Here is a 69,921-nt window from a genome sequence, read left to right as displayed (position 1 = left end):
AGCCAAGCTGAGGACAGCCTGGGGCAGGCAGAGGTGCTGCTGGGCATGGACTTACCTCCCTGGAGCCCTTCATGTGAGCCCCTGGCAGTGCTGGCTGCAGCCTTGCTGCTGCATTGTCTATGGGACAGGGAGGCATGAACCCTTCTCAGCCTGGAGAAGGCTCCAGGGAGAACTCAGAGCAGCCTTGAAGCACCTGCAGGGAGCTACAGGAGAGCTGGGGAGGGACTTTGGACAAGGGCTGGGAGTGCCAGGGCAAGGGACAATGGCTTTGAGCTGGGAGAGGGGAGACTGAGAGTGGTGATGAGGAAGAAATTCTTTGCAGTGATGGTGAGGAGACACTGGCACAGGCTGCCCAGGGAGGCTGTGGGTGTTCAAGGCCAGGCTGGATGAAGCCTTGAGCAAGCTGTGCTGGTGGGAGGTGTCCCTGCCCATGGCAGGGGGTTGGAGCTGGATGAGCTTTGAGTTTCCAACTGAAACCTTTCTATGAATCTATGAGCTTGGGAACTCTGCAGTGCTCTGGGCTCAAGGCTTAACAACTCCTCTCCTTGTCCAGCCCCATCTCTAGCTTGAGAGGCATCTCCAGTTCCTTCATGGCCTGGTTTGTACCCAGCTTTGAACCTCAGAAAAGCAATCTGGAGCCCAGACAGTGCTCCTGAAAGGTGATCTTTGTGGCTGTCCTGAGGTGCTGGCTCTGCCACCCTCTGAAGCCAAAGGTTGAGAAGGAAGGAAGGTAGCAGGAACCTGGCTGGCCTCAAGTCTCCTTAAAACCTCTGTTTGGGAGCTCAGCCTGAGGAGGAGCTTGGACTGGAAGGTCTGCAGAGGTCCCTTCCAACCCCTCCCATTCTGTGTTTCTGTGATCCTGCTGTAGCTTGCACCCTGATATATGGCACACTCTGAGCTTCACAAGGTGCCAGCCCTTCCCCTCTCCTCTTTTCCTGCTTTTTAAAGCCATTTCAAGTCTGCTTGTGAAGAGCTTTTAGAAGAAATGAATACAAATGGCAGCAGAAGATGGTTTAGGTGCTCCTCTTTAGACTGTTCTTGGCAGAGGGCAGGGGAGTTCAGCCGGAGCTGCCTAGGCTTGCCAAAGCCACCTCCTCCTCTCTCTACATCCAAGAAAGGAAAAAAAAAATCATAAACTTCAGAAATGTTACCAGAAAGAAGTGGAGAACAGTCTAGAAGCCAGATGTGGTGAAATGGTAGAGGGGAAGCGATCTCTAATGGGCTGGGGAAGGGATCTCTGATGGGCTGTGGAAGGAAGGGCTGGAAGGGATCTCTGGTGGGCTGTGGAAGGGCTGGAAGGGATCTCTGATGGGCTGTGGAAGGAAGGGCTGGAAGGGATCTCTGGTGGGCTGTGGAAGGGCTGGAGAGGGCATTGAAACCAAGTGAGCATTAGGGGAGGCTGGTGATGTTATCAGGAAAAGAGCTGCTTGCTGCTGGCTGTGGAGGAGGCTTGGGGAAGTGGCAGCACAGTGCTTACATCGACAGGATTTGTAGCAGGGGTGTGTGTGGGGTTTTTTTTGATGACATCTGGTCCTGCATTGCTTCTGGGCGTGGTAGTTAGTGCCCTACCTTCCTGTGACACGTTTGCTGTAGGCTGCCTTGGTTGCTGCAGCTGGCAGGGAGAGCAGAACTTGCAGAGAGAAGCTCTGGAGCATGAAGGTCCAGGACTGTCCAAGCCTTGAGTAGGTCCAAGCTGGGTAGCTCGGTGTCAGCACCAGAGGTGTCCTGCTTGGTGATTTAAGCCATGTGTGTTTGAAGGTTCCAGCTTCAACTTTGGCTCTTGGGAGCCACTGTACTGAGGAGAAAAATGTGTGTTTGATTAGGAGTGAAAAGGAGGCCCTGGGCCATCTTCTGCAAGCTGGAACTGAGAGAAAAGGATTTGGTTTGGCATGGTTTGTTGTGTGGAAAAGTGGGGCACAGGGAAGGAGGGAGGGAAAATAATGGAATTGTTTGGGTTGGAAAAGCCCTCTAGGGTCATCCACTCCAACCAGCAACTCAACCCCACCATGGCCACTAAACTATCACCCAAAGTGCCATGGCCACAGCTTTCTGGAACACCTCCAGGGATGGGGACTGCACCACCTCCCTGGGCAGCCTGTGCCAGTCCTTCACCACTCTTGCAGATAAACAAAATCTTCCTCATAATTTTTCCTAATTTTTCCTAACTTACAGTACTCCGAAGTATTTTAATGTATTAACCATGGCCCTCAGCACCACCTCTGTGGCTTTGAAACACCTCCAGGGATGGGGATTCAGCCTCCTCCCTGGGTAGCCTGCCCCAGTGTTTCACCACCCTCCCTGTGCAGAACTTCTCCTGATGTCCAACCTAACTCTGCCCTGCTCCAGTTCCAAACCCTTGCCTCTCATCCTATCCCCACAGCCCCTTCTGAACAGTCCCTCCGCAGCCTTCCTCTTGGTCCCCTGCAGACATTAAAATGCAGCTCTGAGGTCTCCGTGGAGCCTTCTCTTCTCCAGGCTGAACAGCCCCAACTCTCCCAGCCTGGTCCCATAGCAGAGGTTCTCCAGCCCTCTGGAGGGCTTTTTTGGACCCTCTCCATCAGGTCCATGTCCTTCCTGTGCTGAGGGCCCCACAACTGGACACAGCCCTGCAGGTGAGGTCTGAGCAGGGCAGAGGGGCAGGATCCTCTCTCTCCAGCTCTGGCAATGGGCACTGGCAGCCCAGAAGGCCAAGGGCAGCTGAGCTGCCCTTGGTCTTCTGGGCTGCCAGTGCCCATTGCAGGCTCCTATGCAGCTTCTCCCCCACCAGCACCCCCAAGTCCAAGTAGATCTTCTACAGTATGATCAGATCCTCCACAGGATGAGCAGTAGCCCTTCCACTGTGTCCTCAGGTTAGGTTTAGATTGGACATTAGGAAGAAGTTCTTTCCTATGAGGGTGTTGAGACACTAGAACAGGTTGCCTAGGGAGGTCCCTGTGATTACATCCCTCACTGCCTGGCTTGGAATGGCTTTGAGCTTCCTGAACTTGCTGACTAACCTGAATGCAGTTGCACCCTGCAGCTCTGGAGAGCAGAGCCAACTGTTCCATCTTAGAACAGATCTTCTGCAGTGGTTTACTCTGTCCTTGCATAGCAGCAGTTAATGAATGCAGGATCACTTCAGGTCCTGGCAGGCAGCTCTGAGGTGCCTCTGGAGCCTTCTCCTCTGCAGGCTGCACACCCCCAGCTCCCTCAGCCTGTGCTCACAGCAGAGCTGCTCCAGCCCTTGGCTCATCTTTGTGGCCTCCTCTGGCCTCTCTCCAGCAGCTCTGTGTCCTTCTCCTGCTGGGGACAGCAGAGCTGGGGGCAGGATTGGAGGTGGGGTCTCAGCAGAGCAGAGTAAATGATCTTAGAGATCTTTTCCACCCAAAACAATTTTATGATTCTTTGAGTAGTTGGTTACATGATTCTGTGATTATTCAGTTCCATGGTTCTTTGATTCCACAAGTCTATGATTCCATGTTTGTTTGATTCCATGATTCCATGATTCTATGATTCCATGATTGCTTGATTGCATGTTTTTAGGATTCCTTGGTTCTTTGATTCCATAATTCTAGGATTCCATGGTTATTTGATTCTTGGATTCTTTGATTCTTGGATTCTTTGATTCCATGATTGCTTGATTCCATGATTCTAGGATTCCTTGGTTCTATGATTCCATGATTGCTTGATTCCATGATTCTAGGATTCCTTGGTTCTTTGATTCCATGGTTATTTGATTCTAGGATTCCATGATTGCTTGATTCCATGATTCTAGGATTCCTTGGTTCTTTGATTTCATGATTCTAGGATTCCTTGGTTATTTGATTCTAGGATTCTTGGATTCTTTGATTCCATGATTGTTTGATTCTATGATTCTTGGATTCTTTGGTTCTTTGATTCTCGGATTCTTTGACTCCATGATTCTATGATACCACAATTCCATGATTCCTTGATTCCATGACTCCATGGCCAAGCAGCTCCACGTCCCAGCTGTAACCCTGCAGGGCTGGCAGCACAGATGCCAGGTGAGATGCCAGCCTAGGCTGGCAGCAGGAGAGTGCTGGAGCTGCCCTGCAGGTGTTTGGTGGCAAAGAGCATTGGTGGCCTGCAGGGTGGAAAGGTCTCTGTGAGGGAGTGCAAGGGGAGGGCAGGCTTCAAACTTTCACCTCATTACCTCCCCCCTGGGTTGTGCTTTGCTGAACAGGAGATGCCCTCAGATTCCAGCCTGCTGCCAACTGGAGGGGAAGCTCTGGTGGGTCTGGGGGTTTTCTAGGAGGCTGTCCTGGGGACCTCAGATCCAAGAGGCTCAAGAGTCACCTGCAAAGCCCTTGGGCTCACTTCTCACAGGAGCAAAAATAGAGCAGTGGAGACTGAATGGGGAGAGGAGGAGGACTGCTGACAGGCACTGCCCTCCACTGCTCCAAGGCAGGGATTTGGGTGCTTGGGTGGGTGGTGCATTAGTTAAATATACAACTGATGCTTTTAGCTCCAGTAGAGTGTGAGAAGGCACAATAATAGCTCCCCATGGGCAGCTTCCTCTTTTGCTTGCTTTCCTTTTTCTTTTTTTTCTTTTTTTGTCACTTCAGTTACTTTGAGACTTTCTTCTCTTTCTGAGAACCGGGGGAAGTATTTTTAATAGCTCTCTGTCCCTGTGAGTGGTGACTGGGCTGCCCTCAGCCTAAAGATGGAAATAGCAGGAAATTTACTAGGCATTGGAGCTAGAAGGTTGGACTTCTAGTGCAAGGTTCCTGGGGACTGCATCGCTGCAGCTGCCAGGCATTCAGGAAGGTAAAGAAAACAAACACAGGGAGAGCTTGGAGCAGCCTTCCAGAGCCTGCAGGGGCTCCAGGAGAGCTGGGGAGGGATTTGTGACAAGGTCTGGGAGTGACGGGACAAGGGACAACGGATTTGAGCTGGAAGAGGGGAGAGTGAGACTGGAGAGGAGGAAGAAATTCTTTCCAGTGAGGGTGGGGAGAGACTGGAACAGGTTGCCCATGGAGGCTGTGGATGTCCCCTCCCTGAAGGTGTTAGAGGCCAGGCTGGATGAAGTCTTAAGCAGCCTGGGCTGGTGGGAGGTGTCCCTGTTGAAGCTGGATGAGCTTTAAGGTCCCTTCCAGCCCAAACCATTCTCTGAAGCTATGAATTGTAGAATTTCTTCCTCATCTCCAGTCTCACTCTCCCCTCTCCCAGCCCATAGCCATTGTCCCTCGTCCTGGCCCTTCCAGCCCTTGTCACAAGTCCCTCTCCAGCTCTCCTGGAGCCCCTTCAGGTACTGCAAGGCTGCTCCAAGGTCTCCCTGGAGCCTTCTCTTCTCCAGGCTGAGCAGCCCCAACTCTCTCAGCCTGCCCCCATAGGGGAGGTTCTCCAACCTCTGATCTCCTTTGTGCCCTCCTCTAGACCTGCACCAACAGTTCCATGTCCTTCTTGTGCTGGGGGCACCAGAGCTGGATAATCCCTTTGAACCCAAACCATTTTATGATCCTAAGATCCAAAATCCACAGCAAATTCATCCTTGGTGACTTAGTTGTGTGTAAAGAGCTACACCAGTTCTGGTGGTATCTCATTTTCATGCAAAATACAAAGATTAGCCCAAATGGCTAAATTTTGCTGCCAGTTTCAGCTGCCAGTTGCCTCCAGTGGAACTTTAGCAGGAGCAGAACTGATGAAGCTTCTGCTCTCTGCAGGCTGGGGTGGGGAAGGAGGGTGCAGGAGGTGTTTACCACAGCACCAACAGCCTCTGGCAGTGCCTTCTGAGGGTGGGGAAGATGTTGAGGGAGGGAACTTTAATGAGCCTCTGCCAGCCACCTCCTGCAGCAAACCACAAAGGGAACCTCCTGCCAGCTTGGGGTGAAGCATTCCCCCAGCTTTCCCCTCTGGAAAATGTTGTTCTGTATCCCAGCTTCTGGCAACTGCAAGTGAAAATAAACAGGAATATAAAATCCCAGAATGGTCTGGGTTGGAAGGGACCTCCAGAGCTCAGCCAGTCCAACCCCCTGCAGTCAGCAGGGACATCCTCCACTAGAGCAGGTTGCTCAGAGCATTCTCCAGCCTCACCTTGAAGATCTGCAGGGATGGAGCCTCAGCTGCCTCCCTGGGCAAGCTGCCTGGTCCAGCTCTGTCTTTTGGTGATGGTCAGCCAGGTGCCTGGGAGGTGTCCACAGGGTGAATGCAGGAAGGCTTCCTCAGAACCTCCTGTCCCTCATAAGCCACAGGAGGCTGTGCCTGGGACCCCACAGGTGTTGTAAGTTTGTGTGACCGCACCTGGGAACACGTACTGCCAGGAGAGACACTGAGGGGTGGAGCAGGGACAGAGAAGGGCAACAGAGCTGGGGAAGGGTCTGGAGAAGAGGGCTGGGGAGGAGCAGCTGAGGGAGCTGGGGGTGTTTAGTGTGGAGTAGAGGAGGCTGAGGGAGACCTCATTGCTCTCTACAGCTCCTGAGAAGAGGCTGCAGCCTGGTGGAGGTTGGGCTCTGCTCCCTAGTCTCAGATGACAGAAGAAGAGGAAATGTCCTGGAATGTGCCAGGGGAGGGTTAGGTTGGAGAGGAAGAAAAATGTCTTTGGTGCAAGAGTGGTCAGGGACTGGCACAGCCTGCCCAGGGAGGTGGTGGAGTCCCCAGCCCTGGTGTCCTGCTTGCAGAAACTGCCCTTCAGCCCTGCAGCAAGAGGAGGGAGCTGCAGTGTGGTGACCACCAGCCTCTCCCCACCCTTCTCCCAGCCTCACTCTGCAGGAGGAGCACAGTTGATGCCCTCATGGATGCTACATTTGCTTTGGTGTCTTCTGCTGGCTCTTTTCTTACATTCAGAGAACAGAATCATAGAATGGTCCTGGGTTGAAGGGACTCTAACTAAGGAGAGGAAATGACCTGAAATGTGCCAGGGGAGGGTTAGGTTGGAGAGGAGGAAAAATGTCTTTGGTGCAACAGTGGTCAGGGATTGGCACAGGCTGCCCAGGGAGGTGGTGGAGTCCCCATGCCTGGAGATGTTCCATCAAGGTGTGGCCATGGTTTGGTGGCCATGGTGGGGTTGGGTTGGTGTTGGACTGGATGCTCTCAGAGGCCTTTTCTAACCCAAACCATTCTCTGATTCTGTGATGTAAAATCCTCAGAATATTCCACAGCTCTCCCAAATCAGCCTGGTAACAGAAACAGACCCCTGCTAAATTCTGGAAAGCACTTTGAAAACCTAGAACACTTCAACCTCCACACAACAAAACATCTAAAATCTGCAAGTGGAGCCAGGCAGAGCTGAGCAGAGATCAGGACTGGGGCTGTAGAGTTGCACTGATGCGTGGAGTCCTCCCTGCTGTGAGCTGCAGCCCCATGGGGGCTGGGCAGCTGGAGGGGTGCTGGGCACCAGCAGGTGTTTCCACAGGGCTGAGAGCACTGAAAGCCCAGCATGGCCAACTTGCCTTTTTGGTGGCTTTCCTGTTCAAATGGGGCAGGTGCTGCAAAAAGCAGAAATTTACTCTCTGCTTTGGAGCTGTTGATTACAGAATCACAGAATTAGCCAGGGTGGAAAAGACCTTCAGGAGCATCAAGTCCAACCTATCACCCAACACCATCTAAGCAACTAACCCATGGCACTAAATTCATTTATAAACTACCTGAGCCTCCCAAGGGATTGTGCCAAGGAGCTGCAGTCTGCCCTGCTCAGCCCAGACCTTCCCTTTTAACTGCTTTCTGCAGGGAGGACATCGTCAGAGACCACAGCATCACGGAATGGTTTTGGGTGGAAAAGCTCTTGGAGCTCATCCAGGCCAACCATTCTCTAACTCTGCCAAGGATGAGGCTAAGCCATGGCCCTCAGCACCACAGCTCTACCTCTTGGAAACCCTTTCAGGGATGGGCATTCAGCCACCTCCCTGGGCAGCCTGGGCCAGGCTTGGAGAACCCTTCCAGTCAGGAAGTCTCTTCTCATCTCCAACCTAAACCTCCTCTGGTGCAACTTGAGGCCATTTCCTCTCCTCCTACCACTTGTGACTAAAGAGCAGAGCCCAACCCCCAGCTGGCTGCAGCCTCCTCTCAGGAGCTGTAGAGAGCAATGAGGTCTCCCCTCAGCCTCCTCTTCTCCACACTAACCACCCCCAGCTCCTTCAGCTGCTCCTCCCCAGCCCTCTTCTCCAGACCCTTTCCCAGCTTCCTTGCCCTTCCCTGGACATTCTCCAGCCCCTCAGTGTTGTAGAGATCCCTGGAGGCATCCCTGGAGATGTTCAAGGTCTTCAGCACTTGAGCAGTGTGTGGTGCTCCTGTGGGAGGTGTCCCTGCCCATGGCAGGTGGTTGGACCTGGATGATCTTTAAGGTCCCTTCCAACCCATTCTGTGTTTCTCTTCTCTTGACCATGTGTCCATCAACCCTCCCCAGAATCACCAAGCTGCAACTTCCCTGAACACCACTCTTGGCTTTCCCTGACTTCAGCCACTTTCATTTTCAGCCTTCTGGTTTGCTCTGCAGGCTCTGTGGTGGGACTGGGCTGGAGGAATGCATTTTAATGGCAAAACCCCAAGCAGTTATATTTATATTTCATCCTGTCTCCAGGCAAAAAAAAAACCCAAACCTCTTTGTGGGGTCACACTCAGCTGGAGCAGGCTGTGTGCCCTCAGCAGGCAGGTTGGGACCCCCTGGTTCGTGCTGTGAATGAGCACAGCCTGATCCCGGCCCCAGGGTCTGCTCTGAGGTCTGCCAGGTGCTGTGGGGCTGCAGGCAAATCACTTCTAGCCCAGCAGCTCTGGGTTTCCCCAGCTGTGCAGGGGTAGTGGTGCTTAGCTCCCTTCCACCTTCCCTGGTGAGAAGAGCTGCCTGAGTCTCTGAGGTGCTTACGAAAGGGATCTGAGGGAGGATTTCCTGGGGCAGGCTCAAGCTGAGGCTGTTTCTCAGCATCACAGTGTCAGAGTGCATTGGGGCTGGAAGGGACCTGCAGAGCTCATCCTGTCCAACCCCCTGCCAGAGCAGGGCACCCAGGGTAGTCCACACAGGAATGCACCCAGGTGGGGCTTGAAAGCCTCCAGAGAAGGAGACTCCACAACCTCCCTGGCCAGCCTGCTCCAGGGCTCCAGCAACCTCAAATTAAAGTTTTCGTTAAGGTCCGATGAAGCCTTCTGGGTTGTGGTTTGTGCCTGATGCTCTTTGGTCTAGCACTGGGCACCACTGAAAGGAGCTTCCTGAAAGGCTGAGAAGGACTGGGTGGAGAGGAGGAGTGGTAGGAAGGAGGACAGAGACTTGTAAGCCCTTGAGCCCTGGCTGCTGGTATGGGCTGGGTGCTCCTCTGTGCCCTGAGCACGTTGGGCAGCAGGCACTGGGAAGAGTGAAGTGAGCTGTGGGCTGAGAGGAGTCCCTGTGAAGGGCAGAGCAGAACACTGCAGCCTTAGCTTGGCTCATCTGCCAATCACTCCCAGCAGCAGCACTGTTGGTGCCTGCCCCATGAGCTCCTGAGGCTCCTCATCTGCTGAGCTGCTATCTGGGGTAGGAGGGAGATAGGCTGAGAGGGAAGGAAGGGGCTCAGTGATGGGTGGAGGGGAGCTGCTGCCTACCCTGCCAGCTCAGCCTGGCATCCTTAACCTGCAGCAGTCTCAGAAGCAGAGCAGTTTTCATAGCCTCATGAATGGGTTGGGTTGGAAAGGACCTTGAAGATCATCCAGCTCCTACCCCCTGCCATGGGCAGGGGCACCTCCCACCAGCCCAGGCTGCTCAAGGTCTCATCCAGCCTGGCCTTGAACACCTCCAGGGAGGGGACATCTACAACCTCCCTGGGCAACCTGTGCCAGTGTCTCCTCACCCTCATTGGAAAGAATTTCTTCCTCATCTCCAGGCTCAGTCTCCCCTCCTCAAGCTCCAATCCGTTGCCCCTTGCCCTGTCACTCCCAGCCCTGGTCAAAATTCCCTTCCTGGCTTTCTTGTAGACCCCTTTCAGGTACTGGAAGCTCTGCTAAGTATCTTTAGATAATAAATATGGAAAAAAAACAACTCTGAAATGGGTGATAGGACAAGGGACCATGGTTTGAAACTCGAGGAGGGATGGTTTAGGTTGGACCTTAGGAAGCTCTTCACAATGAGGTTGGTAGAACCCTGGAACAGGTTGCCCAGAAAAGTTGTGGATGTTTAAGACCAGGCTGGATGAAGCTTTGAGCAACCTGGGGTGGTGGGAGGTGTCCCTGCCCACAGCAGGGGGCTGGAGCTGGATGACCTTGAAGGTCCCTTCCAACCCAACCCATCCTATGTTAGACCTCTGTATTTCCACCTCCACTTTCCAAGCTGTGCTGTGGAAGGAAGCCCTGGCAGAAGCTCTGCTGAGCTGTGCTGTACAGAGAGCAGTGAGCCCAGGGGCACAGTGCTGGTGCAGATGTGGAGCAGCAGCCCTGCAGAAGGCCCCTTGGGCATAGGGACACCTGTGCAGGCTGCTGCTGGCTTTTGCATACACAGAAGCTGCTTTTAGGGTGCAAGGGCTCCTCCCTCAACATCTGCAGGTGCTGCTGCTTGCAGAGAGACAAAGGGAAATTGAAGGGAGGCAGCAGGGTGTGCCCTCCAGAGTAAGAAGGTCATGAGTCACACCTCAAAATGCCCTGAGATTCCATCCTCTCAGGCTTTTCCCAGCACCATAGCAAGGGCGGAGCTTCAAGGAGAGCAGGTAAGAAGCTCCAGGAAGAAGGACCATGAGGGTCAGCAAAGGATGGGAGCTGACAGCCCTGAAACCTTGCCCCCAAAGGTCTCACAGCAGTTGCAGCTGAACTGCCTGCAGCACAGGTTTGGTGCCACTGCTGAGGTGTGGGCCAGGAGAAAGGCAGTGGAGTCCTCTACATTGGGCAGTTGTAAGACTCAGGTTGCCAGGGTGCTGGGCCACCTCCTCTCAGCTCCACCATCACCTAGAGAGGTTGGACCAGATGGGCCTTGGGGGCCCTTCCCACCTGGCATTGTAAGAGCAGAGTGTGAGGCAAAGACCTTCACAGCTTGTGGGGATGCAACTTGGGCAGCAACAGCAACACCAAGGGTGGGGGCAAGAAGGGGCCAGGCTCTGCTCAGTGCTGTCCTGTGACAGGGCAAGGAGCAATGGACACAAACTGGAGCCCAGGAGGTTCCACCTCAGCATGAGGAGAAACTTCTCTGGGGTGCTGAGCCCTGGAGTGCTGCTGCCCAGAGAGGTTGTGGAGTCTCCTCTAGAAACTTTCCAGCCCCACCTGGATGTGTTCTGTGTGCCCTGCCCTGGGTGCCCCTGCCCTGGCAGGGGGTTGCACTGGATGAGCTCTGAAGCTCCCTTCCAAGCCTATCATTCTATGTTGCACATCAGCACAAGTCCTTTTGTGTGCAAAATGCAGGGGGGGTTGGGGTGTGTGTGTGTGCACCTTCTGATGTGGTGCTGAGGGACATGGCTCAGCACCAGCCTTGGCAGAGTTAGAGGATGGCTGGCCTGGATGATCTTAGAGGGCTTTTGGAAGCAGAATGATTCTGTGATCCTGCTTGTCAGGGTAAATTCCTCTCACTGCAAGAGGGGGAGCAGTTGTGTTTTGGTGGCTCTCCTGTGGCACAATTTCATACCATGAGAAGGTAGTTTTTTTAGGTAGTGAGATGTGCAGAAAGCATCTTGGACTTCAGGGTGGATTCTAGAGCAATCTGAAACCAACCATTGGTTGGACTTGATCTCAGAGATCTTTTCTAATCAAAACAATTCCATCATCCTGTGTCAGGCTTTGGCACAGGCTGCCCAGGGAGGTGGTGGAGTCCCCATCCCCGGAGGTGTTCCATGGCAGCTGGGGCCCTGGTTTGGTGGCCATGGTGGGGTTGGGTTGGTGTTGGACTGGATGCTCTCAGAGGGATTTTCCAACCCAAACAATTCTGTGATTCATGGTTTCATAGAATTGCTTGCGTTGAAGGCGACCTTAAAGATCATCCAGTTCCAACCCCCAGAAGGGACCTGAAAAATCCCATGGGCAGGGACCCCTCCCACCAGCCCAGGCTGCTCAAGGCCTCATCCAGCCTGGCTTTGAACCCCTCCAGGCAGGAGGCATCCACAACCTCCATGGGCAAACCTGTTCCAGTCTCTCCCTACCCTCACTGCCAAGAATTTCTTCTTCATCTCCAGTCTCACTCTCCCCTCTCCCAGCTCAAAGCCATTGTCCTTCCTCCTGGCACTCCCAGCCCTTCCCAAAAGTCCCTCCCCAGCTTTCCTGGAGACCCTTCAGGCTCTAAGATCTCCCTGCAGCCTTCTCTTCTCCCAGCCTGTCTCCACAGCAGAGGTTCTCCAGCCTGTGAGCATCTTGGTGGCTTCCTCTGGACCCTCTCCATCAGGTCCATGGCCTTCCTGTGTTGGAGGTCCCAGAGCTGGACACAGCCCTGCAGGTGAGGTCTGAGCAGGGCAGAGGGGCAGGATCCTCTCTCTCCAGCTCTGGCAATGGGCACTGGCAGCCCATTGCAGGTTCCTGTCCAGCTTCTCCCCCACCAGCATCCCAAGTGCAGGACCTTCCACTTGGCTTTGCTGAACTGCATGAGGTTGGCTTGGACCCTCCTTGCCTGCCCAGGTCCTTCTGGATGGATCTCTTCCCTCCAGCCTGTCACCCAGAGCCCACAGCTTGCTGTCACCTGCAGATCTGATGGCCCAGAGAGCATCACAGAATCCCTGGGACCTCTGAGGTCACTGAGTGCAACCATCAAGCTGACAGCACCATGGCCACTAAGCCACATCCTGAAGTGTCATGTGTGATGGGATGAGTGCCCAGCTTGCCATGGCACAGGGAGGGAGATTGGTTTAGCAGCCTGAGGACCAAGGTCACATGCAGTCAGCAGATGTCTGTGTTAAATGAGGATGCACAAAGCTGTCCTGCCAAGGGCCTGAGGTCTTGTGGAGATAAGGCAGCACTGTTTGGGTTAAAGCTGCTGAAGCAGGCTGGAATGACACAAACAGCCAGGGGGTGAGGGTGACAGTACCTGGGGGAAGACCTTCACCCAATTCACTGCAGTTTGGGAGCTAAAGCTGAGCCCCTCCCCACGATGCTCATGACCCACACTGAGAATGTGCTGAACATGCAGGAGAAGTTCTGTGCAGTGAGGCTGGGGAGACACTGGCACAGGTTGCCCAGGGAGGCTGTGGATGTCCCCTCCCTGGAGGTGTTCAAGGCCAGGCTGGATGAGACCTTGAGCAACCTGTGCTGGTGGGAGGTGTCCCTGCCCATGGCAGGGGGTTGGGACTGGAGGAGCTTGAAGGTCCCTTCCCAGCCAAAGCTTTCAGTGAGTCTGTGATGTGTGACTGACCATGGGACACAACTCTCCACCCCAGGTCATGCTGGAAGGAAGGGACAGTCAGGGCTGCAGTGTAAAACCCACGTGAGGAGCATCTCTTGGGGCAGAAGGACCAACAGCAGCACCAACATCATCATCATCTGGCATGGAAAGACAGAGACAAGGCTGCTCAAAGGGCTGTGCTCCTTCTCCTCCACCCAAGGCAGGGAGACCTTTCTTGGTAGGAGTTGTTCCTTCAGGATGCAGCTGGGCTTTGGCTGCATTATTTCTATTCCATGCAGAAGCAATTGCAAAGTTTGTCTCTGACTGGTCAGATGTTACCCAGGATTGATTAATTAATTGATTGATTAATGAAGCTGGTGAAGGGCCCTGAACACAAGTCTTGTGAGGAGTACCTGAGGGACTTGGGGTGCAGCATGTTACGCTCAGGAGAATGCTGCTCAAAAGGTGCAGGTCCTGCTGCCAAAGGTCACTTGTCCTGCAAGTGTCCTTGGGGTTGCCTGCAATTAATACCTCTGGGAGGAAAGGAGTAGGTAGAGAAGAGGTCAAGTGTGACTTCTGCTGACGGAAGCTCTGTTTGTGCCCAGCAGAGTGAAAATGCTCTTCAGTCCTTATCTTCTTGTGACAATATTGCTGTTGGAGTAGTACCAGCATGTCTCTGAGGGTCAGCTCTCTCTCATGGAGATGAGAAAAAATGTCTTTGCTGCAAGAGTGGTCAGGGATTCGAAGAGGCTGCCCAGGGAGGTGGTGGAGTCCCCATCCCTGGAGCTGGTCAAGAAGATGAGCCAGGGGGTGCCCAGGTGGCCAAGAAGGGCACCAGCATCCTGCCTGGATCAGCAATGGTGTGGGCAGCAGGAGCAGGGCAGGGATTGTGCCCCTGGATCAGCACTGCAGAGGCCACAGCTTGAGTGCTGGGGTCAGTTTTGGGGTCCACACCCCAAGAAGGACATTGAGAGGCTGGAGCAGGTCCAGAGAAGGGCAACAGAGCTGGGGAAGGGTCTGGAGAAGAGGGCTGGGGAGGAGCAGCTGAGGGAGCTGGGGGTATTTGGTGTGGAGGAGTGGAGGCTGAGGGAGACCTTATTGCTCTCTCCAGCTCCTGAGAGGAGGCTGCAGCCAGGTGGGGGTTGGGCTCTGCTCCCTACTGACAAGAGGAAATGGCCTGAAATTGTGCCAGGGGAGGTTTGGAATGGCCATGAGAAGAAACTTCCTGACTGGAAGGGTTCCCAAAGCCTGGCACAAGCTGCTCAGAGAGGTGGCTGAATCCCCATCCCTGGAGGGGTTTCCAAGAGGCAGAGATGTGGTGCTGAGGGCCATGGTTCAGCCCCAGCCTTGGTAGAGTTGGGGAATGGTTGGACTCAAAGGGCTTTCCCAGCCCTAACAATTCACAGGATCACAGGATGTTAGGGGTTGGAAGGGACCCAAGGAGATCATCGAGTCCAACCCCCCTGCCAGAGCAGGACCATACAATCTAGGTCAGGTCACAGAAAATTCTCTGAGTCTGTGATTCTACAATCCAGGGAGCTGTAGAGAGCAATGAGGTCTCCCCTCAGCCTCCTCTTCTCCACACCAAACCCCCCCAGCTCCCTCAGCTGCTCCTCCCCAGCCCTCTTCTCCAGACCCTTCCCCAGCTTGGTTGCCTTCCTCTGGACCTGCTTCAGCCCCTTCTTGAAGTGAGGGCCCCAAAAGTGAACCCAGGCTCAACAGTACTGCATGCAAAGGGACAATCCCTGCCCTGCTCCTGCTGCCCACACCAGGCCAGGCTGCTGGTGGCCTTTTTGCCCACCCAGGGACCCCCTGGCTCATCTTCACCTGGCTGTCATCCAGCACCCGCGGGTCTCTCTCTGCTGGGCAGCAGGACCAGTCTTCACCCAGCTGCACTGCCATGCTGGGGGTTAGGTGGGGTCCCAGCTGTGAGCTGTGTGTGGCACAGGAGGTCCTCAGGGCTGGCAGCAGCTCCTTCGAGCTGTGCCAGGCGCCGGAGCAGCTCAGCTCCATCCTGCTCTGCACGCTGCATGGTTTGGTGCTGCCACTCCTGGGGGGACCTTCCCCAGCAGGCTGCCAGCAGCCTGGGGAGCAGAAGTTGGTGCTGACACACAGCCTCTGAGGGCCAGCCCAGGGCTGAAGCGAGGGTAGGGTGCAGGTGGTGGCAATGGGAGTGTGCTGCCCGCAGCCCTGCCGGCTGGCAGCTCCCCCGGGCGGCTTCCTCCTCCCACGCAGGGCCAGGCGGAGGCTCCGCGGAGCTGCTGCCGGGGTCGCTCCTCTCCGCTCGCTGCCGAAGTGTGCGGCTGCTGGGCTGAGGTCATATCCTCTGTACCACCTCAGAACTGCAGTGAGGAGCATCTCCTGTCTCAGCACAGCAGGAGGCACAGAACCAGAGAGCTCTTTCGGTTGGGAAAGATAGATCTCTGAGATCAAGCTGGGGGTGGGGGTTGGCTGAACCACTGTAAGTCACCAAAAATAGTAGTAAGCAGCACAGGATTGCTCTGTGTTGGGATTCCTCTTTCATAGGACAGCTCTGGTGTCCCCAGCAGGAGAAGGACACAGAGTGCTGGAGAGAGTCCAGAGGAGGCCACAAAGATGGTCCAAGGGCTGGAGCAGCTCTGCTGTGAGCACAGGCTGAGGGAGCTGGGGGTGTGCAGCCTGCAGAGGAGAAGGCTCCAGGGGCACCTTAGAGCTGCCTGCCAGGACCTGAAGGCATCCTGCAGGAAGGCTGCAGAGAGACTTTTGCTGAGGGTGTCTGAGACAGGCCAAGGGGGAATGGTTTGAAGCTGAGGCAGAGCAGGGTTAGAGTGGAGCTGAGGAAGAAGTTCTTCAGTCCCAGGGTGGTGAGAGTCTGGCACAGGCTGCCCAGGGAGGCTGTGGCTGCCTCCTGCCTGGGGCTGTTGAAGGCCAGGCTGGATGAGACCTTGAACAGCTGAGTCTAGCTGAGAGGTGTCCCTGGGTATGGTGGGGAGGTTGGAGCAGCGGAGCTCTGAGGTCCCTTCCAGCCCAAACCATTTTATGTTCATTGACTCCAGCCATCATCTTCCAGAGAGGTTTGGTGGCACAGGCAGGTCTTAGGGTGTTGGTATCCTCTGATTACCAAGTTCCTTCTGTTCAGTCTTCCTTACACTGAATACTTGACCAAAGTTGCATCTTGCTCTATACCAGCTGAAGATTTGTCCCTAGGGTTTTGGAATAGGTTGCTGAGGGAGGTGGTGGAGTCCCCATCCCTGGAGGTGTTCCAGAAAAGTGTGGCCATGGCTCCTGCGGCCATGGTTTAGTGGCCATGGTGGGGTTTGGTTGATGTTGGATCTTGGAGGACTTTTCCAACCCAATTCTCCCTTCCCTTTCCCTTTTCCCGCCTTTCCGTTTTCCCCCCTTTCCCTTTTCCCCCCTTTCCCCCTTCCCCTTTTCCCCCTTCCCCCTGTTGGGTTTTTTAGGGGCATAAGCAGTTTCCATGTGCTGCTTCAGCAAAACTGCAGTGTGGTTGATGCTCCACTTGGCTTCATGGCTGCAGGTTTCTCTGCTCTGCACCACCTGCCTCTGCCCAACCTGGCCAAGGCACAGGAGCTGTTTTCCTGCTCCTCTGCTAAGGAAGGGCAGGAATTCATCCACTGAAGGACTCTTTACCAGATGCTGCTATTACCAACACCACTTTCCCTATCTGTTTGGGAAACCAAATAAATTAAAACAAACCATCTGCAGATGTTTATGTCCAGCCTGCAAGTTGGAACTCCCAACATCTGCTCACCCAGCCCCACACAAGGTCATCCACAAACCACTGATGTTTATCTGAGCTGCTTGTAGGCTTTAGGAGACTTTGTTTTGTCGGGAGCAGCTCCTTGGACCTTTGTGGAGCTCTGCTGCTGTTGTGCTGAGCTGAGGATCAAGATCTGCCCTGGAATTATCACCTACATGAAGAGCACTTGGGAATAAAAAAGGGAAATTGGTCTTCCTAGATGTGCTTCCTTCATGGGAGGCAGTGAGTTCCAGCAGGGTGATGGCTGCACACCAGAGGAAGCTTTGGAAATCAGAGAATCACAGAATGGGAGGGATTGGAAAGGGCCTCTGGAGATCATCCAGTCCAATCCCCTGCCAGAGCAGGGCACCCAGGGCAGGACACACAGAACACATCCCGGTGGGGCTGGAAAGTCTCCAGAGAAGGAGACTCCACAACCTCTCTGGGCAGCCTGCTCCAGGCTTCCAGCAGCCTCACACCAAGGGAGTTTCTCCTCATGTTGAGGTGGAACCTCCCGGGTTCCAGTTTGTGTCCATTGCCTCTTGTCCTGTCACAGGACAGCACTGAGCAGACCCTGGCCCCTTCTGGCCCCCTACCCCTCAGATATTTATAGACATTGATCAGATCTCCTCTCTGCCTTCTCCTCTCCAGGCTAATCACCCCCAGGGCTCTCAGACTTTCCTTCTCACAGAGATGTTCCAGCCCCTTCAACATCCTCTGAGCCTCCCTTGGACACTCTCCAGTAGGAGGATAGAAGCCTCATCCCTGGAGATTTTTGCAGCCAGGCTGGATGTGGCTGTGAGCAACCTGCTGTGGTGTGAGGTGTCCCTGCCCATGGCAGGTGGTTGGAACTGGATGAGCCTTGAGGTCCATTCCAACCCTGACAATTCTGATTCTGTGATTCTCTATCCCTGTCCCTCTGGAACTGGGGAGCTCAGAACTGGACGCAGTACTCCAGATGTGGCCTCCCTGAGTAGAGGGGCAGGATGACCTCCCTTGATCTGCTGGCCACACTCTTCTTAATACACCCCAAGAGGCCATTGGCCTTCTTGGCCAGGAGGACACGTTGCTGTCCCATGGAGAGCTCAGTGCCTTACATGAGAACTTCTCTTTGTCATCAGCACTTTTCTTGTCTATGCTTTATTTGTTATTATTCTTTTTCCTTCCCCCCTTTTCCATTTTCCTGCCTTTTACATCCAGATGAAGAAGAGAACAATGCAGGGGATTTCTATGTTGGCTGCCTTGCATTGTTTAGCAACTTTCTGGTTGTGTGCTGAAGGGGTGGATTGGGGAATTTATCACTTGAGGCCTCTTCTCCCCAAGATTGCTTTAGTCACACTTGAATGGTTCATCTTGCATGGATGTGGACAGCTCCGTGGTGTGCAAGATAAGGATAAAAAACTCTGTAGCCAGAGAACAATTCTCTGCTGCTTTTAAAAGAGGAGGAAAGAAAGGAGAGGAGCCTAACACAAAGCAAATATTGCTTGGAGTGCAGTAAAAGCCAGACAAAAGCCAAAGTGCTCCATAACAAAAAGGGAGTCAGGATGTTTGCCACTTGGTGTTCCTAGGGCAAGCTGATCCCTTGGGTTGGTGGAGGAACCTCTTGGTTACTATGGTGGCAACAAATACAGCCTGATTTCTGTGGAGCCCTTAGCCCCAGAGACCTGAGAACCCAAGCCCTTAGCTCCAGAGACCTGGGAACCCAAGCCCTTAGCTCCGGAGACCTGAGAACCCAAGCTCTTATCTCCAGAGACCTGAGAACCCAAGCTCTTAGCTCTGGAGACCTGAGAACCCAAGCTCTTAGCTCTGGAGACCTGAGAACCCAAGCCCTTAGCTCCAGAGACCTGAGAACCCAAGCCCTTAGCTCCAGAGACCTGAGAACCCAATCTCTTAGCTCCAGAGACCTGAGAACCCAAGCTCTAAGCTCCAGAGACCTGAGAACCCAAGCTCTAAGCTCCAGAGACCTGAGAACCCAAGCTCTTAGCTCTGGAGACCTGAGAACCCAAGCCCTTAGCTCTGGAGACCTGAGAACCCAAGCTCTAAGCTCCAGAGACCTGAGAACCCAAGCTCTTAGCTCCAGAGACCTGAGAACCCAAGCTCTAAGCTCCAGAGACCTGAGAACCTAAGCTCTTAGCTCTGGAGACCTGAGAACCCAAGCTCTAAGCTCCAGAGACCTGAGAACCCAAGCTCTTAGCTCTGGAGACCTGAGAACCCAAGCCCTTAGCTCCAGAGACCTGAGAACCCAAGCTCTAAGCTCCAGAGACCTGAGAACCCAAGCCCTTAGCTCCAGAGACCTGAGAACCCAAGCTCTTAGCTCCAGAGATCTGAGAACTCAAGCTCTTAGCTCCAGAGACCTGAGAACCCAAGCTCTAAGCTCCAGAGACCTGAGAACCCAAGCTCTTAGCTCTGGAGACCTGAGAACCCAAGCTCTAAGCTCCAGAGACCTGAGAACCCAAGCTCTTAGCTCTGGAGACCTGAGAACCCAAGCTCTAAGCTCCAGAGACCTGAGAACCCAAGCTCTTAGCTCCAGAGACCTGAGAACCCAAGCTCTAAGCTCCAGAGACCTGAGAACCCAAGCTCTTAGCTCCAGAGACCTGAGAACCCAAGCTCTAAGCTCCAGAGACCTGAGAACCCAAGCTCTAAGCTCCAGAGACCTGAGAACCCAAGCCCTTAGCTCCAGAGACCTGGGAACCCAAGCCCTTAGCTCCAGAGACCTGAGAACCCAAGCTCTTAACTCTGGAGACCTGAGAACCCAAGCCCTTAGCTCCGGAGACCTGAGAACCCAAGCTCTAAGCTCCAGAGACCTGAGAACCCAAGCCCTTAGCTCCGGAGACCTGAGAACCCAAGCTCTAAGCTCCAGAGACCTGAGAACCCAAGCCCTTAGCTCCAGAGACCTCAGAACCCAAGCCCTTAGCTCCAGAGACCTGAGAACCCAAGCTCTAAGCTCCAGAGACCTGAGAACCCAAGCCCTTAGCTCCAGAGACCTGAGAACCCAAGCCCTTAGCTCCAGAGACCTGAGAACCCAAGCTCTTAGCTCCAGAGACCTGAGAACCCAAGCTCTTAGCTCTGGAGACCTGAGAACCCAAGCTCTAAGCTCCAGAGACCTGAGAACCCAAGCTCTTAGCTCCAGAGACCTGAGAACCCAAGCTCTTAGCTCCAGAGACCTGAGAACCCAAGCTCTAAGCTCCAGAGACCTGAGAACCCAAGCTCTAAGCTCCAGAGACCTGAGAACCCAAGCTCTTAGCTCCAGAGACCTGAGAACCCAAGCTCTAAGCTCCAGAGACCTGAGAACCCAAGCTCTTAGCTCCAGAGACCTGAGAACCCAAGCTCTAAGCTCCAGAGACCTGAGAACCCAAGCTCTTAGCTCCAGAGACCTGAGAACCCAAGCTCTTAGCTCTGGAGACCTGAGAACCCAAGCTCTAAGCTCCAGAGACCTGAGAACCCAAGCGCTTAGCTCCAGAGACCTGAGAACCCAAGCTCTTAGCTCTGGAGACCTGAGAACCCAAGCCCTTAGCTCCAGAGACCTGAGAACCCAAGCTCTAAGCTCCAGAGACCTGAGAACCCAAGCTCTTAGCTCCAGAGACCTGAGAACCCAAGCTCTTAGCTCTGGAGACCTGAGAACCCAAGCCCTTAGCTCCAGAGACCTGAGAACCCAAGCTCTAAGCTCCAGAGACCTGAGAACCCAAGCTCTTAGCTCCAGAGACCTGAGAACCCAAGCCCTTAGCTCCAGAGACCTGAGAACCCAAGCTCTAAGCTCCAGAGACCTGAGAACCCAAGCCCTTAGCTCCAGAGACCTGAGAACCCAAGCCCTTAGCTCCAGAGACCTGGGAACCCAAGCCCTTAGCTCCGGAGACCTGAGAACCCAAGCTCTAAGCTCCAGAGACCTGAGAACCCAAGCCCTTAGCTCCAGAGACCTGAGAACCCAGGCTCTAAGCTCCAGAGACCTGAGAACCCAGGCTCTTAGCTCCAGAGACCTGAGAACCCAAGCTCTTAGCTCCAGAGATCTGAGAACTCAAGCTCTTAGCTCCAGAGATCTGAGAACTCAAGCTCTTATCTCCAGAGACCTGAGAACCCAAGCCCTTAGCTCCAGAGACCTGAGAACCCACGCTCTAAGCTCCAGAGTCCTGAGAACCCAAGCTCTTAGCTCCAGAGACCTGAGAACCCAAGCTCTAAGCTCCAGAGTCCTGAGAACCCAAGCCCTTAGCTCTGGAGACCTGAGAACCCAAGCTCTTAGCTCCAGAGACCTGAGAACCCAAGCTCTAAGCTCCAGAGTCCTGAGAACCCAAGCCCTTAGCTCTGGAGACCTGAGAACCCAAGCTCTAAGCTCCAGAGACCTGAGAACCCAAGCCCTTAGCTCCAGAGACCTGAGAACCCAAGCTCTAAGCTCCAGAGACCTGAGAACCCAAGCTCTTAGCTCCAGAGACCTGAGAACCCAAGCCCTTAGCTCCAGAGACCTGAGAACCCAAGCTCTAAGCTCCAGAGACCTGAGAACCCAAGCCCTTAGCTCCAGAGACCTGAGAACCCAAGCCCTTAGCTCCAGAGACCTGGGAACCCAAGCCCTTAGCTCCGGAGACCTGAGAACCCAAGCTCTAAGCTCCAGAGACCTGAGAACCCAAGCCCTTAGCTCCAGAGACCTGAGAACCCAAGCCCTTAGCTCCAGAGACCTGAGAACCCAGGCTCTAAGCTCCAGAGACCTGAGAAGCCAGGCTCTTAGCTCCAGAGACCTGAGAACCCAAGCTCTTAGCTCCAGAGATCTGAGAACTCAAGCTCTTAGCTCCAGAGATCTGAGAACTCAAGCTCTTATCTCCAGAGACCTGAGAACCCAAGCCCTTAGCTCCAGAGACCTGAGAACCCACGCTCTAAGCTCCAGAGTCCTGAGAACCCAAGCTCTAAGCTCCAGAGACCTGAGAACCCAAGCTCTAAGCTCCAGAGTCCTGAGAACCCAAGCCCTTAGCTCTGGAGACCTGAGAACCCAAGCTCTTAGCTCCAGAGACCTGAGAACCCAAGATCTAAGCTCCAGAGTCCTGAGAACCCAAGCCCTTAGCTCTGGAGACCTGAGAACCCAAGCTCTAAGCTCCAGAGACCTGAGAACCCAAGCCCTTAGCTCCAGAGACCTGAGAACCCAAGCTCTAAGCTCCAGAGACCTGAGAACCCAAGCTCTTAGCTCCTGAGAACCCAAGCTCTTAGCTCCGGAGACCTGAGAACCCAAGCTCTTAGCTCTGGAGACCTGAGAACCCAAGCTCTTAGCTCCAGAGACCTGAGAACCCAAGCCCTTAGCTCCAGAGACCTGAGAACCCAAGCTCTAAGCTCCAGAGACCTGAGAACCCAAGCTCTTAGCTCCAGAGACCTGAGAACCCAAGCCCTTAGCTCCAGAGACCTGAGAACCCAAGCTCTAAGCTCCAGAGACCTGAGAACCCAAGCCCTTAGCTCCAGAGACCTGAGAACCCAAGCTCTAAGCTCCATGTCTCCCAGGCTGTCCCCACAGGGGAGGTTCTGCAGCTCTCTGATCATCTTTGTGGCCTCCTCTGGACCCTCTCCAGCAGCTCCAGGTCCTTCTTGTGCTGGGAGACCCAGAACTGAAGGCAATGCTGCAGGTGGGGTCTGAGCAGAGCAGAGGGGCAGAATCCCCTCCCTTTGCTGCTGCTCTCCCTGCTCTGGATGCAGCTCAGCACTCAGCTGCCTGCTGGGCTGCCAGGGACCATTGCTGGCTCCTGGGGAGTTTGTCACCAGCTGACACCCCCAAGGCCTTCTCCTCTGTCTGGAGGAGGCTCTTCAGCCACTCATCTCCCTGCCTGGATTTGTGCTTGGGATGATCTTAAAGACCTTTTCCAACCCAAAAGATTGTATGGATGCCTGAGACATGGTTGGACTCCATGAGCTGACAGGTGGCTGCCAACCAAAATGATTCTTTGGTTTCACAATGCTTTGATTTTATGATTCTTTGATTCTGTGACTGTTGGATTGCTGGAGTCTGTGACTCTTTGTTTTTCTGATTTATTGTTTTTCAGATTCTTTGTTTTTCTGATTCTTTGGGGGTTTGATTCTTTGGTTTTATGATTCTTTGATGTTCTGAATCTTTGATTTTCTAATTTTTTGGTTTTTTGATTCCTTGTTTTTCTGATTCTTTATTTTTCTGATTCTTTGGGTTTTTGATTCTTTGGTTTTCTGATTCTTTGATGTTCTGATTCTTTGATGTTCTGATTCTTTGATTTTCTGATTCTTTGGTTTTTTGATTCTTTGTTTTTCTGATTCTTTATTTTCCTGATTCTTTTCTGATTCTTTGATTTTCTGATTCTTTGATTTCCTAATTCTTTGGGTTTTTTTTTATTCTTTGATTTTCTGATTCTTTGTTTTTTTGATGCTTTGTTTTTCTGATTTTTGGTTTTCTGATTCTTTATTTTTCTGATTCTTTTCTGATTCTTTGATTTCCTGATTCTTTGATTTCCTAATTCTTTGGTTTTCTGATTCTTTGATTTTTCTGATTCTTTGATTTCCTGATTCTTTGGGGTTTTCTTATTCTTTGTTTTTCTGATTCCTTATTTTTTCTAATTCTTTATTTTTCTGATTCTTTTCTGATTCTTTGATTTTCTGATTGTTTTTCTGATGCTTTGTTTTTCTGATTCTTTGGGGGTTTGATTCTTTGGTTTTCTGATTCTTTGATCTTCTAAATCTTTGATTTTCTGACTCGTTGATTTCCTGATTCTTTGGGTTTTTTTAATCCATCATTTTCTGATTATTTGTTTTCCTGATTCTTTATTTTTCTGATTCTTTATTTTACTGATTCTTTTATGATTCTTTGATTTTTCTGATTCTTGATTTTTCTGATTCTTTATTTTTCTGATTCTTTGTTTTTCTGATTATTTTCTGATTCTTTATTTTTCTGATTCTTTGATTTTTCTATTTTGCTGATTCTTTTGTGATTCTTTGTTTTTCTGATTCTTTATTTTTCTGATTCTTTTCTGATTCTTTATTTTGCTGATTCTTTGATTTTTCTGATTCTTTTCTGATTCTTTTCTGATTCTTTGTTTTTCTGATTCTTTTATGATTCTTTGTTTTGCTGATTCTTTGATTTTTCTGATTCTTTATTTTTCTGATTCTTTTCTGATTCTTTTCTGATTCTTTTCTGATTCTTTGTTTTTCTGATTCTTTGTTTTTCTGATTCTTTTCTGATTCTTTATTTTGCTGATTCTTTGATTTTTCTGATTATTTTCTGATTCTTTGTTTTTCTGATTCTTTTCTGATTCTTTATTTTGCTGATTCTTTGATTTTTCTGATTCTTTATTTTTCTGATTCTTTTCTGGTTCTTTGATTTTCTGATGCTTTGATTTCCTGATACTTTTTTCCTGATTCTTTTTCTGCTTTGATTTTTCTGATTCTTTGTGTTTCTGATTCTGTGTTTTTTGATTCTTTGTTTTTCTGATTCTCTGATTCTTTGATTCTCTGCTTCTGTGAACTATTTGAATGCAAGCTGCTTACACTTCCATCACAAGATATGAATCTTGGAAACATTTTGACCCCACCAGCAGCCTGCCTGACTACCAACCCCTCATCAACTGCTCTCTTTGGGAGCTTTTTTGTTTTTCCCTTTTGCTTTTGACACAAACATTCAAGAAATCTAAACCAGACAAAATAAGGCCAGAGATGTAAAACAAAACAAAACAAGACAAAACAAACCAGAAACCCAGTGATGTTAACTTTATTGAAAAGCTTCTTTGTGGTATCAGGCAGGAAGTGAAACTGCTTTCAAACTGCAAATATTTCTCAATCATTTCATGCCCCAGCACCCCCTTGTAATGGCTTTGCTGTTGGGGTTTGCAAAATGCTCAGATGAGCAGATAAAAGTTGAGACACCACAGGGACAGGCTTCAACTTCCCTGCCTGTGGAGGTCATTGCATGCTTCCAAGTGCCCCTGAGAGGCTGTCCTGGAGGACAGAGGAGCATAACAGAGGAGCACAGGGAGCTGGTTCTGTAGGGCCATTGCTCTTTGGAACCCAGCAGGGCTGGCTGCTGGCTGCTGACAGGCTTGGGGAGGTTGCCTCATGCTTGCTGTGAGAGTTCAGTCAGAGATGGGTGAAGGAGAAGCATCTCCCAGATGTCTTCACAGACTCACACAGTGCCTTGGGTTGGAAGGGACCTTCCAGGGGCATCTTGTCCAACCCTCCTGCAGGCAGCAGGGACACCTCCAGCTAGAGCAGGCTGCCCAGGGACACAGCAAGGCTGAAAGTCTCCAGGGATGGGGCCTCAAGCACATCCCAGGGCAGCCTGTGCCAGTGTTCCACCACTCTCACTGTACAAAACTTCCTCCTGGTGTCCAGCCTAAGACCTTCCCCATGCTCTGCTGAGGTTGCTGTGTGTGTGTGAGGATGCTGAGGATGTGATGTGTGCCTGCATCCCAGCCAAGGGGAGCCTGGAGCCTGTGGTACTCTTCCAGTGTGACCTTCTTCAGGTAACCCTGCTCTGGCAGGGGGTTGGCCTTGATGATCTCCAGAGGTACCTTCCAACCCCCACCACTCTGAGCTCCTGCTGACTACAGGCTCTAAACTCTGCTGGCTCAAGAGGGGATGCTGCTGCTGCTAGGCTGGCTCTGGGATGGGAGCTTCCAACAGGGGGACAGAGGTGACAGCTGCCAATGCTTCATCCACCCCAGCTGGATCTGCCAGTGAGCCTGAACCAACACTTCTGGGGTTTTGTGCTGCTTGGAGTGACTTTTCTGACTCTCAGTTCCAGGGGAGGGTTAGGCTGGAGATGAGGAAAAAATTTCTTTGGTGGAAGAGTGATCAGGGACTGGCACAGGCTGCCCAGGGAGGTGGTGGAGTCCCCATGCCTGGAGGGGTTCCAGAAAGGTGTGGCCATGGCACTTGGGGCCATGGTTTGATGGCCATGGTGGGGTTGGACTGGATGCTCTCAGAGGCCTTTTCCAACCCCAACCATTCCTTGATTCTGTGTTGTGTTCATCCTAGAGGACCAGGTAGAAAAGTTTTGAGCACTTAGAGATGCTCAGTGCCCCTACAGGGACAATCAGTGGGGCTGGAGAGCACTGTGGCAGTGGAATTCCTCCAACCTCCTTCCACTGAAACCCAAAAGCTAGAAAATGGAAACTTCAGCTGCTGCACCTGGGTCAGACTGGGGAAGCACAAGGACCAAGTGCTGCTGAGATGCCTCTTGGCTCAGTCATGCTTGGTAAGAACGTGGGGCAGCTAGAGGAGCAGCAGGAGCTGGGGTGGACTTGGCTTGGCTGATCTTCTGGTTCGTAGGTCCCACCACACCAGGCTCTGCATTTAGTTGATCAGCCAAGGGCTATTGCCACAAATGGCAATGAAAAGGAGGAGGAAGCATCTGAACAGGAGGAGGAACTTCTGTGATTGAAGGGTGACAGAGAGCTGCAGCAGGCTGCCCAGAGAGGTGGTGGAGTCTCCATCTCTGGAGTCATTCCAGCCCCACCTGGCTGTGTTCTGTGTGCCCTGCCCTGGGTGACCCTGCCTTGGCAAGGGGTTGGACTGGATAATCTTCAGAGGATCCTTCCAACCCCTGCCATGCTGTGAATTCCAGATGTCCAAGGTGAGTCCGTGTCATAGTGGTCAAAGGTGAGCTGCTTTGAACATTCATTGGGTTACACTTCAGGCAGGGGCTTCTCCGAATCTTGACAAACTCAACTCCTGCTAAATTCAAGTTTTGGAAAGCCTTGTCAGCCCTTTTCTGAGGATGAAAGCACCTCCTGGAATAGGTTGCCCAGGGAAGCTGTGGATGCCCCTTCCCTGGGAGTGTTGAAAGTCAGGTTTGGATGGAGCCTTGAGCAGCCTGGGCTGGTGGGAGGTGTCCCTGCCCGTGGCAGGGGGTGGAACTGGATGAGCTTTAAGCTCCCTTCCTACCCAACCCATTCTGTGATAATTTTGGGAAGAAAATAGATCTTGGGAGTGTAAGCTCTGTATTTCATTCTGGTGAGGCCACAGCTTGAGTCCTGGGATCAGGTTTGAGGTCCTTCCTCCAAGAAAGACATTGAGGAGCTGGAGCAGGTCCAGAGAAGGGCAACAAAGGTGGGGAAGAGTCTGGAGAAGAGGGCTGGGGAGGAGCAGCTGAGGGATCTGGGGGTGGTTAGTGTGGAGAAGAGGAGGCTGAGGGGAGAGCTTCTGGCTCTCTACAACTCCCCAAAAGGAGGCTGGAGCCAGGTGGGGGTTGGGCTCTGCTCCCTAGTCACAAGTGACAGGAGGAGATGAAATGGCCTCAGGTTGCCCCAGGGGAGGATTAGGTTGGAGATGAAAAGAAGCTAATAGACTGGAAGGGCTCTCCAAGCCTGGCCCAGCCTGCCCAGGGAGGTGTCTGAATGCCCATCCCTGGAGGGGTTTGAGAGAGGCAGAGAGGTGTTGCTGAGGGCCATGGCTCAGCCCCAGCCTTGGCAGGGTTAGAGCATGGTTGGAGTGGATGAGCTTCAAGAGCTTTTCCAGCTAAATCAGTTCCATGATCCTGTAGGACAAGGCAAGTCCAAAGAGGGGCCAGAGCCTCTCCAAGCCCTGCAGGGAGTCCCTGGCTGCAGGCTGTGCTCTGGCTGCCCCGGGAGCCATCATTCATTACCCTCAGTGCTGTGTTTGCACAGCAGTGGGGAATGCTGCAGAGATGTTTATAAACAAGTGTCAGATCCCAGAGTGCTTGAGGAGCTCTCTCCTCACACAGGCTGCAGATGGAGAGGCAGGGTGATGAGCAGGAGAAGCTGAATGATCTCTAGCAGAATTTAGAGGGGCTGCAAGGGGATGGTTTGCACCTGAATGACTTCCTCTGCTCCAAATAGCAGAGAAATTTCCATGGGGAATTTCAGCTGGCCCTGTGGAAAGCTGTTTGCAGTTGTAATGCAGTCACAGAATCACAGAGTGGTGAGGTTTGGAAGGGACCTCTGGGGGTCTTTGAGTCCAAGCCCCCTGCCAGAGCAGGGGCACCAAAAGCAGGCTGCACAGGAACACAGCCAGGTGGGTTTGGGAAGTGTCCAGGGAAGGAGACTCCACAACCTCCCTGGGCAGCCTGCTCCAGGCCTCCAGCAGCCTCACACCAAAGAATTTTCTCCTCAAGTTCAAGTGAAACCTCCTGGGTTCCAGTTTGTGTCTGCTGCCCTTGTCCTGTCCCAGGACACCCCTGACAAGAGCCCAGCCCCATCCTCATGACCTTCACCCTTTAGCTCTTGCTGAGCACTGATCAGATCCCCTCTGGGGCTGTTCTTCTTCAGGGCTCTCAGCCTCTCTTCCACTCAGAGATGCTCCAGGCCCCTCAGCAGCTTTGTAGCCTCTGCTGGACTCTCCCCAGTAGTTCCCTGCCCCTCCTGCCCTGGGGAGCCCACACTGTGCTGCTGGGGCACAGACCTGCCACGTTCTCTAACCCTAGGGTGGCCATGCAAAGGGTGAAGGCATCTGGAGCAGTGGCTCAGTGGGTGCAGGGAGGATGTGAGCTGCTGGATCTCAGCCAGGATGTGCCTGCAGATGCATTCTCTTGTCCTGGTGGGAAATGCCAGGGGCACCAGCTGAGATCTTACCTACTGGTGGGTGCAAAAGGCTTGAGGTAGGCATGCCCTCTGTGTCTGCCTGCTGTGTAGAGGTGCTCAGCCTCTGGGAGCTGGGGGCAGCCACCAGGCACAGCCTCAGCCACCTGCTTGTGGCACCATGGAGTGGCAAAGGTCATTTCACTGGGGCAGGAGGGTGGGGAAGAGGGGCAGAAGAAATTCAGGAGCCAGACTCTTCTCAGTGGTGCCCAGGACAAGGGGCAATGGACACAAACTGGAGCACAGGAGGTTCCACCCAAACATAAGGAGAAAATCCTTCCCTGTGAGGGTGGCAGAGCCCTGGCACAGGCTCCCCAGGGAAGTGGTGGAGTCCCCATCCATGGGGATGTTCCAGAAACATGTGGCCATGGCACCTGGGGAGGTGGTTTAATGGCCATGGTGGTGGTGGGTTGCTGGTTGGACTGGCTGATCCTAGCGGTCTCATGGAATCCCAGAATGGTTTGGGTTGGAAGGGAGCTCCAAAGCTCAGCCAGTCCAACCCCCTGCACTCAGCAGGGACATCCTCCTCTAGAGCAGGTTGCTCACAGCCTTCTCCAGCCTTACCTTGATTATTTCCAGGGATGGAGCCTCAACCACCTCCCTGGGCAACCTGTTGCAGTGTTCCAGCAGCCTCCTGGTGCAGAACTTGTTCTCACATCCAATCTCAATCTGCTCTGCTCTCATTTCAAACCATTGCCTCTGGTCCTGTGCCTGCAGCCCTTTGGGAGCAGTCCCTCTGCAGATCTTTGTAAAGGAAGTTTTCCCATGGATGAGAAGCTCCTTTGCAGGGTGGAGCAGCTGGCATGGTCAGCAGATGTCCCTCTGTGTCAGGCACATTATTTGCTTTTAAGTGAAAGGAAGTGAGGTAAAAATAGCAATGCACTATGAGCTGGTGCTGAGTGCTTTCAGTTTCTGGGACAGGACACCCAGCTGTGAATCATCCCCACTGGCAGGAGAAGCTGAGTGCTTTCTCCTCAGGGTAACAAAGCTGCATGGCAGCTGCCTGCAGACACTGGGGGCAGCACACAGCAGTGGTGCCACCAGGTGAAGTCCCTCAGGTCAGGCCCAGGCAGGGGTACAGCACTCATCTTGGCAAGTGCCCTCCTGGTGACTGCTTGTCCAACTGGGGGGAGCCCCCTGCTGTGGTGGTGGCTGCTGCCCTCAGGTGAAGGTCTCATCCCTGCAGCAGCCCTTGGCAGCCCTTGGGTGCCTCCCTGCAGGCCAGCACTCTGCTCCTGGCTGTCCCCAGCTGTGGCACTCAGCAGCTGCCTTTGCCTGCCCCAGCTCCCTCTTGGCCTCTCCAGTGCTCTTGGTGACACAGAGCATGGAGTCACACAGTGGTTTGGGTTGGAAAAGCTCTGCCAAGGCTGGGGCTGAGCCATGGCCCTCAGCACCACAGCTCTGCCTCTCTGAAACCCCTCCAGGGATGGGCATTCAGCCACCTCCCTGGGCAGCCTGTGCCAAGCTTGGAGAACCCTTCCAGTCAACAACTTTCTTCTATCTCCAACTTGAACCTACCCTGGTGCAACCTGAGGCCATTTCCTCTCCTCCTATCACTTGTTCCTAGGGAGCAGAGCCCAACCTCATCTGGCTCCAGCCTCCTCTCAGGAGCTGTAGAGAGCAATGAGGTCTCCCCTCAGCCTCCTCTTCTCCACACTGAACACCCCCAGCTCCCTCAGCTGCTCCTCCTAAGAGTAAGTCAGTCCAGTGTCTCTTGTGAACTCATTTCAACATTCACCAAACCAGCTCATGAAAGGTTCTCCAGCTCTCAGGGGAACCCTTTTGGATTTGGAAGTGTGACCTTACTGAGGTCACCATGTGGGGAGTACTCTGCAGCCAGATAAATGCACTGCAGGCACTGCAGGAGGTTCTTTGCATCCTGGCTTTTCCTCTGGGGGCTCTCCACACTCATTTCCCATCTACTGCTTCTGCTGGCCACAGCTTTGCCCTTTTGTGCTTGGAGTAGCACAGAGTTATGGAAAGGTGGGGGGTGGATGGAGATCTTCAGCCCAACCCTGCTGCCAGGGCAGGATCACCCAGAGCAGGATCACCCAGAACAAACCACAGGTGGCTTTTGAGTGCCCCTGGAGACAGAGACTCCACAGCCTCTCCTCGGCAGCCTGCTCCAGGCCTCTGCCACCCTCAAAGTCCAACCCCCTGCCAAAGCAGGGTCATAGAACACATCCAGGTGGGGCTGGAAAGTCTCCAGAGAAGGAGACTCCACAACCTCTCTGTACAGCCTGCTCCAGGGCTCCAACATCCTCACATTAAGGAAGTTTCTCCTTTTGTTTAGGTGGCACCTCCTGGGTTCCAGTGTGTGCCCATTGCCCCTTGTCCTGTCCCTGGGCGCCACTGACAAGAGTCTGGCTCCATCCTCCTGCCACTTGACCTTTGGATACTGGTAAGCATCCCCATTTCCATCTCCACTTGGAAACTGGCACTTCCTTGTCTCTCTCTTACCTCCCTCAGATGCTGAGGGTCCATGATTTGTTCCTGTGCTAGGAGGAGGGAAGCAAAACCCTTTCCCTTCCCACCTGTCCTGTCTCCCAGGGAGGGCAACAGGAGAAAACGATTCAGTTGCCCCCAGTGAGCTGTGCTGGGATGAGAAGCAGCTGGGGGTTAGACCTGCAGTATGAGGCAGGGCAGGGGACACCTCCTCACTCTCTACAGCTGCCTGAGAGGTGCTGGAGCCAGGGGGCTGTTGCTCTGTCCTCTCTGGTAACAAGTGACAGGAGGAGAGGAAATGGCCACAGGTTGTACCTGAGAGGGGAGGGTTAGGTTGGAGGTTTAGGTTGGGGGTTTAGGCTCACAAGGAGGCTGCAGAGGGACTGTTCCCAAAGGGCTGCAGGGACAGGACCAGGGGCAATGGCTTGGAATGAGAGCAGAGCAGATAGAGATGGGATGTGAGGAACAAGTTCTGCACCAGGAGGCTGCTGGAACACTGCAACAGGTTGCCCAGGGAGGTGGTTGAGGCTCCATCCCTGGAGATCTTCAAGGTGAGGCTGGAGAAGGCTGTGAGCAACCTGATCTAGGGGAGGATGTCCCTGCTGAGTGTAGGGGGTTGGACTGGCTGAGCTTTGGAGGTTTGGAGCTGAGGTTTGGAGGTTGGATTGGCTGAGCTCTGGAGGTCGGACTGGCTGAGCTCTGGAGGTCCCTTCCAACCCAAACCATTCTGTGATTCTGTGATGTGAGAAGAAACATCACTTGGAATACCTTAAAAATGTGACAGGATGAGAGGAAAGGGCCTCAAGTTGTCCCAGGGGAGGGTCAGGTTGGAGATGAGAAGAAACTTGGTGACTGGAAGGGTTCTCCAAGCTTGGCCCAGGCTGCCCGGGCAGGTGGCAGGATCCCCATCCCTGGAGGTGTCTCAGAGAGGCAGAGCTGTGGTGCTGAGGGCCATGGCTCAGCCCCAGCCTTGGCAGAGTTAAGGAATGGTTGGACTGGGTGATCCTCCAGGCCTTTCCCAGCTGCAGTGATTTATGATTCAGTGATTGTCTCCCAGCCCTTGCAGGGGAGGGGAAGGTGCTGGCTGGGGTGAGGACCTGCACTCATCCTGTGCTTTGCTCTCTGCTTGACTGAGCTGTCATCAAAATCATGCAGGCTGTGCCTGGGTTGGTAGAGCTGCTGCTGCACCTTGTGCTTGCCTGCAGATCACATTCACAGTGTCCCACATCACCAGCAGTCTGATGAATGCCCTCCAGCTGAAAGTCAGACCTTGCTGTCCTCCCCAGCCCAAAGTCACCTTCCTGCTGCTGCTGCTGCTGCAGGCAGTGCTGTGCTCCTGGCAGCAGCTCCATCCAGCTCATCCTCAGCTGGGGGAGATCATAGTTGAGAAGCTGAGTCAATCACTGCAGCCTGCTTGCTGGAGGATTTGATCAGGGGAACTGCTGCCTTCCAGCTACAGCAAACCTACTGACAGCCAGAAAAGGAGCTGGTGTGGATGCATCACAGCACAGAGCCACAGAAGGGGTTGGGTTGGAAGGGACCTTGACCGTCATCCAGTTCCAACCCCCTGCCATGGGCAGGGACACCTCCCACCAGCCCAGGCTGCTCAAGGCCTCATCCAGCCTGGCCTTGAACCCCTCCAGGGAGGGGACATCCACAGCCTCCCTGGGCAACCTGTGCCAGTGTCTCCCCAGCCTCACTGCCCAGAATTTCTTCCTCATCTCCAGTCTCAATCTCCCCTCTCCCAGATCCATTGTCCCTCCTCCTGTCACCCCCAGCCCTTGTCAGAAGTCCCTGGAGCCCCTTCAGGTCCTGGCAGGCTGCTCTAAGGTCTCCCTGCAGCCTTCTCTTCTCCAGGCTGAACAGCCCCAGCTCTCCCAGGCCTGTCCCCATCTTAGATCTTTGATGTTTTGTGTTCCAGGAGTGGGGAACAGCTCAGCTCAGGGAGGTTTCATTCCAGAGTGCTCTTTGCTTCTCAGCTGCCTATTTCCCCTTCTGTCCTGATTTTCCTGGGGGAGGAGCTGTGCTTTCCCCCACTCCCATCTCTTACAACCCAGACTGTCTCAGGTTCCAGTGTACCTCTGCCACCATTCTACATTCGCCTCCTTGAGTGATTCTTCAGTGGCAGTCAGGGCACAGAGCCTTAGCAGCCAAGGACCAGAGTGTTATGGCCATGTCTCTGGGGACTCTGGGTGAAGCAGAGAATTGTTTGGCTTGGAAAAGCCCTCTGAGATCCTCAAGCCCACTGACCTACCACCCCCAGGGCCATTAAACCACATCCTCAAGTGCCCTGTCTGCATGTTCTACACCCTTGGTGTGACTCTAAACTCTGCTGAACCTGCCCAAGGTCAAACTCTTGGATTTGTTTTTGGAGTTCAGGCATCTTAACCCAGGTGCTGGGAGTGATCTCCTCATGTGGGTGGCCTCTGTGCTCAAAGGTTGGAGCCTGCATTTTTCCAGCCAGGTCACATGCGGGCCTCTGGAATCTCAGAAATTTTCCACTTGATAGAAGAAGAGAACTTCAGAAGCACTGCTCTGAGTGCTTGGAAATGTAGGCTGAGCAAGTGGGGATGGTGGCACAGGTCACAGAATGCATCAGCTTGGAAGGGACCCTCAGAGGTCATCTTGTCCAACCCCCATGCAGTCAGCAGGGACATCCCCAACCACAGCAGATTGCAGAGGGCCACATCAACTTGAATGTCTCCAGGGATGGGACCTCAGCCACATGTCCCTGGGCAACCTGTATGGGCAACCACCTCTGGTGGCAGAGTTCTCTACAGCTTGGCATAGTCATACAATCCCAGAATGGTTTGGGTTGGAAGGGAGCTCCAAAGCTCAGCCAGTCTAACCCCCCTGCACTCAGCAGGGACATCCTCCACTAGATCAGGTTGCTCACAGCCTTCTCCATCCTCACCTTGAATATCTGCAGGGATGAGGCCTCAACCACCTCCCTGGACAACCCCTTCCAGTGTTCCAGCAGCCTCCTGGCCATGAGTCTAGGCTGGTTTCTGACCATGGTGTCTTTGTCTACCAGCACAAATGGCACAAGGGCTTGGAGAGATGCAAGCAGCAGCTTTAAGCTTGCATCATTTACATCAGGATGCTTTCACTACTGAATGGTGGGGTTGGAAGGGACCTCTGGAGATCATTGAGTCCAACCTCAGACTGCCAGAGCAGGGGCACCCAGGGCAGGGCACACAGAACACATCCAGGTGGGGCTGGAAAGTCTCCAGAGAAGAAGACTCCACAACCTCTCTGGGAAGCCTGCTCTAGGGTTCAGCAGCCTCATACCAAAGAATTTTCTCCTCATCTTGAGGTGGAACCTCCTGGGTTCCAGTTTGTGTCCATTGCCTCTTGACCTGTCACTGAGCACCACTGACAAGGGCCTGAGGGCGCCTTTGCTATGGGGGTGGTGAGACACCAGTGGTCAGGGGTTTGAATAGGTTGTCCAGGGAGGTGGTGGAGTCCCCATCCCTGGAAGTGTTCCAGAAATGTGTGGCCATGGCACTTGGGGCCATGGTTTGGTGGCCATGATGGGATTGGACTGGATGGTCTTGGAAGTCTCTCCCCACTCAAACAGTTCCATGGTTGTGTGATTCTGTGACACTGGAGCAGGTTGCCCAGAGAGGTTGTGGACATCTCAACCTTGGCAGTGTCCAAGACTTCCAAGGACCTCAGCCACAGGACCTCATCCCTGGATGAGTCTTGGAGCAACCTGGGCTGGTGGGAGGTGTCCCTGAGCATAGCAGGGAGCTTGGAACTGGATGATCTTCAAGGTCCCTTCCAGCTGAAGCCATTCTAGGAAGAACTTTCGGGTTCCTGGTTTTAAGATGCAGGTCTTGGCTGGAGTCCAGCTGGATATGGTTAGGGGAAGGCCTCAGCAGAGGTCAAATGTCCTTTGCAGCTGCAGTGGGCAGGTCCCTCTGCAGCTGAGGAGAACGTTTCCACCATCACTAGGAGCTTGCAGTTCTGCAGCACAAAGGACTTCCCTGAAGGCTCTCTGCAAGCAATCTGGGGGGGCTTCAAAGGGCCACAGAGGAGGCAGTAAGTGATGCCAAGCAGCTGCAGGTGAAGGCCAAGTGGATCAGTGGAAGGCACTTTGGCACCTGGCTCCTTAGCTAACCTTCCAAGATTGTCACCAACAGCTTCCTCTTTGTCCTCCAGCTGAGATGTCTGCTCACCTTCAGCAGTGTCCAGTGGGAAGCCTCCTCAGGACCTGCATCTCCTGCAGCCCAGCAGCTGAGCTGCCAACCTGGGTTGTGCTCCCAGTCCTGCACCCAGAGGCTGCTTTAGGTGACAGAGTGGTGCTCCCCACTTCTCTTCCCTCTCCTCCTCTTCTCTTCCCTCTCCTCCCTTTCTCTTCCCTCTCCTCCCTTTCTCTTCCCTCTCCTCCCTTTCTCTTCCCTCTCCTCCCTTTCTCTTCCCTCTCCTCCCTTTCTCTTCCCTCTCCCCCCTTGTCTTCCCTCTCCCCCCTTGTCTTCCCTCTCCTCCCCTTCTCTTCCCTCTCCTCCCCTTCTCTTCCCTCTCCCCCTCGTCCCTCTCCCCCCTTCTCTTTCCTCTCCTCCCTTCTCTTCCCTCTCCCCCCTTCTCTTCCCTCTCCCCCCTTCTCTTCCCTCTCCCCCCTTCTCTTCCCTCTCCCCCCTTCTCTTCCCTCTCCCCCTTCTCATCCCTCTCCCCCCTCCTCCCCCCTTCTCATCCCTCTCCCCCCTTCTCATCCCTCTCCCCCCTTCTCTTCCCTCTCCCCCCTTCTCTTTTTTCCTTATCATTCTCTTTCTTCTTCCCCATCTCTTCTTTTTCTTCTTCCCCCTTTCTCTTCCTTCTCTTCTTCCCTCCCCACCCCTTCTCTTCTCTTATTTCCCTCCCTTCTTTTCTTTTTTTATTGCCCTCTTCTCTTTATATTTCTTTTTTGGGGGGGCCCACTCTAAGATTAAACCCCAGGAGGCCTCTCAGGGGGTTCCTGGTGAGCTCCCTCCCTACAAGATTGCACCCAGCAGGAAATCTGAGGGACTTCTCTCTCTTTCTTCAGGGACTTGAGCAACTCCCCCAAAAGTCCTGCAGTGACACTGTGTGAGAGTCATGGGTTTGGAGCAGAGCCAGCAGTGCTCTTAGCAAGCAGAACTCCTCCTGACTCCACCACTGATGTATTTTTTTTTGCTGATAATCATTATTATTTGTTAATAATTTGTGTGCTGCTGGCCCAGAGCAGGCAGCAGAAGTCACCTGCCTGGGGCTGGCTTCCTTCTCTCTGGTGGTGGTTACCTATTTTCTTCTCCCCACCCCCAGTTCAGGGAAAGTGGGGTAGAAAAGTTTGTCTGTGCCCAGCAGCACTGCAGGTGTCTGTCCCCTCTGCAAGAGTCCCAGTGGTGTGGGTGTGCTGGAAAGAAAAATCCCCACTGACTTCACCCAGCTTGGCTTCTGCTGCTTACTCACAATGAGGTCATTTTTTTTCCCCTCTCTTTCTTTTTTTTTTTTTTCTGTTGTTTTGTTCTAACTCTGCATGTTTAATGCCACATCTGAGGTCTGGTGTTGGGTTTGGGTTTTTTTTTTGTTGTTTTTGCATATGAGTGAAACTGCAGCTCGGGGGAGGGGGGGACTTGATTGAGGGAGTTTTTCTCTGCAGAGTAATTTTGGTGAGTAAACAGAGATAAGAGGAAGCTGAGTTAATCCAACAACTCCTCCCTCAAGGGCAGGTGCAGCAGCAGCAGCAGAGGTGGTGGCTCAAGGTACAGGGCAGAGGAAGTGCTTTGTTGACACAGGTGAGCAGAGCAGAGTGGCCAAAAATGGGGAGTGATGTCAGTTTGCAATGCAAAGCTTGGCTGGCTCAAGGCTGCTGCTTTCTGCCCTCTCCTTTCACCTCCATTTGCACATCATGGAGAGGGGAGACAAAACCACAGCCAGTTCTGGGCTGGGACAGGGACTTAGAACCATAGAATTGTCAGTCAAGGCTCATCCAGTGCCAACCCCCCTGCCATGGGCAGGGACACCTCACACCACAGCAGGTTGCTCACAGCCACATCCAGCCTGGCTGCAAAAACCTCCAGGGATGAGGCTTCCACCACCTCCCTGGGCAACCTGTGCCAGTCTCTGACCACCCTCATGGGGAAGAATTTCTTCCTAACATCCAATCTGAATCTCCCCACTTCTAGTTTTGCTCCATTCCCCCTAGTCCTATCACTCCCTGACACCCTCAAAAGTCCCTCTCCAGCTTTCCTGTAGTCCCCTTCAGATAACGGAAGCCCACAAGAAGGTCTCCTTAGCCTTGCTGCAGAGGGGACAGCAAAGGGCTCCAGAGCTGCTGAGGGGCCTGGAGCAGCTCTGTGGTGAGGAGAGGCTGAGAGCCCTGGGGCAGAGCAGCCTGAGGGAGGATCTGATCAATGCTGATCAATACCTCAAGGGTGGGTGTCAGGAGGATGGCACCAGGCTGTGTTCAGTGGTGCCCAGGGACAGGACAAGGGGTAAGGGGCACAGAGTGGAGCAGCAGAAGTTCATCTGAACAGGAGGAGGAACTTCTGTGATTGAAGGGTGTGAGAGCCCTGGAGCAGGCTGCCCAGAGAGGTGTTGGAGTCTCCATCTCTGGAGTCATTCCAGCCCCACCTGGCTGTGTTCTGTGTGCCCTGCCCTGTGTGCCCTGCTCTGGCAGGGGGATTGGACTGGCTGATCTCCAGAGGTCCCTTCCAACCCCTCCCATTCCCTGTGCCTCAGTGTGATTTGCCCAGGATTCTGGGATGGGTGACTTCCCATCTCCTCTCCAAGACCTGTGGGCAGCTGTGCTGCTGCAGCAGAGCTTGGGCTGTGCTGTGCAGACCTGTGAGGGTTATTCAAATCAGCTCTGAGTCATGCTGGAGCTGAAGGTGGGATAAGATGGTTATCAAGGTTTATTTTGTCTTCTAATTAGGTCTCTTAACCATTGCCTCATTAGACATCTCCTGTGCCTGTTGGAGAGGTCCTCAGGGAGGGGCTGGATGGTGGTTGGATGTTTTGGAGGGAAGCTCAGATGATCCACAGCCATCCTCTGAAGGTTGGTTGTTTTTTGGTTTTTTTTGCTTTATTAATGGCAATTAATCAGGCAGTTTCCTGAAATCCTTGGTTCTTATCCCAGATCCTCTCCAGCCTTACCACTGCTGGGACAGCTCTGGTGTTCTGCAGCAGGTAAGAACACAGCAGAGGAAGTGTGTGCTCAGGTGTGGAGATGGGGGAGCTGCAGCCAGCAGCCCATCAGATAGGATGGGAAGAGGCTGCTTGGGTTGGTGTGGAGCCAATTCCAAGCCTGGCAAGCTGAGCTTGGAGTGCCTTGGCCCAGGCTGAACTCTGACTTGTGTCAGCACTGCTGGCTCTTGCCATGGCTCTAAGCAGCTCTGCTCCATGCTGAAGAAGTTCTTCCCCATGAGGGTGGTGAGACATTGGCACAGATTGCCCAGGGAGGTGGTGGAAGCCTCATCCCTGGAGGTTTTTGCAGCCAGGCTGGATGTGGCTGCGAGCAACCTGCTGTGGTGTGAGGTGTCCCTGCCCATGGCAGGGGGGTTGGCACTGGATGAGCCTTGAGGTCCCTTCCAACCCTGACAATTCTGTGACTCTATGCCCTTGATTGTTTAGCCCCCAGGCTTTCAGGCATGGCCCAAGCTCTATGGTGTTCCTCTGCTTTCTCTGTGCTGAAGGGGCTGCCTAGGAATCCATCACAGGAATGGCAGAATGCACTGGGTTGGAAGGGACCTCTGAAGGTTACCTACTCCAACCCCCCTGCAGTGAGCAGAGACACTGCACAAAATCACGGAGAATGGGAGGGGTTGGAAGGGACCTCTGGAGATCATCCAGTCCAACCCCCTGCCAGGGCAGAGGTCACCCAGGGCAGGGCACACAGAACACAGCCAGGTGGGGCTGGAATGACTCCAGAGATGGAGACTCCACCACCTCTCTGGGCAGCCTGCTCCAGGGCTCTCACACCCTTCAATCACAGAAGTTCCTCCTCCTGTTCAGATGAACTTCTGCTGCTCCACTCTGTGCCCCTTACCCCTTGTCCTGTCCCTGGGCACCACTGAACACAGCCTGGTGCCATCCTCCTGACACCCACCCTTGAGGTATTGATCAGCATTGATCAGATCCCCCTCAGGCTGCTCTGCTGCAGACTAACCAGCCCCAGGGCTCTCAGCCTTTCCTCACCACAGAGCTGCTCCAGGCCCCTCAGCAGCTCTGGAGCCCTTTGCTGTCCCCTCTCCAGCTGATCCCTGTCCCTCTTGAATCAGATAACTCAGAACTGGACACAGTACTCCAGATGTGGCCTCAGCAGGGCAGAGTAGAACATCCCCTACCAGATCAGGTTGCTCCCAGCCCCATCAAGCCTGACCTTGAATGCCCCCAGGGATGGAGCCTCCACCACTACCTTCCTGTGTTTCTGTGTTCCACCACTCTCATGTGATGTCCTTCAGTGAGCACCAGGTGCTTTGCCCTGCTCTGCAGGAGCTTTCTGTGCTGCCTGTCCCCTGCCCTCCTTGCTCCTGTGGCTGTCCTCTGGCTCACCTCCATGTCCCAGTGCCCTCCAGCTGATAAAGCCTCCACTGTCTGGAGACATTTTGGGGAGGTGTGGGAAGATACCCCAGGAGGTGTAGTTGTACCTTTAGTCACCTTCTCTCCTGACCTTGCTCCTCAAAGTCTGCTTCTCCACTGTGCTCACCTCCTGCTGCCTCTGCCCTCAGCTCCCCTTCAAAACCAGGAATCCCCCTGGTTGTGGGGTCAGCCCAGGTGACGCAGGAGCTGCTGTCAGAGAGGGAGAGGGACAAGCAGGGGATGGTGCTGCTCCTCTGAGGCAGATCTCTGCCTGGCTGCTTCCCACTGCTGGCCTCTCTCTAATAGCCACTAGGGGCAGGTGAGGTGGTTCAGACAGAGCTCACTGCATGATGTCATCTCTCCTGTGAGAGCTTTTGCTGTCAAAATGTTTTTTGTTTTTTTTTTTTCCCTTTTCCCCCTCTTCGCAATTTTCTAATCGATTTTGTTTGCTAAACTATCACAAACTGCTTTGGGTTGGAAGGGACCTTAAAGATCCTCCAGCTCCAACCCCCTGCCATGGGCAGGGACACCTCCCACCAGCCCAGGTTGCTCAAGCTCCCATCCAACCTGGCTTTCAGCACTTCCAGGCTTGGAGCCTCCACATCTTCTCTGGGCAACCTGTTCCAGTGCCTCACCACCCCCATGGGGCGGAATTTCCTCCTTATGTCTCACCTAAATTGAGCTTCTCCCAGCTCAAAGCCATCACTTCTCCTCCTGTCACTCCCAGCCCTTGTCAGCAGTCCCTCCCCAGCTCCCCTGCAGCCCTTCAGGTACTAGAAGGCTGCTCTGAGGTGCCCCTGGAGCCTTCTCTTCTCCAGGCTGAACAGCCCCAACTCTCCTGACCTGTCTTCATAGCAGAGGGACAACTCCCTCCAGTCCACATTGCTCAAGGCCTTGCTCAATACCTATCCAGGAGGTATTTTTAGAAAGGTGAATGCAGCACACTCACAGATTTTAGTAGAAATGTCTTTTCAAAAGGTTTGTTTCCCTTTACACAGCTGAGCCAAAGCTGTGCTCATTATTTAATGGTTCTCAGTGTGCTCCTCAATCCAAGGGGAGTTGGACTCAATGACCTGAAGAAGAGAAGGCTCCAGAGAGACCTCAGAGCAACCTTCCAGCACCTGAAGGGGCTCCAGAAGAGCTGGGGAGGGACTTGTGACAAGAGATGGGAGTGCCAGGATGAGGGACAATGGCTTTGAGCTGGGAGAGGGGAGAGTGAGACTGGAGATGAGGAAGAGATTCTGTACAGTGAGGGTAGGGAGAGACTGGAACAGGTTGCCCAGTGAGGTTGTGGATGCCTCCTCCCTGGAGGTGTTCAAGGCCAGGCTGGATGAGGTCTGGAGCAAGCTGGGCTGGTGGGAGGTGTCCCTGCCCATGGCAGGGGTTGGAACTGGATCAGCTTTGAGGTCCCTTCCCATCCAAGCCATTCCATAAAGAGTTTCACCAGGTAGGTAAGGGCAAGGAGGAAATAATATAGAGGAAGTGATCAGTGAGTGGTGAGCAGAGACCATGAAGTGAGGACTTGTTTCTCTCTGTGATTTGATCAGGGAATCTCACAACAGCTAAGGCTGGAAGGGACCTCAGAGCTCTTCTGCTCCAACCTCCCCACCATGCCCAAGGACACCTCTCAGCTAGACTCAGCTGCTCAAGGCCTCATCCAGCCTGGCCTTCAGCACCCCCAGGCAGGAGGCAGCCACAGCCTCCCTGGGCAGCCTGTGCCAGAGTCTCACCACCCTGGGACTGAAGAACTTCTTCCTCAGCTCCACTCTAACCCTGCTCTGCCTCAGCTTCAAACCATTCCCCCTTGGCCTGTCTCAGACACCCTCATCAAAAGTCTCTCTGCAGCCTTCCTGCAGGATCCCTTGATGGACTGATCCATGATTAACCTGCAAAGAGGCAGAAAAAGGAGGATCAGCAGCAACCACCGTGGAGTTTGGGCTGCAGGCTTTGAGTGGTGAAGGCACAGATTTGCTGTACCCTCAGATTCAGAGATAGTTGGAAAGGTTGAAGCCAGGAGGAGTTGTGGAAGGGGCTTGCATCAGCAGACTGGTGGAGTGTTTACCCTGGCAAGGGTTCCAGCAGTGGGGAAAACTATTCCAGGAGGTGTCAGTCTGGGCATGGCCAGCACTGGCTCAGTGTGAAGTGCAGATTCAGGAGATTGCTGGGCACAAAGCAGATTTTAGGAGCTGTAAGGCACCTCAGAATGTCAGCCCCCTTGGACTGCTGGGGCTGCTGAGACCTTCTGGTCTCCTCCTTGGAAAAGAGGAGTTGGCCCAGGCTGTGGAATGACTAACAAATGGTCCCTGAGGAGTGGCCAGATAGGCAGGAAAATGTTATTTACCTAAAAAATATATATATATATAAAATAAATCAAAAAGGAAATATTTTGGCCACAGATTGAAGCTGCTAATAATAGAGTGGCAGTGGAGGTGTGCCCTCTGCTCATAGCTGTGGTCATCTCTCCTCCACAGCAGGACTGACTGGTTGAGCATTCCTCCTTCCACCCAAGCTGCTCATGCAGCTCAGGCTCACAATTTTGGCCATCACAGCTCTCCTGGGGAAGCTTTGGATGTGAATCATGGCAGAGGTTTTTGGAACTGTGCCACAAAGTCATGGGAATTGGTGGCAGGAAATTATTGTATTGCCAGATTTGGGTTGGAGTAAACCACAAACTGCCCTGGAGTGAAGCTCTTGCTTGGCTTTGTCAGAAGCCCAGGCCAGGAGGTCTAACTCAGGTGAGTTTCCTCTTGAAGTTGGAAAGAGGATCAGAGGGGCTGGAGAAGCTCCCCTGTGGGGACAGGCTGAAGGAGCTGGGGCTGTTCAGCCTGGGGAAAAGAAGGCTCCAGGGAGACCTTAGAGCAACCTTCTAGTGCCTGAAAGGGGCTCCAGGAGAGCTGGCGAGAGACTTTTGAGAAGGGCTTGGGGTGATAGGACAAGGAGCAATGGCTTTGAAACCAGAGCAGAGTAGGTTTAGGTTGGACAGCAGGACAAAGTTCTGTACACTGAGGGTGATGGCACCCTGGGACAGGCTGCTCAGGGACATGTGGTTGAGGTCCCATCCCTGGAGACCTTCAAGGTCAAACTTAACGTGGCCCTGGGCAGCCTGATCCAGCTGGAGGTGTCCCTGCTGCCTGCAGGGGGGTTGGACAAGATGCCTTTGGGGGTCCCTTCCAAGCTGGTGCAATGTGTGATTCTGTCAAAGCTTGGCTGTCCCAGACATGGTTCAGATTTTCTCACCTGCTGGGTTTTGTTTCTTTCCTTTCCTATCAGTGCAGTTTCTTTCCTTCCTCCTCAGCTTTCTGACTGGTCTCAGTTCTGCTCTCTCACATGACAAATCTGCCCTGCTCCCCTGAGTGGCTGGTCAGGACCTTTCTTGTTCCATAAGCATCCTCACTTCACATTCTGGTCCATACCTGTTTCTTTCACTCCTGCACTCTCCCAGGGCAGGCAAGGGTTATGAACATGGAATCAGAGAATGGCAGGGGTGGGAAGGGACCCCCAGAGATCATCCAGTCCAACCCTCTGCCAGAGCAGGGGCACCCAGGGCAGCTCACACAGAACACATCCAGGTGGGTTTGGACAGTCTCCAGAGAAGGAGACTCCACAAACTCTCTGGGCAGCCTGCTCCAAGGCTCAGCAGCCTCACACCAGAGAATTTTCTCCCCATGTTGAGGTGGCACCTCCTGGGTTCCAGTTTGTGTCCATTGCCCCTTGTCCTGTCACAGGACACCACTGAGAAGAGCCTGGGCCCAACCTCATGACCTTTACCCTTTAGCTATTGATCAGCATTGATCAGATCCCCTCTCAGCCTTCTCTTCTCCAGGCTCAGCAGCCCCAGGGCTCTCAGCCTCTCCTCCTCAGCCACACTTTCCAGGCCCTTCACCCTGCTTCTGGAGGCAGCAGGTACCTGGGGATGTGGTTTGGTGGTGGGACTGGGAGCTCTAGGTGAGTGGTTGAGCTTGATCCTAGAATCACATAGTGATAGGGGCTGGAAGGGACCTCTGGAGGTCATCAAGTCCAACCCCCCTTGCCAATTGCATGATCTCAAAGCTCTCTCCAAGCCCAAGAGTCCTGTGGGTTCATTCTGCCAGCAGTGTATCTCCTGCAGCATCTCAGGTAAGGAACCTAAAATAACTTCTGGGAAGAACTCTTCCAGCAGCCTTATCAAACCCAGGTGGCATTTTAGTGCTTTGTGGAACTCTTTTTTTTTTTCTTCCTTTTTCTTTTTTCTTTTTTTTCTTCTTCTTTATCTGTGGCAGAAGAATGAAAAGGAGAAGACAATGAAGCTGAAATTAACCAGGGCTGGGGAGATTCAACCACAGGAAGCGAGGAAGATCTGGGGCCTTAACAAAAGCCCCAACCTGTCATGCTCATCCAAATGGTGTTTGGAGATAGGTAGGGAGCTGAAAAGAACTCCTGTACCATTTGAAAAGAAGCTATTTTGGAACAGAATCTTATGGGTTTGTGGGTTGTTTCTTTTTTTTTTTTTTTCCTGAGGCACAGCTGAATGGTGAACCCAAAGCTTTCCACCCAGACAGAGGAGACAGAATTTCATACTCCACCTAATGAGACCTTTAGGCTTCCACCTGCATATTATGGCTCTAATAAACACCTTATCAGCTCATGAAAATGATGGCAAACAGGTGACTGGGAGGATTTGATAAGTCAGCAGCAAAAAGATTAACCGGGGGGGGGGGAGGAGGAGTTATATTTTTTTCTCAGGGAAGAGGGAAAAAAAAACTAGGAGGAGATTCCTGTCTTGCAAACAATTGCAGCATGGGAATTTACTGCACTTAAATCACTCCTGGCAATTAGGATGTAGCAGAAAGGTTGCAGCTGCCTCCAATTACAGGTACAGTTTGGAGGAGCTGAACTTAATTGTAGGTGTGATAAGGGTTAAGCTGAGCCATGCAGAGCAGCCCAGGGGTGCTCCCAGTGCAGCAAGGAGGCCAAGGTGAGTCTCTGAAATAGGTCTAGTCTCTGCCTCTTGAGAAACAGGCACCATAAAATTCAGTCCCAGAAAGAAAAACAACAGTGGCTGGGAACACAGCAGCTGATCTTGCTCTGCTTCTGCTTGGGGAGGTTAGGAAAAATATCTCCACTGCAAGAGTGGTCAGGGACTGGCACAGGCTGCCCAGGGAGGTGGGGTCCCTGTTCCTGGAGGAGTTCCAGCAAGGCGTGGCCATGGCACTTGGGGCTGTGGTTTGGTGGCCATGGTGGGGTTGGGTTGGTGTTGGACTGGAGGATCTTGGAGGCCTTTCGTGACCTTAATGTTTTCATTAGTTTTTCCCAAACTTCCATGATTTTACTTCAGTAGCTGAAGGGGCTCCAAGAAGGCTGCAGAGGGACTGTTCCCAAAGGCCTGCAGGGGCAGGACCAGGGGCAATGGTTTGAAATGAGAGCAGAGCAGATTGAGATTGGATGTGAGGAACAAGTTCTGCACCAGGAGGCTGCTGGAACACTGCAGCAGGTTGCCCAGGGAGTTGGTTGAGGCTCCATCCCTGGAGATCTTCAAGGTGAGGTTGGAGAAGGCTGTGAGCAACCTGCTCTAGAGGAGGATGTCCCTGCTGAGTGCAGGGGGTTGGACTGGCTGAGCTTTGGAGCTCCCTTCCGACCCAAACCATTCCAGGATTCTATAACATTCCCATTTGGGGATTCCATGTTGCATATCCACCTGATGTGTGTCTCTGTGTCAAGATGATGCCCTCAGGTGGAGCCCAAGCTTACTGCTGGCTTGTGGAAGGACCTGTGTCCCTTGAGTGAAAGCAGGCAGAGGGGGGAAGGCTGACTTCTCTCTCTTCCTTTCCTTCTGTCATATCTCCACTGGAGGAGAGAGGATAAATATTTGTGATGGAAAGTGGCCCAGCAGAAAAGGACTTGGGTGCTGGTTGAGAGCTATCTGAATGTGAGCCAGCAGCCTGGCCTGGATGGGGTTGGCAGCAGGAGCAGGACAGGGATTGTGTCCCTGGACTCAGCACTCCTCAGGGCACACCTTGAGGACTGGGTTCAGTTTTGGGGCCCTCACTGCAAGAAGGACATTGAGAGGCTGGAGCGGGTCCAGAGAAGGGCCACAAAGGTGGGGAAGGGTCTGGAGAAGAGGGCTGGGGAGGAGCAGCTGAGGGAGCTGGGGGTGTTTAGTGTGGAGAAGAGGAGACCTCATTGCTCTCTACAGTTTCGTTAAAGGAAGTTAGAGTAAAGTGGGAGCTGGGCTCTGCTCCCTGGTCTCAGGTGATAGCAGGAGATGAAATGTCCTGAAATGGTCTCAGGGGAGGGTTAGGTTGGGGATGAGGAAAAATTTCTTTGCTGCAAGATTGGTCAGGCACTGGCACAGGCTGCCCAGGGAGGTGGTGGAGTCCCCATCCCTGGAGGTGTTCCAGCAAGGTGTGGCCATGGCACCTGGGGGTGGTGGGTTGATGGTTGGACTCAATCTTAGAGATCTTTTCCAAGTGAAGCAATCCTAAGACTCTCTCCATGCAGTGCTGAGTCTCAATTTCCTTTTTTCCCTAGAAAGCTGTATCCAGGCTCTTGCAGCTGGAGATATTATGTTGGACAGTTTCTGCTGCTTGTCAGTGCTTCAGCTGAGCTTCTTGGGGAGCACAGAGAGCTTGTGTGGGCAGGAGGCAGGCACACTGCTGGCTGCTTGTCCTTGGCTTGCTGCATGGAGTGCCAGCATCCTCTTAATGCTCTGTGTTGCTCATAAAGCCCTGTGGGATCAGCAGGACATCTACCACAGACCTCATTAGAGTTGCTGTGTGGGGAGAGCAGGCTGATGTTCCACATTCCATGTGCTAATGGGGAAGGGATGTCATGCCTGGAAAACCGAGCTGGGCCTTGGGGTTGGAGGAGCATGGAGCACTGCAGCAGTGCCCACAGGCTGACTTTCCAGGGACTCCTCCACAGTCTTCCCTCTTACAACTCCTCTACTTCCATCCAAATTCTGCAAATCAGGGCTGGGGAGGAGCAGCTGAGGGAGCTGGGGGTGTTCAGGCAGGAGAAGAGGAGGCTGAGGGGAGACCTCAGTGCTCTCTACAGCTCCTGAGAGCAGGCTGGAGCCAGGTGGGGGTTGGGCTCTGCTCCCTAGTCATGTGGTAGGATGAGGGGAAATGGCCTCAGGTTGCACCAGGGGAGGTTTGGGTTAGACATGAGAAGGAACTTGTAGACTGGAAGGGTTCTCCAAGCCTGGCCCAGGCTGCCCAGGGAGGTGGCTGAATGCCCATCCCTGGAGGTGTTTGAAAGAGGCAGAGCTGTGGTGCTGAGGGCCATGGCTTAGCCCCAGCCTTGGTGGAGTTAGAGACTGGTTGGAGTGGATGAGCTTCAAGGGCTCATTTATGACACCAACTGAAATGATTCAGTGATTGTGTTAGAGCCAAGCCAGGTCCTGCTCAGGACAGCTCCTGTTTTAGCCACCCCTGTCCTGTGCTCATGCTCTGGATGGACCCACAGGGATGCTTCTGCCTCTGAGCTCAGCCCTGGCTTGCCCATTCCCATGCTGGTCTGACATCCATAGTAGATGCCCTCTGTGGGCCCTCTGTGTTGCTTCTTGTTCAGCTGGGGTTTGGTTTGGGGAACTGCCACCCACCTGCCCCTGCAGCTGAAGCCAAGAGAGAATTTTGCAGTCCTCATAGAGCTTCATGGGTAGACACAAATAAGCATGGAAAATTCTAGCATGTTGCTTAGCCTCAGCTTTCCATCCTGTTCAGATCCTTGATGCTTGAGTGCTGTATTCTCTGCAGGATCAGTGTTGCCCCTGCTGAGACATTCAGGGGCTGCTTTTTGATCTCAGCTCTCCCTGAGTGATTCACCCCTCTAGGCTCCCAAGCAGTTGGTTTGCTCAAGGTGTTGTAGCTGTTGTTATCCTTGAGAGGAACACAGAGGTCATGGCTGGTGCAGATAACAAACCAGACAATGTTCAAAGCCCCTCTCAGTGCTGTTAGTAATCCTTGATCTTCACTGCCTGCTTGCAGACCCGTGGCTGCTGCAAGGGCAGTGCTGGATTTGCAGCTTTGCCTGCCAGGCAGCTCTGCTGTGGGACCCAGCTTGGGGTGTGAAGGCCACTGGCAGTGTGGGCTGCATCCAAAGCAGTGTGGCCAGAGATGGAGAGCAGAGCCTCTCTGCTCTGCTCAGACCTCACCTGCAGGGCTGTGTCCACCTGTGGGGTCCTTGACACAGAGGACATGGACCTGGTGGAGAGGGCCCAGAGGAGGCTGCAGAAATGATCAGAGGGCTGGAGAACCTCTGATGTGGGGACAGGCTGAGGGAGCTGGGGGTGTTCAGCCTGGAGAAGAGAAGGCTCCAAAGATACCTCAGAGCAGCCTTGCAGTACCCAAAGGGGCTCCAGGAGAGATGGGGAGGGACTTTTGGGAAGGGCTGGGAGTGCCAGGATGAGGAGCAATGGCTTGAAACTAGAGCAGGGTAGATTCAGATCATCAGGAAGTTCACCTCCCTGGTCCTACTGGTCACCTGTTCCTGATCCAGGCCAGGATGCTGGTGGCAATTTCAGGCCAGATGGAAAGCTTGGAGGTGATGCTCACACCTTGGAAGGGACCTGCTGGATCCTCTTGGTACTTGGGCAATGAAGTGAAGATGCTGAGGGCTTCTGTACCATCTCTTCCTTGTAGCTCTCCACAGACTGCATCTTGCATCAGATCTGTCCCATGCAATCAGGGGAATTATTTAAATATTTTTTTAAAATTTATTAATTTATTTGTATGAAAAGGGGGAGAGCAAATCCCTTTGATGTGTGATATCCTAATAACATCCGCGGGGCATTAGCAGGCACGAGGCACATCTGAGTGTCTCTAATTCCCTGGTGGGGTGATTATATCTCATCATATTCACAACCCCCCTGGAGCTTCTTTTACTGGTATAAATAAATCAATTATTTAAGTCAAATACTTTGATCATGAGAAACTGCCAGGGAGTGCTTGCTTGAATGCCTGAGCTCTGCAAGTCACCAGGAGCCTCTCAAGAGCTACCATCACTTCATTTCCATCTGCCTTGGAAACTAGATTAGGAGGCAGCTCCCCCAATTCTTTCACCCTGGGTATCAAGGAAGGGAGAATTTCGCAGGGGTGGAATTAGGAGGTATTGATGCCGGCAGATCCTTTTATCGCCGAACACTGCTGTCACAGGTTGGGGATGAGCTCCTGGTCCCTCTCTCCGCTGAGAAGCGGCGCAGGGATCCCAGCTGAAGCACCACCAGCCTGGGCTTCACCGCATGGCGTTAACTCCTCTTGGCACATCAGGGTGGGGAAGGAGCTTTGATTGGGCTTGGGAGAGGCGGCAAAGGAGCAAAAAAAAATTTTCTCTTTCTATGGAATTAATGAAGTGCTAATTGCTCCTTGCAACCTATTTGTGTGTGCGAACCGAGCGGGTCCCGTCCGCATTGTTCTGGAGCTGCTGCTGCTGCCGCCTCACCTTGCGGCGCTGCCACTGGGATGAGGCAGAGTTCAGCAAGGCACAGAGAAATGTCACTAATTGGCAGATAATTAGGTATGGAATTACTGGGGTGGAAAGGCAGCGCTCGGCTTGGGTTGAGCTTGGGAATATTTATTTATTTATTTTATTAATAGGTTTGTAGCGGGGTAGGAGGGGGGGAATCATCTTTTCGTTTTGCATCCTCTAAAAGCTGACAGCTACACAAATGTAGCTTCCTGCTCCCTTCTTTTCTGCCTCAGTTCCTGCCTGGTTTGCCTTTTATTTTTTTTTTTTTTTAAGGAAAGGTAGCAAAATAATAATAAAATAATACATGAAAATAAAATAAAAATAAAAGGGATAAACAATAAAAAGAAAATAGTTAAAAATAGTAAAATAAATAAAAATGGAATTTAAAAGGGGAAAAAATCCAATCAATCAAATATATTAAAAAAAAAATAAAAATAAATAAAATAAATTAATGTAAAAAATCAATCAATAAAATAAATGAAAATGAAAAGTAATAAAATCAAATAAATAAATGGAAGTAAAAAGTGGTAAAATCAAATAAATGAAACAAATGGAAATAAAAAGTGGTAAAATCAAATAAATGAAACAAATGGAAATAAAAAGTGGTAAAATCAAATAAATGAAACAAATGGAAATAAAAAGTGATAAAATCAAATAAATGAAACAAATGGAAATAAAAAGTGGTAAAATCAAATAAATGAAACAAATGGAAATAAAAAGTGGTAAAATCAAATAAATGAAACAAATGGAAATAAAAAGTGATAAAATCAAATAAATGAAACAAATGGAAATAAAAAGTGGTAAAATCAAATAAATGAAACAAATGGAAATAAAAAGTGATAAAATCAAATAAATGAAACAAATGGAAATAAAAAGTGATAAAATCAAATAAATGAAACAAATGGAAATAAAAAGTGGTAAAATCAAATAAATGAAACAAATGGAAATAAAAAGTGATAAAATCAAATAAATGAAACAAATGGAAATAAAAAGTGGTAAAATCAAATAAATGAAACAAATGGAAATAAAAAGTGATAAAATCAAATAAATGAAACAAATGGAAATAAAAAGTGATAAAATCAAATAAATGAAACAAATGGAAATAAAAAGTGATAAAATCAAATAAATGAAACAAATGGAAATAAAAAGTGATAAAATCAAATAAATGAAACAAATGGAAATAAAAAGTGATAAAATCAAATAAATGAAACAAATGGAAATAAAAAGTGATAAAATCAAATAAATGAAACAAATGGAAATAAAAAGTGATAAAATCAAATAAATGAAACAAATGGAAATAAAAAGTGATAAAATCAAATAAATGAAACAAATGGAAATAAAAAGTGATAAAATCAAATAAAAGAAACAAATGGAAATAAAAAGTGATAAAATCAAATAAAATAAATGAAAGCAAAAAAAGAAATTAAGTAAATGAAAATAAAAAATAATGAAATAAAATAAATATAATAAATGGAAGTAAAAAACAAAATCAAATAAGTAAATGAAAGTAAAAGAAAACTAAAGCAAAAATAAAAGTAAAATCAAAGAACTAAATGAAAATTAAAATTAAAATCAACTAAATAAATGAAAATAAAATGAAAATCAAATCAGTAGATTAAATAAAAAAAAACAAAAACAGAAAAATAAAATAAAAATAAAATAAAAAAAAACCAAATTAAATAAATGAAAATAAAAAGTAAAAGAAATAAAATTTTAAGAAATGAGAATAACTAAAACAAAAGAAGAGAGTAGTTTGTTGCTGGCCATTTAGCTCTCAAATGAATCACAAGTTGGGAGCTTTTAGAGATTGGGGAAAAGGAAAATGTCTCTGAGGAGACTGAATTTAAAAAAGGGAAAATATCTTTAAAGAGATTGAATTCACTGCAAGGAAAAAAGATTGAATTTACATTAGGGAAAATATCCCTAAAAATGCTGAATTATTAAAAATAAAAGGATAAATCTCTAAAGATACTGAATGTAAAAAAGGAAAAAAGAGAGAAAAAAATATCTTTAAAGATACTGAATTAGCAGCAGGGAAACTCTCTCTAAAAATACTGAATTTATAAAAAAGAGAATGAAGACATTGAGTTAACAAGAAGGGAAATCTCTCCAAAGGTATCGAATCTAGAAAAGAGGAAAATAGGTTGAAGTCACAGACACTGAAAAGAAAATACCTCTAAACAGACTGAAGTCACAAGAAAAGGAAAAGATAGATGAAAGATACTGGATTTGCACAAAAAGAAAAGAGGAAAAATTCTGTAAAGAGATTGAATTTGGGAAAAGGAAAAGATCCCAGGGTGTGAGGGGTTGGAAAGGTCCTCCAGAGACCATCGAGTCCAAGCCCCCTGCCAGAGCAGAGAATCCAGCACAGGTCACACAGGAACACATCCAGATGGGGCTGGAAAGGCTCCAGAGAAGGAGACTCCACAACCTCTCAGGGCAGCCTGCTCCAGGGCTCTGGGACCCTCCCAGTGAAGAAGTTCCTCCTCATGTTGAGGTGGAACCTCCTGTGCTGCAGTTTCCATCCACTGCCCCTTGGCCTATCCCAGAGTGCAGCTGAGCAGAGCCTGTCCCTGTCCCCTCCCTCCTGACCCCCAGCCCTCAGCTATTGATAGACATTGATCAGATCCCTCTCAGTCTTCTCCTCTCCACACTAACCACCCCCAGGACTCTCAGCCTCTCCTCCCCAGGCAGTGCTGCAGTCCCTTCAGCATCCTTGGAGCCCTCCCTTGGACTCTCTCCAGCAGATCCCTGTCCCTCTTGACCTGGGCAGCCCAGAACTGGATGCAATATTCCAGGTGAGGTCTCATCAGGACAGAGTAGAGGGAGAGGAGAACCTCCCTGTTTCTGCTGACCACACTCCTCTGAATGCAGCCCAGGACCCCACTGGGCTTCTTGGCCCCCAGGGCACATTGCTGTCCCATGCAGAACTTGCTGCCCACCAGCACTCCCAGGTCCTTCTCCATGGGTATGAATTTACCAAAAAACAAACCCAAAAACCCAACCAACCACCAAACAACAACAACAAAAAAATCCAAAAGCCCAACCCCCAAACCTAAGCTCCTCAAGACCCTCAATCATAATCTCCTCTGCTTAACCTGCAGGTTCCTCCCCAGCAGCCCTTCAGAGACAGGCTGGGAGACCCTGGGCTGCTTAGAAGAGAAGTCTCAGAGGAGACCTTCTCAGTGATCACAAATACCTCAGGGGCAGGGGGCAAGAGGATGGGGCCAGGTTCTTCTCAGTGTGTGCTCCAAGACTTGGAGATTGCTGATGCTCCTCAGCTCAAGGGGGACAGGGAGCTGTGGAGAGACTCCAGTGGAGGCTACAAAGCTGCTGAGGGGCCTGGGGAAAATCCCTGTGAGGAGGAAAGGCTGAGAGCACTGGAGAAGAGCAGCCTGAGAGGAGATCTGATCAATATCTAAAGGGTGGAGATCATGAGGATGGATCTGGGCTCTTCTCAATGGTTTCCAGTGATAGGACAAGGGGCAGTGGACACAACCTGGAACCCAGGAGGTTCCACCTCAACGTGAGGAGGAACTTCTTCACTGGGAGGGTCACAGAGCACTGGAGCAGGCTGCGCAGAGAGGTTGAGGAGTCTCCTTCTCTGGAGGTCCTCAAGACACACCTGTTCCTGACTGGATGATCTCCAGAGGTCTCTTCCAACCCCTACCATTTTATGATTCTATGTTCATAACCCTTCCTTCCCTGTGAGACTGTAGGAGAAAAAAGCAACCTGTATGGACCCCACCTGGATGTGTTCCTGTGGGACCTGCCCTGGGTGACCCTGCCTTGGCTGGATGCCCTCCAGAGGCCCCTCCCAGCCTTTCCCATTCTGTGGTTCTCTGACACAAGAAGCCCTCTGGGGAGCTGTGGCCGTTCTGCACTCAAAGGACTTCCCACCAGCCTTGCTGTGTTCTGCTGGAGCCTCCTCACTGCTCCAGCAGCCCCAGGGACCTGCGCTGCAGCAGCAGCAGCAGCAGGGTGGCAATGGCTCCTTTACACTTTCCCATCTCTCAGATCCTTCCTGAGCCTTCCTTTTGGAGGCCTGAGTGAGAAGCTGCTCACAGCTCAGGTCCTCTTTGTGTTGGCACAAGTTTCAGCCAGGCGAGGCAATATTTGCTCAGGTGCAGCACCTTGGGTGCAAGTTAATCCCTTTCATTCCTGACACAATGCTGGTTATGTGCAGTAACTCAGGAAAGCCACTCTTGAGATCCACAACCTGCACAGTTCCCACTTCCTCTGCCGCTCTCCAGCCTTTCAGCAGCTCCTTTGATCCTTCTGGAGGTGTCAATCTTTGCCTGCATGGAGGTCACAGGGAAGTTCATCTGGTGGTAGCAGCCTGGTGGGCACCGCTGGGAGCCCTGCATTGAGGCCATTGCCATCTCCAGATTTCAATTTGTCTTCTTATTCCAGTCACTCCCATTGTGTGCTCCAAGATGCCAAGCTGCAGGGACTGGGATTTTGCTTGGACTCTGTGTCAGGGAAGGCTCCAGGGAGACCTCAGAGCAGCCTTCCAGTACCTGAAGGGAGCTCCAAGAAGGCTGCAGAGGGACTGTTCCCAAAGGGCTGCAGGCACAGGACCAGGGTCAATGGTTTGAAATGAGAGCAGAGCAGATTGAGATTGGATGTGAGGAACAAGTTCTGCACCAGGAGGCTGCTGGAACACTGCAACAGGTTGCCCAGGGAGGTGGTTGAGGCTCCATCCCTGAAGATCTTCAAGGTGAGGCTGGAGAAGTCTGTGAGCAACCTGCTCTAGAGGAGGATGTCCCTGCTGAGTGCAGGGGGTTGGATTGGATGAGCTTTGGAGGTCCCTTCCAACTCAAGCCATTCTTGGAATCTGTGATCAAATGTCAAAGCTTGCTTCTTGCCTGGCCATGCATGCCCTGGCTCCTCTCAAGGGTGAGGTGGACCATCTGAGGTGGGCTTGATGGGATTCCTAACCCTGAGACAGTGACCAGACAGAAAGCACCCAAAAGACAGAACTGAACCACTCAGGCTCAGGATTCCTCAGTGAAATCTGCACTTTGGGGCCAGGCAGAGGACTGCCTTGGGTTCCTGCATGGAGCACAACCATCCATGGTTTGAAACTAGAGCAGGGGAGGTTTAGATTGGACATTAGGGAGAAGTTCTTGATGATGAGGGTGGGGAGACACTGGAACAGGTTGCCCAGAGAAGTTGTGGACACATCATGTGTATAAATATCTGAGGGGTGGGTGTCAAGTGGAGGGGGCCAGGCTCTTTTGGGTGGTGGACAGTAATAAACCAAGGAACAGTGAGTTCAAACTAGAACAGAGAAGATTTCAGCCCAACATGAGGAGAAACTTCTTTACAATGAGAATGACAGAGCCCTGGAACAGGCTGCCCGGGGGGGTTGTGGAGTCTCCTTCTCTGGAGTCTTTCCAAACCCACCTGGATACATTCCTGTGCAGACTACCTTAAGTGATCCTGCTCTGGCAGGGGGTTGGACCTGATGATCTCTGGAGGTCCCTTCCAGCCTCTGGTATACTGTGAGACTGTGATCATCCCTGGAAGTGTTTAAGACCAGGCTGGATGAGGCCTTGAGCAACCTGAGCTGGTTGGAGGTGTTCTGCCCATGGCAGGGGGTTGGAACTGGATGATCTTCAAAGTCCCTTCCAACCCAACCCATTCTGTGATTCTATGATCCCTTCATCCTCATCCAGCACCAGGGGCCCAGCACAGTCCTCCCCAAGTGTTCAAGCTGGACCCTGCCATTGTCTGGACCCTCCATCCCAAAACCCCAGAGTCACCAAATGGTTGGAGTTGGAAGAGACCTCTGGAGATCATCAAGTCCAACCCCCCCCAGCTGAAGCAGGGTCACCTAGAGCAGGCTGCACAGGAACACATCCAGGTGGGTTTGGAGAGTCTCCAGAGAAAGAGACTCCTCCAGCTCTCTGGCAGCCTGCTTCTAACAAGACATTTTCTATAATTTCCCTCCTTTTTCTCTGTGGTTTAATGGCCATGGTGGTACTAGGTTGCAGAATGGACTCCCTGATCTTAGAGGTCCCTTCCAACCCAACCTGTGCTGTGGCTCCGTGGAAAGGACTTGTCCAGGTGAGCTGGAGGGAACTGCCTTTGTGTCCTCTGCTTTTTTGGGGTGTTGGATTTGTTTTTTCTTTTTCCTTTGCAATCTGCTTCCCAAGCTGCCTGCAGAAGTTTGGACTTCTCAGCTGAGAGTTTTCTCCATGGGGGGGGAAAAGTATTTGACCATCTTTTTTTTTTTTTAGTTGTATTTTTAAATGCTTTGTAGCTCTTGCTCTATGGCATTTAGGTGATGGTGGTGAGAAGGCAAATATTGATTTGTGGGATGGATCAGCAAAGCCCTTACCTGCCAGCAGTGTGCTGGGGCTGGCTGGAGGGTGAAGCTGAAGGGCTCCTGAGTTATCACAACAAATGTGGACCCTGCAGGGAGCTGTTTGCTGTCTGAGAGAGAAGCTGAGGAGCTCCTGGGTGTGGGCAGCAGCAAAGGGCCATGTGGCAACCTCAAGAGTTGTTTGTGTTAAACAAACAGCTGTGGGAACAGCAGGAGGTTATCAGGAGCCTGAGGAGAAAAGCTCTGGTTGGGAGACAGAGAAGGAGGAGATGCACAAACATCCTTCCCTGCTGGCAGCTTGGGTGGCTCTCTGATAGTCCAAATGAGTCCAGGAGGGCAGCTGAGCAGAAAAGGGAACTTTGGGTGAATGAGGAAGGCTTCTTCTTGCTTCACAAGCCACTTCCTGCCTCTCCTGCTCATCACTTTGCCAGGCACTGCTGGCAGGAGCCCTTGCACAGCTCTGGAGGCCACCACTAGGCTCTGCAGCTTTTGAGCCCTACTAGACTGAAGCTTAAGCTGATGGCTGCCAGAAGTCATTAATGTGTGGCAATGGTCTTTGGTGGCCAGGGAGAAGTGGATTCCTCCTCCCTGGAGGTGAGCAGTTTGTCACCAAGCCTGGAGTGAGTGGGGTCCCCATCCCTGGAGGTGCTGAAAGCTGTGTAGTCTGCCCAATGGCAGCACAAGGGACACTGGGGGGAAGCTGAGGCTGTGAACATCCATGTGAACATGGAGAAAAGTTTTTTTCACTGTGAGGGTGACAGAGCCCTGGAATAGGCTGCCCAGGGTGGTTCTGGAGTCTCCCTCTCTGGAGGTATTCCAAACCCACCTGGATGTGTTCCTGGGTGACCTGCTCTGGGTGCCCCTGCTCTGGCAGGGGGGTTGGACTGGATGATCTCTTCCAGCCCCTAACATTCTGTGATTCCCTGTGACATGTCACTTAGGGTCATGGTGCTGTTGAGCTGACTGTTGGGCTTGGTGATCTTGAAGGTCTTTTCCAACCTTAGTGATTCTATGACTGTGCTCCCTCTCCCCACCCCAGAGTTCCTCACCTGGCAGATTTTTAGCTGTGCCTACCAGAGCACAAGGCTCTGAGTGAGTGTGGCACAAAAGCCAGCAAGGAAGGGACTGCAAAGCAAGCTTGGAGGCACCTTCTTGAGGTAGCATGGAGGAGACTTGAGTAGTGCTGCTGAGTTGTCTGTCTCTTATTTGTCTTAAAAAAAAAAAAAAAAAAAAAGAGGGAAAAAAGTCATTGAAATGAGCACTTCCTCCCTTCCTTCCTTCTGTGAGTAAGAAGCTTTCCAGGCACCTCAAAGGAGCAATGTGAAAAATTAATAGTTTGGAGTCCAAGGCAAAGTTTGTGTGACCTCAGAAAGGGAGGAAAGGAGAGACGGAGAAGTGTTGAAGGGAATGAGAAGAATCTGAAAAATATCGATTTCCATTTGCCATGGGAGGGAGCAGAGGAAACAAAGCCATTGGAATGAGATCCTGAAGCTTCCTACTAGCTGAAATGTCCAACTGCAAACAAACACTCCTGTAAGGTTTGGCTTCCCAGAGAAGGTGAACTCTGCTCCTGCTTGCCTTGCTTGCTGTCACTGGCAACATCTGGTCCTGTTTGGATGGACCTGGGGTGCATTGAGCTGCACCTCAAAGAACTGTAGAGTCTGTCTTGTTAGGACAAGGATGCCCCAGAGGGGTTGTGGAGTCTCCTTAGAATCACAGAATGCTCTGGGTTGGAAGGGACCTCCAAAGCTCATCCAGTCCAACCCCTTCTGCAGTCAGCAGGAGCATCCTCAACTAGATCAGGCTGCCCAGAGCCCTGGGCCAGCCTCACCTTGAATATCTGCAGAAGGCAAGGATGTGCCCTGCACTTTGGTGGTGGAGAAATGAGGAGCTGATGGCTGTGAAGAGGCTCCCAGATGCCGGGGGAGCAGCCTGGGCTTGGGACACAGTTGAGATGTAGCAGCATCTCCCTTGGCCACAGCATCTCCCTTGGCCACAGCATCTCCCTTGGCCACAGCTCTCCTAGTGAGGACCACACCAGCACCTTTGCCCTGGGCCTGCCCTTCTGCCTGTGCCCCAGGGTGAGCCCTGCTCCTGTTCCACCTCCCCACCCCTCTGAGCAGCCTTTCTCTTTGTGCTGCAGCTGCTGAGTACCTGGGTGTGTCGGTGTGAGCTGAAATTCCCCCCCCACCAACAATAACCAGGCTAGCTCAGTCTGGAAGCAAATGAAAAGCTGTATTTACAAGCAGAGTCTAAAATCTACAATGAAATGCAATGAATATGTACAAATATACAAAATTCACAACATTCACAAATATATACAATCAACAGAAAAAGCACAATCGATCTCCCTTTGCTTCCCCCCAAGGGGACCCTCCCAAAGGGGCCTCCCTCTCCCAGGAGCTTCCCCCCCAGACCCCCCTGGACAGAGAAGCAGAGTTAGTTAAGCAGAAAGTTGTTAACTTAGCTGCCAAGGTCAGTGTGTTATCTTCAGCCAGAAGAGAAGAAGAAACAGCAGCCAGACAGCCCAGCAACTGCCCCCACTGCCGAACACAGAATGTGCAGAATGCCTACTTTGTTTTGGGAAATAGTTCTTAAACATTTCTATCTATCCAATGGAAGTGTTTAGAACAATCGTTATTTTGCTTTCTTACACCCAATAGTGACTTATTTACATTCTTTCACTTTCTCTGTTCTGAACTTTGCAAGGAAAAATTAAAAAGACAGTTTCAAACCATCACACTGGGGAAACCTTCTCAGCTGCACAGCCAGGGAGAGGGGGAAGGAGCCCCCAGGAGACAGTGAGTCTGCAACCTTCCTTGCTCTTGCTAATATTCCCACTGTGGCCTCAGCCTCCACTCAGTCCTTCCCCTACACTTCCCTCCACAGGACAAAGTGATGTTTAGTGCCCCCCATCAGCTCCCCACCCCCCTGCTGGCACTAATCCAGGCTGGCAGAATAAAGGCATCCTTCTGAGGGCTTTCCAAACCCATCAGGTCATTGTGTTCCTGTGCAGCCTGCTCTGGGTGACTCTGCTTTAGCTAGGGGGGTTGGACATGATGATCTCCAGAGGTCCCTTCCAACTCCAGTCGTTTGGTGATTATGGATTTCAAGATGGACACAATGGCAGGGTCCAGCTTGTACACTTTTGAAGGGTTGTGCTGAGCCCCTGGTGCTGGATGGAGAAGAAGGGATCACAGAAGCAGAGAATGGGTTGTGTTGGAAGGGACCTTGAAGCTCATCCAGTTTCAAGCCCCTGCCATGGGAGGTGGTGGAGTCCTCATCCCTGGAGGTGTTTAGAAGCTGCCTGGATGTGGTGCTGAGGGAGCTGGTAGAGTCTTCATCCCTGTAGGTGTTCAAGAGTGGATTGGATGTGGCACTTGGTGACATGGTTTAGTGGTCATGAGGTCTTGGGTGACAGGTTGGACTTTGGTGATCCTTGAGGTCTTTTCCAACCTTGTTGATTCTGTTGAGGGCTGTGGTGCAGAGGCAGTGGCTGAGCAGCAGTAGTGGCATTGGGAGCTCTGGGGGAGTGCTTGCCCTTGGTGATCTCAAAGGGCTCTTCCAGCCTCAGCTGTTGTAGGGTTCCATGATTCCATGTGAGCCAGCAGGGAAATACTTTGCTGAGGTCAAGAGGTGGTTCTTAGCCATCTTATAAAGGTGGCCTGCAGCTGGCAGTTTGCTGTTGGAAGTGGGAGCAGATAACACCAACCACTTCACAATCACAGGAACAAACCTTCTGAGCCCAGAGGAGGGAAGTTCTGGAGGATGAAGGAAATCATTTCTCATGCTGAATCCTTCTGCCCAGATCTGCTGCCAGCCACCTCTCAGTTGTCCTCCTGCCTCTGGTCCCTGCTTGCACAGCTTGCACACCTCTTGCTAAATGCTTTCCTGTTTGTGGAAGAATGGTGAAATGGTTTCACAAGAGCTCAGACCAGTTGCTTGATAGCCCTTCCCATCCTGCCTGTCCTCACTGATAAGGCCTCCTTGTGTCAGCTGAGCTGTAACCACCAGAGCAGAGGTTGGAGGAGATCATCTCTGAGCTCCCTTCCAACCCTAAAGTGACCTCAGAGATCATCTCCTCCAACTTTTAGTTTGAAAGGGACTTCAGAGATCATCTCCTTCAACCTTTACGTTGGAAGGGACCTCAGAGATCATCTCCTTCAACCTTTACGTTGGAAGGGACCTCAGAGATCATCTCCTTCAACCTTTACGTTGGAAGGGACCTCAGAGATCATCTCCTTCAACCTTTAGGTTGGAAGGGAACTCAGAGATCATCCCTGGAGACATTCAAGATCAGACTCAGTGTGTCCCTGTGCAGCCTGATCTAGCTGCCTGCAGGGGGTTGGACAAGATGACCTTGGAGGGTCCCTTCCAACCCAAGGCACTCTGTGAAAGAGTTCTCAAAGACTGGAACAGGCTCCTCAGGGAACAATTTCTTCACTAAAAGAGTGGCCAGGGGTTGGCACAGGCTGGCCAGGGGTTGGCACAGGTTGGCCAGGGCAGTGCTGGGGTCCCCAGCCTTGGAGCTGTTCCAAACCCATGCAGCTATGGCATTCAGTGGCCATGGGGGTGCTGGGTCGATGGTTGAACCATCTCAGAGGTCCTTTCCAACCAAAAGAACTCTCTGCTTTTTGTTTTATGATTCTGCATGGATGAGAGCTCCTCTTTGGGGAGGGAGCAGAAGGCCAGGCTGCAGCCATATGGACAAGGGCTGTGCCATCCAAATTGTGCTCCTGGGCAGGGACTTGGCCCTGAACTGCTTCATTTGCTATTCCATGGCAGGCACCTTGCCTTGGGGGCAGCTGTGCCAGGCCCTGGCACAGGAGGCACTTCCAGGACATCATTTTAAAGCTTGGCTCTCACTGCCAAAAATCTGTCACAGCCAACTTCCAGAGCCTTCTTTCTGTCCCCAGAAGCTCGAGTTGCAAAGGTGGGTCTGAGGTGTTTGTGCCCAGCTTGTTCTGGTTTCCTCAAGGTGGTCTTGGACTCACTGCTGCTAAGTCAGGAGAGAGAGCCTAAGGGGCTGGTGGCTCTCAGCAGGGAAGGTCTTCTCCTCTCCTGGAGGACCTGAAGTTCCCTTGCCTGTGCATCTGCCTGAGCAAGGCTGGTGGGACCGAGGGGTGGTGTGGGTAGGCTGCACAAGGGCGCAGGAAGGGATTGAATCTGCAGCAGCCCAAGAAGCACTGACCTCAGAGGGGTGCCTGGCACCCTCAGACCAGAGCCAGGGAACTCTGTCCTAGAGAGACCTGGAAACAGGGCCCCAGCTGAGGCCCCAGTCAGAGGCTGAGGGAGTTGGGGCTGGGCAGCCTGGAGAAGAGAAGGCTCCAGGGAGACCTCAGAGCAGCCTTCCAGTACTTGGAGCAGCTCCAGGGGAGCTGGGGATGGACTTTTGGGAAGGGCTGGGAGTGCCAGAAGGAGGGACAATGGCTTTGAGCTGGGAGAGGGGAGAATGAGACTGGAGATGAGGAAGAAATTCTTGAGAGTGGGGATGGGGAGACACTGGCACAGGTTGCCCAGGGAGGCTGTGGATGCCCCCTCCCTGGAGGTGTTCAAGGCCAGGCTGGATGAGGTCTGGAGCAACCTGTGCTGGTGGGAGGTGTCCCTGCCCATGCAGGGGGATAGCAGTAGATGATCTTTAAGGTCCTTTCCAACCCAAACCTTTCCATGAAGGGTGACAAGGAGACTGTGACTTTGTATGACTTCTGAGAGGAGCTGGCAGAAGGTTGGCTTTGGTCTGTACTTTGCCAGCTCTTGCACATCTGGAACAGCCTCTTCTGCAATCACCTCACCTCTGGAATGGTGTCAGAGTCTGTCCTGCCAGCTGGAGGGGGCTGCTTCACACCATGTCTGAGAGTGCTGCCTTTTAATCTGTGCAGCTGGAGTGCTTTGCTGTGCATCCTGATAGTGCCTGGCTCTCTTCTGGGAGCTCTGCTCACACATCTTGATCCCATCTGCAGGTCTGGAAGAGGCCCCCTTGGGTGGGAGCTGGATCTGTCAAACACATGGAGGCTGTGGCCAGCAGCCCTTCACGGGTCATGCCTTCAAACATGACTAATTGGATTTCAAAGGCAGCTCTTACAAAATGCCTTTTGTGCTGGAAGGCCTCAGGAGAAGGACCTGGGCTGGGCATGGTGGAAATGCTGCCTTGGCTCCAGCCATGGAGCCCCTTCTTGGAGCAGACCTAGGGATCAGTCATGCCTTTGTCTTGGAGCTCCTCTTCAGGAGGAGTCCCCTGATGGGAGAGGGGTTGGGGGTGGGAGGGGATGGCTGAATCTGTGTGAAAAGGTCCAGGGGACACAAACTTAGTGATCCACAGCCTCTATCTGATGCTGTCCTGGAGCCACCTCAGGAAATGAGTGGAAACCTGACTCCTGTTTGAGCATCCTGAGCCCTGGAGGTGGGGGGGTGGTGGTGGGTGCAGGAGGGCTGCTGCTCACATCTGTGCACTCTGTGGGCAGTGCTTTGAAGATGCTTCTTGTAGCCTGTGGCTTTTTTATGGTGCAGTTGTGCCTTTGGAAGACTTTTAAGAGACCCTTTCTGTGCTTGAAGTTAAACATGACCATGACTCACTCAGCTGTCACTCTGACAGGCTGGGTGTGAGAACCAGATGGGATGGGAAGAAGGAACAGGTTCCCAGATTGCAAGACAAGAGGCCAAACAGTGAAGCAGCAGCTGCCAGAGGTGAGTACTGCTCAGAGTTTCCACTGCAATCACATTTCCAACTGAAATTAACCTATTGTCTCAAAGTGCAATTGATCAATAATTAGTTGTGCTTTGAGGCAATCAATAAAATAATCGATTGTCACATTGGCAGCTGGCTGGAAGGGCACTAGCAGCCTGGCCTGGGTCAGCAATGGTGTGGGCAGAAGGAGCAGGGCAGGGATTGTCCCCCTGCATTCAGTACTGTTGAGCCTGGGTTCAGTTCTGGGTCCCTCACTGCAAGAAGGACAGTGAGAAGCTGGAGCAGGTCCAGAGAAGGGCAACAAAGGTGGGGAAGGGTCTGGAGAAGAGGGCTTGGGAGGAGCACCTGAGGGAGCTGGGGGGGTTTGGTGTGGAGAAGAGGAGGCTGAGGGAGACCTCATTGCTCTCTCCAGCTCCTGAGAGGAGGCTGCAGCCAGGTGGGGGTTGGGCTCTGCTCCCTAGTCTCAGGTGATAAAAGGAGAGGAAATGGCCTGGAATGTGCCAGGGGAGGGTTAGGTTGGAGAGGAGGAAAAATGCAAGAGTGGTGAGGGATTGACACAGCCTGCCCAGGAAGGTGGTGGAGTCCCCATCCCTGGAGGTGTTCCAGGAAGGTTTCCAGAGGAAATAGCCCCAAGTTGTACCGGAGGAGGTTTAGGTTGGAGATGAGAAGAAACTTGTTGACTGGAAGGGTTCTCCAAGCCTGGCCCTGGCTGCCCAGGGAGGTGGCTGAATGCCCATTCCTGGAGGGGCTTGCAAGAGGTAGAGATGCTCTGGCAGGGGGCTTGGACTGGATGATCTCCAGAAGTCCCTTCCAACCCCTCCCATTCTGTGATTAGCTGTGAAAAGATATTTTTAAGATGTCTTCTTAATGTTGGACCTATCTTTGATGTTGGGGATCCCCAGAGGTCCCTTCCAGCCTTCTCCATCCTGTGACTCTTTGCCCTTGCCAGAAAATCTCTCTGTTGGGAGACCAAATGGGAGGTGTGGTTCAGGCTGGGTCCTGCTGCTCCCAACCTTTCTCCACATGACTGTGCTGCAGCTTGGATTGCTCAGGGCAAGCCAGCTGGAGCTGGTAGCTCAGTTCCATGTCAGTTCCATGTCCCTGCACTAAGTCAGTCAATGATTCTTCTCCAGTGCCTGCTGCTGCATCCCAGAGCTGCTCTCATGGCCTTTGGATGTGTATTGATGGCACTAATAGAGCCACTCAGCCATGCTCACACCCACCAATGGCACAGCTGCCCCTGGTATTGATCATGATGCCATGCGGAGTGGCTCCACCAATGTCACAGCTCCCCCAGGTATTGATCATGATGCCAATTTGTTCTGCAGCAGTGCCCTGAAAGCCCAGGCAGCATGGGAATCCAATCCACTCTCCTTAGTAGCTAGGACGGCACAGCCCCAGGGCTGAGGAGGCTGCATGAAACTTGAAAGAAGACAATAAAAACCAAACCCAGTGGTGCTGCTGGTGGTACAGGATGGACAGGGTGGGTTTACCCTCACTGGGATTCAGCATCACTTGAAATACCTTAAAAACATGCTAGGACAAGAGGAAAGGGCCTCAGGTTGCCCCAGGGGAGCTTTAGGTTGGAGATGAGAGAAACTTGTTGACTGGAAGGGTTCTCCCAGCCTGGCCCAGGCTGCCCAGGGAGGTGGCTGAATGCCCATCCCTGGAGGGGTTTGCAAGTGGCAGAACCGTGGTGCTGAGGGCCATGGCTCAGCCCCAGCCTTGGCAGGGTTAGAGACTGCTTCGAGTGGATGAGCTTCAAGAGCTTTGCCAGCTGAAACCATTCTGTGATTCCAACTCCCAGGTGGCCTGCTTGAAGTGGACCTCTTGCAGTCCAGTGAAGGATTCAGCTAAATGCTTCTTGCTTTCACAGCAGGTCAGGTGAAACAAGGAGGCATTCTGACCCCTGACTTAGAGCTGTGCATTCAGCTGATGCAGGAGGAGCTTTTGCACTTCAAAGGCAAGGATTTCACCCAAATCTGGTGTAGAGAGCAATGAGGTCTCCCCTCAGCCTCCTCTTCTCCACACTAAACACCCCCAGCTCCCTCAGCTGCTCCTCCCGAGCCCTCTTCTCCAGACCCTTCCCCACCTTTGTTGCCCTTCTCTGGACCTGCTCCAGCTCCTCAATGTCCTTCTTGCAGTGAGGGACCCAAAACTGAACCCAGCACTCAAGGTGTGGCCTCACCAGAGCTGAGTCCAGGGGCACAAACCCTGCCCTGCTCCTGCTGCCCACACTAATGAGTGATGCTGAAAGGGAGCAGCTCTTAATTGCTGGCACTCATTGGGCAGGACAGGAGAAGGAGGCAGTGGGGAAGGGAAAAGGGTCAGTGGGGAAGGGAAGAGAGTCAGTGAGGAAGGGAAGAGTCAGGGGGGAAGGGAAGAGAGTCAGTGGGGAAGGGAAGAGGGTCAGGGGGGAAGGGAAGAGAGTCAGGGGGGAAGGGAAGAGAGTCAGGGGGGAAGGGAAGAGAGTCAGGGGGGAAGGGAAGAGAGTCAGGGGGGAAGGGAAGAGGGTCAGGGGGGAAGGGAAGAGGGTGAGGGGGGAAGGGAAGAGAGTGAGGGGGGAAGGGAAGAGAGTGAGGGGGGAAGGGAAGAGAGTGAGGGGGGAAGGGAAGAGAGTGAGGGGGGAAGGGAAGAGGGTCAGGGGGGAAGGGAAGAGAGTCAGGAGGGAAGGGAAGAGAGTCAGGGGGGAAGGGAAGAGAGTCAGGGGGGAAGGGAAGAGAGTCAGGGGGGAAGGGAAGAGAGTCGGGGGGAAGGGAAGAGAGTCAGGGGGAAGGGAAGAGAGTCAGGGGGGAAGGGAAGAGAGTCAGGGGGGAAGGGAAGAGTCAAGAGGGGAGGGAAGAGAGTCAGGGGGGAAGGGAAGAGTCAAGAGGGGAGGGAAGAGAGTCGGGGGGAAGGGAAGAGTCAAGAGGGGAGGGAAGAGAGTCAGGAGGGGAAGGGAAGAGTCAGGAGGGAAGGGAAGAGAGTCGAGGGGAAGGGAAGAGTCAATGGGGAGGGGAAGGAATCATCAATGGAAAGGGGACATAGTCAATGGAGAGAGAAAAGTCAGTGTGGAGGGAAAAAAGGTCAATGGGGGGCAAAAATGTCAATGGGGAGGGAAAAGAGGTGTAACAGGCTGGCAAAAAAAAGGCAGTGGGGAGGGAAAAAGGGCAGTGTGGAGGGAAAAAAGGTCAATGGGGGGGCAAAAATGTCAATGGGGAGAGAAAAGAGGTGTAACAGGCTGGCAAAAAAAAGGCAGTGGGGAGGGAAAAAGGGCAGTGGGGAGGAAAAAAGTCTAACAGGGAGGGGGAAAAAAGTCAGTGGGGAGGGAAAAAGCTTAATGGGGAGGGAAAAAAGTCTGACAGGCAGGGGAAAAAAAACTCAGTGGGGAGGGAGGAAATTGGTGGGGAAGGAAAAATATCTGCTGCTTAGCCTGTGTAGTGCTAGCAATAGCTCCAGAATGCCAACATCAATTTTTAATTGAACATCCCTTGATTTAAAATAAATAGAAAGAACCAACAACCAAAGCAGAGCACCAGCACCGATCTCCCCTCCCCCTGCCTCCTTTGCCAAGCTTGCAGAAACTAGGTCTGAATTCCCGGTGGGAATAATGAGCAAGAGCAAGAGTGAACGCTGGGAGAGAAGAATGCAATTGTGTTGGGCTGCATCACAATGGGAGGTAAAACCCAAACCATTTATAAGAGGTAAGTGCTGGCAGGAGCCGAGGAGCTGGGAGCCCGGCGCTGCAGGTGTGATTTATGAGCCTGGGGACCGGCTATAAATCAAAGCCCTTTGTTTTAAACGGGGCTGCTGCCACGCAGGGGACCTGCTGACGTGGAGAGGAAATGATGGGGAAAGGGGAGGAAAAAAATAATCCCCAGCCAAGCAAGCAGCACCACCCTCCACTGCATCCCCAGGGCAGAGGAGATCACAGTCTCACAGTAGATCAGAGGTTGGAAAGGACCTCCAGAGATCATCAGGTCCAACCCCCCTGCCAGAGCAGCATCACCCAGGGGAGTCTGCACAGGAATGCATCCAGGTGGGGTTGGAAAGGCTCCAGAGAAGGAGACACCACAACCCCCCTGGGCAGCCTGCTCCAGGGCTCTGTCACCCTCACTGCAAAGAAGTTTCTCCTCATGTTGAGCTGAAATCTTCTCTGGTCAAGTTTGAACTCATTGTTCCTTGGCTTATCACTGTGCACCACCCACAAGAGCCTGGCCCCCTCCTCCTGACCCCCACCCCTCAACTATTGATAGATATTGATCACATCCCCTCTCAGCCTTCTCTTCTCCAGACTAAACAGCCCCAGGGCTCTCAGTCTCTCTTCACAGGGGAGATGCTCAAGTCCCATATTGATCCTCATGGCTCTCCATTGGATTCTCTGGTGGCAGCTGCTCAGTGCCACCGCCTTCAGCTGGGGGAGCTCTGGTGTGCAGGTTCAGGGTGCCCTCATCCAGCAGCTGGCATTTGTTGTGTGAAATCATGGAATCAACCAGCTTGGAAAAGACCTCCAAGATCCTCCAGTCCAACCTGGCACCCAGCCCTATCCAATCCACCAGACCATGGCACCAGGCCTTTCCTCAGCATCTCCAGGGATGGTGACTCCACCACCTCCCTGGGCAGCACATCCCATGGGCAATCTCTCTCTCTGTGAAGAACTTCCTCCTGATATCCAGTCTAGACCTCCCCTGGCACAGCTTGAGACTGTGTCCCCTCCTTCTGCTGATGGTTGCCTGGGAGAAGAGACCAACCCCCACCTGGCTACAGGCTCCCTGGGTGCCCAGGGAGGTGGTGGAGGCTCCTCCATGGAGGTGTTCAAGGTGAGGTTGTTTGAGGACTTGAGCAAGCTGGGCTGGTGTGACGTGTCCCTTTTGGGCTCCTCGCTCCCAGAAGGGTACTGAGGAGATGGAGGAGGTCCAGAGAAGGGCAACAAAGGTGGGGAAGGATCTGGAGAAGAGGGCTGGGGAGGAGCAGCTGAGGGAGCTGGGGGTGTTTAGTGTGGAGAAGAGGAGGCTGAGGGAGACCTCATTGCTCTCTCCAGCTCCTGAGAGGAGACTGCAGTCAGGTGGGGGTTGGGCTCTGCTCCCTAGTCACAAGGGATAGGAGGAGAGGAAATGGCCTCAGGTTGCACCAGGGGTGGGTAAGGTTAGAGAGGAGGAAAAATGTCTTTGGTGCAAGAGTGGTGAGGGACTGGCACAGGCTGCTCAGGGAGGTGGTGGAGTCCCCATGCCTGGAGGTGTTCCAGCAAGGTGTGGCACCCAAAGCAGGTGGCACAGGAAGGTGTCCAGGTGGGTTTAGAATCTCTCCAGAGAAGGAGACTCCACAACCTCTCTGGGCAGCCTGCTCCAGGCCTCCAGCACCCTCTCACCAAAGAAGTTTCTCCTTAGGGTCAGGTGGAACCTCCTGGGTTCCAGTTTGTGCCCACTGCCCCTACTCCTGTCCCTGGGCACCACTGAAAATGGCTCAGCCCCAGCTTCTTGCCCCCCACCGTGTAGCTCTTGCAGGGCATTGCTCAGATCCCCTCTGGGGCTGCTCTTTTCCAGGCTCAGCAGCCCCTGGGCTCTCAGCCTCTGCTCCTCAGAGAGCTCAGGTAAGAAGGAATCAGGTAAGAATCCTGAGGACACATCAGACCCAAATGTACAACCAAGGCAAGGCCTGGAGCAGGCTGGGCAGGGCAGAGGTGGAGTCCCCATCCCTGGCGGGTTACGGAGCTGTGGAGATGTGGTGCTGAGGGGCAGGGTTTGGTGGTGACCTGGCAGTGCTGGGTTCATGGTTGAACTGGATGATCTTCAAGGTCCCTTCCAGTCTAAACAACTCCATAGGTCTCTGAAAATGCAAATGTTCCTTCCTGGTACCTTCTGACTAGCAGCTCCCCAGAGAAAGACCTTGGAGTGCTGGTGGGCAGCAAGTTCTGCATGGGACAGCAATGTGCTCTGGTGGCCAAGAGAGCCAATGGGATCCTGGGATGCAGCAGGAAAGGTGTCCAGCAGGGCTAGGGAGGTTCTTCTGCCTCTCTACTCTGCCCTGCTGAGACCACAGCTGCAATCCTGTGTCCAGTTTGGGGCTCCCCAGTTCAAGAGAGACAGAGACCTGCTGGAGAGAGTCCAAGGGAGAGCCAGGAGGATGCTTAGGGGACTTGAGCATCTCCCCTGGGAAGAGAGACTGAGAGCCCTGGGGCTGTTTAGTCTGGAGAAGACTGAGAGGGGATCTGATCAATGTCTATCAATAGTTGAGGGGTGGGGATCAGGAGGAGGGGGCCAGGCTCTTGTGGGTGGTACACAGTGATAAGCCAAGGAACAATGAGTTCAAACTTGACCAGAGAAGATTTCAGCTCAACATGAGGAGAAACTTCTTTGCAGTGAGGGTGACAGAGCCCTGGAGCAGGCTGCCCAGGGGGGTTGTGGAGTCTCCTTCTCTGGAGCCTTTCCAACCCCACCTGGATGCATTCCTGTGCAGACTACCCTGAGTGCTCCTGCTCTGGCAGGGGGGTTGGACCTGATGATCTCTGGAGATCCCTTCCAACCTCTGATCTACTGTGAGACTGTGACCTGAACCTTTATCATGGTAAGATTTGCATCTGTGTGCCCCAACACAGTCTGTGGGTGAGACAGGGGTGGGGGACTGCCACCTGCCACCTCAGGACGTGAAGGTGCAGGGAACTTCTTCCCCCATGGGAGTGGGGAAGCACTGGAATGGGCTGCCCAGAGAAGTTGTGGAGGCTTCACCAAGCCTGGTATTGTTCAAAGGTCAGCTTGGATGGGACCTTGAGCAACCTGGGCTGATAAGAAAGTGTCCCTGCCCATGGCAGGGGGTTAGAACTGGATGATCTTGAAGGTCTCTTCCAACTCAACCCATTCTGTGCTTCTGTAAGGTATGTAGAAGTGTCCTGGATGACTCCTACAAGGTCTGGGTGAAAAAAAAAAGAGCTTGACCTGGAAGGACTACAAGGCCCCAGACTATATTAGTAACTCAGAAGTAAGGTGCTGAGCTCTCAGGTTACCAACCCCCCCCTCTGAGACAGAAGAGTGTGGGGACAGATTTGGTTTTCATGCTGTAAACAGCAGGTTGAGGAGCAGCTTGGTTTCAGCTGAGCCATGCCTGACAGGCAAACTCAGAGTGAAACCCTAAGGGCAGGGTTTGTCTGCAGTGCTTGGGGCTGCAAACTGAAGAGAAGCTTTCCATGAAGCACTCTGAACAGACCCCCAGTGCCTTGAGCTCAGTGGGTGCCCTGCTTCCCATCCCTCTGCACTCAGCAGGAGGCCAGCAGATGACCCCTGCCCCAGGTACAACACTGGGAAGGAACAGTGGGAGCAGCAGGAGCAGGGCTGGGATTGCTCCTCTGCACTGGTTTACAAAGCCAGGAGGCAGCTCTGCCCTTCAGCTTCTTTAGAGGGATTGAGGCAGCAGTGGGCACTGGCAGCCCAGAAGTGCTGGTGGGGGAGAAGCTGGATAGGACCCTGCAATGGGCACTGGCAGCCCAGAAGACCAAGGGCAGCTCAGCTGCCCTTGGCCTTCTGGGCTGCCAGTGCCCATTGCCAGAGCTGGAGAGAGAGGATCATGCCCTCTGCTCTGGGGAGACCTCACCTGCAGGGCTGTGTCCAGCTCTGGGACCCCCAGCACAGGAAGGACATGGACCTGATGGAGAAGGTCCAGAGGAGGCCACCAAGATGATTTAGAGGGCTGGAGAATCTCTGCTATGGTGCCAGGCTGGGAGAGTTGAGGCTGTTCAGCTTGGAGAAGAGAAGATTCCAGGGAGATCTAGGAGCAGCCTTCCAGGCCCAGGGAAGGGCTAGGAGTGATAGAATGAGAGGGAATGGATGAAAGCTTGAGGAGGGCAGATGAAACTGGAGATGAGGAAGAAATTCTTCATAGTGAGGGTGGGGAGACACTGGCACAGGTTGCCCAGGGAGGCTGTGGCTGTCCCCTCCCTGAAGGTGTTCAAGACCAGGCTGGATGAGACCTTGGGCAGCCTTGGGCTGGTGGGAGGTGTCCCTGCCAGGGGATGGAAGTGGATGAGCTTTAAGGTCCCCTTCCAACCCAACCCATTCA

The sequence above is a fragment of the Indicator indicator genome, chromosome 9 (genome assembly GCF_027791375.1).
Source record: "Indicator indicator isolate 239-I01 chromosome 9, UM_Iind_1.1, whole genome shotgun sequence".
Taxonomy (NCBI): Eukaryota; Metazoa; Chordata; class Aves; order Piciformes; family Indicatoridae; genus Indicator; species Indicator indicator.
Note: the sequence above shows the minus strand (reverse complement) of the source record.